Genomic DNA, 71,201 nt, shown 5'->3' on the forward strand with positions numbered 1-71,201 from the left:
GAGGAAGTGACAAAGATGATCGACGATGGAAGGGCAGTGGATGTTGTCTACATGGATTTCAGTAAGGCCTTTGAAAAGGTCCCTCATGACAGACTGGTACAGAAGGTAAAGTCGCACGGGATTAGAGGTAAACTGACAAGATGGATACAGAATTGGCTTGGTCATAGAAGACAGAGGGTAGCAGTGGAAGGGTGCTTTTCTGAATGGAGAGCTGTGACTAGTGGTGTTCCGCAGGGATCAGTGCTGGGGCCTTTGCTGTTTGTAATATACGTAAATGATTTGGAGGAAAATGTAACTGGGCTAGTTAGTAAGTTTGCAGACAACACGAAGGTTGGAGGAGTTGCAGATAGTGAAGAGGATTGTCAAAGGATACAATGGGATATAGATCGGTTGGAGACTTGGGCGGAGAAATGGCAGATGGAGTTTAATCCGGACAAATGCGAGGTAATGCATTTTGGAAGGTCTAATACAGGTAGGAATTATACAGTAAATGGCAGAACCCTTAAGTGCATTGACGGGCAGAGGGATCTGGGTGTACAGGTCCACAGGTCACTGAAAGTGGCAACGTAGGTGGATAAGGTAGTCAGGAAGGTATATGGCATGCTTGCCTTCATTGCCAGAGGTATGGAGTATAAGAGCTGGGAAGTCATGCTGCAGCTGTATAGAACTTTGGTTAGGCCACACTTGGAATATTGCGTGCAATTCTGGTCGCCACATTACCAGAAGGATATGGAGGCGATGGAGAGGGTGCAGAGGAGGTTTAACAGGATGCTGCCTGGTCTGGAGGTTATTAGCTATGAGGAGAGGTTGGAGAAACTCGGATTGTTCTCACTAGAGCGACGGAGATTGAGGGGCGACTTGATAGAAGTTTGCAAAATTATGAGTGGCATGGACAGAGTAGATAGTCAGAAGCTTTTTCCCAGGGTGGAAGAGTCAATTACTAGGGGACATAGATTTAAGGTGAGAGGAGAAAACTATAGAGGAGATGTGCGGGGCAAGTTTTTTACGCAGAGGGTAGTGAGTGTCTGGAATTCGCTGCCAGAGGAGGTGGTGGAAGCAGGTATGATAGTGGTGTTTAAGAGGCAGCTTGACAAATAAATGAATAGGATGGGAATAGAGGGATACGGACCCCGGATGTGCAAAATATTTTAGTTTGACGGGCAATATGATCGGCGCAGGCTTGGAGGGCCGAAGGGCCTGTTCCTGTGCTGTACTTTTCTTTGTTCTTTTTTCTTTATTCTTTGTTCGAGACTGATTACTGCATCTCAGCACAACCATCTCCTGTTGAGTTATATCTCAGAATGTGGAAATGATCTGAGTTGAAAGAAAACAGACTCTGGGCGAAAGAATGTTTGTTTTTCCCCTTCCAGGAATACACAATGAAATGGGTTAAAAAGCTAGCTGCCAAACTGATCTGTGTGTTCTAGTTCTGGTGTGCTAGTGTGCACTGAGAGTCACAGCTGAAGAATATCAACTAGGCATTCCTGAAGCTTGCAGGTGAAGTTTTTTTCTCTCTCTCTGTTGCTGGAGGCAAGTCAGCAAAGCCACAGTCAAAAAGGAAATAGGACAGCTTCTTCAGCTGACCTGCAGAACCAAACGTCCCCAAACCAACTGTAAACTGCCAAAGTCAGCTCTACTGGAATCACCCAACTTAACAACCGTAAAGTTTCACCATCTACTTCTCATGGACAAGCCAAAGACTGATTTGTATGTATTTTTTAAACTTTTATTTGGGCTCAACTTCTCATTTCTGATCTGTGTGTATGTCTATTGCGTTTTCATTATTTTCTTCTCGGGGGTTTTAGTAATGAATAAACTTACTCTTTCATTGATTCAAGAAAGCCTTGTTAAATTGGCTCCTTCTAAAACATAAATACGTTTGGACTGGGGAAAGGTATCCACGGGAGAAGAGATCCCTTTTAAATTAACCTTGTTGTGACCAACCGAAGGGTTGAATGAAGAAGGGGAGCCAGCTCATTCCTCCTCACCCGGGAGCAAAGCAAAATTGGGGACCCGTTTGGGAAGTTAACAAATTGGCGGCAGGTAAAGCAGGATAGAACATCAGCACTAGGTGGGGGCTAAGGAGAGATTGACAAAGATGTTACGGATACAAGACAAAGGGAGTGTTAATGGTAGTGGTAAGGGCTGAAGAAGGTGCTGATAGTGACATAAAGGTAAGAAAGCAGAATGTGTGAATAGCAGAACAAAGGTCAGCACTCTGAAAGAACAACATAGAACAAGTGCTGGATGACCCTTTTGGGGGTGGGGTGGCGTGGAGGGGGTGGTGGTTGAGTAAAAATGATAGAAAAAGAGATAATAAAGGGGATAAAACAATGAATAAAAATAAAAATAAGTAAATTAAAAATTTTTTTTTTAAAAGGAATTAAAAAAGGAGTGAAGATGGAGGAGAGAGTTCATGGTCTGAAGTTGTTGAACTCAACGTTAAGTCTGGAAGGCTGTAAAGTGCCTAATCAGAAGATAAGGTGCTGTTTCTCCAGTTTACATTGGGCTTCACTTGTACATTCCAGCAGGCCAAGGACAGGCATGTAGGCATGAGAGCAGGATGGCGTGTTGAAATGGCAAGGTCTGGGTCATGCCTGAGGACAGACCGAAGGTGTTCCGCAAAGCGGTCACCCAGTCTGCATTTGGTCTCCCCAATGTAGGGGAGACCACTTTGGGAGCAGTGAATGCAGTAGACCAAATTGAAGGAGGTGCAAATGAAGCGCTGCTTCACCTGAAAGGTGTGTATGGGCCTTTGGACGGATAGGAGGGAGGAAGTAAAGGGGCAGATATTGCACCTTCTGTGATTGCATGGGAAGGTGCTGTGAGAAGGGGATGAGGTGTTGGGGGTGATGGAGGAGTGGACCAGGGTGTCCCGGCTCTGAAGAAGAGTCATATGGACTCAAAACGTTAACTCCGTTTCTCTCTCCACAGATGCTGTCAGACCTGCTGAGTCTTTCCATCATTTTCTGTTTTTATTTCAGATTTCCAACATCCACAGTATTTTGCTTTTAGTGTTTAATTCACTGCTACTTCGCTTCTAGAATGCCTGCCTTGAAGAAGTACTGCTCTTCTCTCCGACAGGATTTCTGTTTGTCTCTTTCACCCTGTTCACCTTCATTGCTTTCCATTTCCCTCCTGGTGTTTGACAAGGCATTTCCCAAAACTCGCTTTCACAGCCATATTTCCTTCCTCAGCGACTGTCTCCATCTGCGTTTACCCCACGTGGATTCCAACTGAAGTTGCAAGCCTCATGTTTCGAATCCACACAGGGTTACAGGTATCTCCAGGACACACAATGCTCCTCAGACTGCTGTTCTCGCTGCATCCTGAGATCCACACTCAGTGCCATGCATCGCCATTTGAACACACTCGACCTCACTCTCCAGCAGCAATGACCCACACTACCTCAAAGCTGTCCTTGTCCCCAGTTTAATTTTATTCTTCGTCTCATCCGACGCCTTAACAAGAAACTTTTTCTCTTCCTTTCAGGTGTTAAGGAACACAAGCTTCAACAACTTATTGATATCAATGCCCATTCAGGACCCTCCACCCCTTCCTCTGTCCCTCTGACCCCATCCCCTCTTCTAATCCCAGCCCTTGCCGTGTATTCACCATACTCCCTGATCTTCCCCTCTCTGATGCTGAACATTCTGTACTCAGCAAAGGACTCAGTTTCATCCCCTTACGCCCTCACCTCGATGAATTTCAGGCTCGGCACAATGCTGAACTCTTCTTCTGCTGCCTTCGTCTCCAAGCTCACTACTTTAGGCAGGAGTCCTTCCCCCGTTCAATGGATCCTTTCAGCCACCTCCAGTATTCTCCCTCCACCTGGACCCGTCCCTCTGGCCTCTTACTTGCTCTTGATATTTTCATTCAGAACTGTCAGCATGACATCGGCTGTCTCAATTTCTCTGTTCCTCTCACCCACTCCAACCTTTCTCCTTCTGAATTTGCAGGACTCCATTCTCTCAGGTCCAACCCTGCCTTTGTTATCTGACAAGGGTGGTGCTGTTGTTGTCTGGAGTACTGAGCACCAACTCTCAGACACTTCTTCCTACCTCCCCCTGGACCATGGCCCCACCACCGAACATCAAGCCATTGTTTCCAGAACTGTCATTGACCTCATCTCCTCTGGAGATCTTCCCTCCACAGCTTCCAACCTCATTGTCTCCCAAACCCAGATATCCCGCTTCTACCTCCTTCCCAAAATCCACAAACAGGACTGCCCCAGTAGACCGATCGTGTCAGCCTGTTCCTGCCCTATTGAGCTAATTTCTTCCTATCTTGGCTCCATTCTCTATCCCCTTGTCCAGTCTCTCCCCAACTATAGCCACGATTCCTCTGATGCCCTACGTCACATCAACAATTTCCAGTTCCCTGGCCCTAACCGCCTCCTCTTCACCATGGATGTCCAATCCCTCTACACCTCCATCCCCCACCAGGATGGTCTGAGGGCTCTCCACTTCTTCCTCGAACAGAGGCCCGAACAATCCCCATCCACCACCACTCTCCTCCGTCTGGCTGAACTTGTTCTCTCACTAAACAATTTCTCCTTTAATTTGTGTCACTTCCTCCAAATAAAAGGAATTGCTATGGGTAAGCACATGGGCCCCAGTTATGCCTGTCTCTTTATGGGGTATGTGGAACATTCCTTGTTCCAGTCCTATCCGAGCCCCTTTCCACAACTTTTTTCTCGGTACATTGATGACTGTTTCGGTGCCTCTTCATGCTCTTGTCTGAACCTGAAAAAATTTATCAATTTTGTTTCCAATTTCCATTCCTCTATCAATTTCACATAGCTCATCTCTGACACTTCCTTTCCCTTCGTTGACCTCTTTGTCTCCATTTCTGGTGATAGACTGTCCACCAATATTCATTACAAGTCCACCAACTCCCAGGGCTACCTCGACTAGAGCTCCTCACACACTGCTTCCTGTAAGGTCTCCAACCCATTCTCTCAGTTCCTTCACCTCCGTCATACCTGTTCTGATGATACCACATTCCAAAACAGTGCTTCTGAGATGTCTTCCTTCTTCCTTAACCGAGGTTTCCCCCACACTATGGTTGACAGGGCCCTCAATGCTGTCCGACCCATCTCCCACACCTCTTCCCTCACACCTCCCCCTCCTTCCCAGAACCATGATAGGGTCCCCCTTGTCTTCACTTTTTATCTCACCATCCTTCACATTCAAAGGATAATCCTCCGCCATTTCCACCAACTCCAGCATGATGCTACCACCAATGTTCCTCCCCTCACCTACCCCTGTCAACATTCCATAGGGACCATTCCCTTCAGGACACCCTGGTCCTCTCCTCCAACACCCCCAACACCTCATCCTCTTCCCACGGCACCTTCCCATGCATTCACAGAAAGTGCAACAAGTGCCCCTTTACCTCCTCCCTTCTCACTGTCCAAGGGCCCAAACAATTCTTTCAGGTGAAGCAGCACTTCACTTGCACCTCCTTCAGTTTGGTCTACTGCATTTGCTGCTCCCAATGTGGTCTTCCTTTACATTGGGGAGACCAAACGCAGATTGAGTGATCGCTTTGCAGAACACCTTCGGTCTGTCTGCAAGCATGACCCAGACCTTCCTGCTTGCTATTTCAACACACCATCCTGCTCTCATGCCCACAAGTCTGTCTTTGGCCTGCAGCAATGTTCTAGTGAAGCCCATTGCAAACTGGAGGAACAGCACCTCATCTTCCTATTAGGCACTTTACAGCCTTCCAGACTTTTCATTAAGTTCAGCAACTTCAGACCATGAACTCTCTCCTCCATCTTCACCTCTTTTTTAATCCCTTTTTAATTTAAAAAAAAAATTGCTTATTTACTTATTTTTTTTTTTTATTCATTGTTTTATCCCATTTTATCCCTTTTTCTATCCTTTTTCCCCAAACGTCGCCTCCTCCCCCCACCCCACCCCCAAAAGGGCCATCCATTACTTGTTCATGTTGCTCTTTCACAGAGTGCTGACCCTTGTTCTGCTATTCGCACACTCTGCTTTATTACCTTTGTGCCACTGTTAGCATCTTCTTTAGCCCTTACCACTACCATTAACACTCACTTTGCCTTGCATCTTTGTCAATCTCTCCTTAGCCCCCCCTATCCTGACCTTCTATCCAGCTTTACCTGCTCCAACCCCTTAAACAGTATAAATTCCATCACTTTTTACTTTTCTCTAGCTCTGAAGAAGAGCCATACGGACTCGAAACGTTAACTCGGTTTCCCTCTCCACAGATGCTGTCAAACCTGCAGCGTTTTTCCAGCATTTTCTGCTTTTATCTCCTACACCTGTGTTTGAACAGTGTATTCATTATTCTAATCTTATTTACCCTATGCCAATTTGCACATGGGTCAGGTAATAATCCAGAGATTATTACCTTTGAGGTTCTGCTTCTTAACTTGGTGCCTGGCTCCTCATACTGCCTATGCAGAATGTCCTCCCTTGTCCTGCCTATCTCATTGGAACCTACATGGACCATGACAACTGGATTCTCCCCCTCCCACTTTAAGTTCCTCTTCAGCCCTCAGCAAATATCCATAACCCTGGCACCGGGCAGGCAACACAGCCAGTTGGACTCCCACGCTTTACTACAGAGAACACTGTCAATCCCCCTCACTATACTGTCCCCTAATACTATTACATTCCTTTTTGCTCCCCCCACTTGAATGGCTTCCTGTAGCACAGTGCCATTATCAATCAGCTCACCCACCCTGCAGCCCCCACTCCTATCCAAACAAGCTGAGGAAGCCTCAAACATGTTGGACAATTGCAGAGGCTGACACTCCTGCACTCCTGGCCTCTAGGCTCCCTTACCTTCCTCATTGGCAGTAATAGCCTCCTTTCCCCAGCCACCTTCCAAATCAGAAGACCCTATCCTAACAACTCTCAAGAAGGTTGACACCATCCAGGACAAAGCAGCCTACTTGGTTGGCACCCCTTCCACAAACATTCATTCCCTCTACCACCGATGAATAGTGGCAGCAGTGTGTACCATCGACAAGATGCACTGCAGAAACTCACCAATGCTCCTTAGGCAGCACATTCCAAACCCATGACAACATAAAAGGTTTTTATATTCTTGGAAAAGTAACTTCTAAAGAAAGGTTGAAACAATGGGATTTACAGATCAAAAGGGAGAAAATGTGTTTAAAGATAGATGGAAAGCTGTATGAGGTGTGGCTGTGTTAGATCTTGAAAGGTGCACTGTGTGAAACAGACCTGTGGGGAAAAAAACCTCCAGCTGCCCTGGAGAAATTTGCTGTTCCAGAAGCAAAGTTTTGTTACATGCTTTGGAATTCCATTGTCAAGAGACAGGGAGTAAGAAGCTTTGAAATATCTCCCTTAGAGCAACAGTGGGTGCTTGTTGTAATATTACTGGATGTTTTATAGATTAAGAATCTATTTGGGCTGTTGCCTGAAAGGGGTGTGTAGTTGGGAGACTAGTTAAGTAGAAGTCTTGTGAGAACTGTTATAAAACTAAATGTAACTGTGTAACTGTAGTCTTGTGTGTTTAAGTTTTCTTTTCTTTTGTTAATAAATGTTTTAATTTAATCTTTAAAATCTCAAAAGGTGGTAGTGGACTCATTACTTCTGTCTCCGGTGCACAAACCTTCTTGTAATAGATACAAATTGCAAAATTGTTATGATAGTCTGGCCAAGTTTCCCTCTGGGATTTGGTCAGCTTAGCAATTACCATCTGCCATATCTTAACACAATCCAGCTAGCAAGACTATCTGAGCTATGTAAATAACACAGGGTCATCATAAGGGAAGAGAACACTTCATGGAGCAGAAACCAACCCTCAGTCCACTATATCAGGTCACAAAAACACTTGGTCCACCTAAGTCAGGGAAAACAACCCCTGAACCGCCCAGCAGACTGACTTTGCCAGTGCTGCGCTGTGAAGTACCCTCACAGGAAAGATCAGTGCCCAGTGAGTACTGCCCAATGCTTCCACTGAAACAGACTGGGACACTTTGGTAAACTGTGCAGTTCGAAACTCCAGCACTGCACAAACATGCCAAAGGTCATCCACGAGGTTGAGACTGAAGACCCAGAAGATGCACAGTCATTCTTCTTGGGGGACATCAGAAAATGCGGTTCTTTGTTTTGGAATGCTGATATCCTGGGAATAATCATCTAACAAATTTTAAATTAGATTCAGGTGCCAGCGTGACAGTCCTGTCACACAAGGAACCATTGTTAGATTCAAATAACAGATACTCCACTGTATGGAGCAGGGAGAGTCCCACTCCGGGTCTTTGGCATAATCTGCGAAGCACTGAGGTATGGTGACAAACAAATCTTTGAGTTGATGTATGTCATCCACAATCAGCCTTTCTCTCTTCTGAGCAGAGATGCCAATGTAGCCCTCGATCATATTAGCTGATGGAAGATGCCAAGACTATCACAGTTGTTAGTCCGTCAGAACAGCACGGCCATGAGTCCTCAAACAATAAGGAGTATTTAGACTCTGATTTCACTCGTGATCTTTCTTTTCTTTTTGCGGAGCAGATTTGTCTATCATCATTCCAGGTCCTGGAACGTCCCCAATGGTCAGACCAACCTATTGCACACGAGATTACCATTGCGTCTCCTGTGGAAATGGTACCAAAGAAGCATCAATAGTCTCAGGAACCTCTACCTCCAACTATGATGATAGTGCAGTCAGTTGACACACCAACCACTGTGCACACGCAATAACTTTCAAACAGCATGCCAAAACCACAAGGGATGCTGGAACCTGGTAGTAGTGCGCATCAACAACAAAGATTAGAGGTGAGCATGCTATTCAATCTTTTTCTTGTCACTGGAATGCTCTTCCTCAGCCTCATTGAGCTTCCAGACGGCCTAAATGGAGAAGGAAGAAGAAAAGCCATTGCCAGGTAGATGAATACCATTTTCGTCCACCCTACAAGGAACATTCAAGAGTAACCAACCAGGCGTGGTTTAACCTCAAGCAATGGAAAAAACAGATGAAACCAATACCAAACACCAGTCCAGCCTCCAAGCCAACAACAAGAACAAGCAACACCACAGAATACCACTCTCCCTACAGAATGGCAAACAAGATGTGGAAGAGTTATAAGACCTCTGAACTGCCTGAACCTCTAACTTCAAGGACTTGAAGGGGAGAGATGGAGTAGTGAGAATGTTGTTAATGTTAATACTGTAATAGCAATAAATTTAGAATAACGTTAAGGTTGTAACAATAAGGTTAATGCACAAGACTTATAACAATGCAAAACTTGGAAGTAAACTAAAGTAACTATATATCCATGGGATTAAGACTTGGGGGGAGATGTAGTCAAAGGGTCTTGTACATAAAGGATTAATGTGGGACTGAATACAGTACGGCCCACACAATGATGTGAGAAGACACCTGAACCAGAGCCAGGGTCAGTCTGGAGATGGACACAGCTGGGTTAAGGCCTAGAATGAGGTCAGTTCCATGCCTATACATTCTACTGTAAATATGTGTATGAGTTGTTCATAAAGACTTACTATTAACATACTACAGACTGAAAGCCTACTTCATTGTCCGGAACAGGGTTCCTTGGAGGGTGCCAGGCAGAGCAGGTCTTTAATGCAGAGAAAATGGCCTGTTCTGGAAGAAAATGCTAAATAGGACTTACATATCCAAAGAAGAAAGGACAGCTCCTAGTTTTAAAGCTGCAAATGATAGGCTAACACTCTTACTATGTGCCAATCTGGCTGGTTTTAAATGTAAACCAATGCTGGTTTATAGGTCAGACAACGCTTAAGCCCTTAAAGGGAAAAATAAATCTCATTTACCAGTCTTTTGAAAGGCTAACAGCAATGCCTGGGTTACAGCAGTAGTGTTTGAAGACTGAGGGAAAAGATCCACCTGAGAGGGCAGACAGTGCCATAGTTTTAGCACTTCAGATAGTGCAGTACTTCTTCAGTATTGCATTAGCATACCAACCTAGATTTTGTGCTCAGGTATCCAGAGTGGGACCTGAAACCCCAACTTTCTAATTCAGGGCTAGAGTGCTGTCCAGCTGACCACACAGTAAAACATTGGCTAATGTTCTCAGAAACATACACATAAACACGGACACATACAGTGTCATGTATGCACACACACAGGAACACACATGACAATACTCAAAACAGAAATACTGTATTTGCCAAAGAAATAACGCCTCCGAACTTTATTTAACAGCGGCAGTCTCTTCCCTGGGGAAGGTTAATCGGTGTTGGGATACTTCGTTCTGGGGGGTGGGAACCGCGGGGGCAGGGGTCACTTTTGCTTCTTGTTCTATCTGCTTACTTTCCCCCAGATCCCCGCCTCCTCCCCTCCCAACGTCTCCCCTCCCCTGGGATTGGGGGCGGAAGGCAAATACCAATCGTCACCATCAGTGAGGAAGCGAGTTAGTGTCGTCTTGGTAACGAGTCAATGAGACAAATCGAAGCTTTAAAGAGCCCCATAGGCAGCAGAAAAGGAGAGAGAGACTGGAGCCTTCACCCAGGCAGCCCGGTGACAGCGCCTTCTCGTCCCAGTCTCTCCAAACTTCTTTCTAGGAAGGCTAAGGGTTTGGAGGAAGGGTTGGAAGTGAGCTGGAAGATGAATCTGAGCCAGAGCTGGAATTCCTCCCAGGTCTGGGAGCTGAGACCCGAGAGTGTCATCGTTCCCATGGTCTTCTGTCTGATCTTCTTGCTTGGCACAGTGGGGAACAGCCTGGTTCTGGCTGTCCTGCTTCGGAACGGCCAGATGAACAGTAACACCACCAACCTCTTCATCCTCAACCTGGGCGTGGCCGACCTCTGCTTTATCCTCTGTTGTGTGCCCTTCCAGGCCACAATCTACACCCTGGACTCTTGGGTCTTCGGCTCTTTCATGTGCAAAGCTGTTCACTTTTTCATTTACCTCACTGTGTATGCCAGCAGCTTCACCTTGGCCGCAGTCTCAGTGGACAGGTGAGTCCGGTACAGAGGGGTTATTGGTGAGGGACAAGCTGGGACTGGGGTTTGGGGTACGACATAAACTGGGCACAGATTGCCCCTTAAACGGAGGCAGGGACGGGCACTCAGAAAGGTCTTCAGTTTTTCAAAGTTGATTGTACTGCGGGGTCGTTTGGAAGAGGCAAGACTGGGTGGGGGGACTCTGATGGGGCCCTGGGCAACCAGCCATTGACAAGACTGAGCTGGGCAGCCAACTAAATACCATTCCTGTGTATATGGCACGAGTCATGGTTACATTTCCCTCTCTGGTCCTGGTCCTGATTCTGTTTGTGTATTCTTGCCCAGGTCTTAGGTTTGTTAGGCCCCGTAATTAGCCTGGGCTGCGTGGTGTGTGTAACTGGTTGACCCGGGCCAGTTGTGTATGTCCAAGTGGTTGATCCGGACCAGTTATGTGTGCGTGACAGTTGACCCGGCTTAGTTATGTATGTGTAATTGGTTGACCCGTGCCAGTTATGTGCCTGTACCTAGTTGACCCAGGCCAGTTATGCTTGTGTAAATGGTTGACCCGGCCCAGTTGTGTATGTCCAACTAGTCCACTCCCGGAAACCAAGAACTGTGATTGTACTCAAAAGAGTAGCAATCTGTGACTGTTGATAACTCGAAAGAATTTTTAAAACTGGCTGATCAGGCCAGTTGTCTGTCTAAGGCATCGCTGTGCTGTTCTCTAGCGGTTCTTTTGGTAACAGGTACCCCCAATAGGTTCGTATCGCCTCCCGCCCGTCACTAAATTCCGGTTGACCCTGTTTTAATCAATTTCGCACAACAAACTCCAAACCAGACCAGCGGAATAACTTGTATAGAATTCGCCTCGTGATAACTGCTAACACATTGAAGAACTTTGGACAAGTTGGATCCGAGCCCCGTTCTCTGTTGTTTTCATCGAGATCCATCTACATTATGAAAGAAAACAGAGAATCTTTGGAGACTAACAATTTCACACTATATTCTGCGGTGTATTTTGTCACCTCTATACCACCCAGAGGATCACCGAGTGAAAAACTGAAGGAAGGAACTATTTCAGCCTCAGCTTTTTTAACATTAACAGGCCCGGAGTTGGCGTTAGCAGGTCGAGAGACACTCTCACCCACAGGTCAATCTGAATGAAGACTCCCCCCCCACCCCCCGCCCCCATATGAACGGTAGAGCGTTGAAATAGTAATATAGATGCCGCATTATTGTAGATGTAGGAGCAAATTTAATTTCACAACGCGACGGCGCATTCATAAGTACAAAGGTGGAATGAACCAGTATGAAAATAGTTTGGAATACACAAGGTGTTGAGAGTACGGTAGATGTATAGGTTTGTGCAAAGGGTTGCCAGAGAAAGTTTCCCATTTGCTTCAGATCTTCACACACTTTGGGGGGGAGAACGGGGAAGTATTGGAAGGATTAGCCGGCTAATTATAAATCTATAGAACCACATCGTCAACACTCCTTCCATGGCTAACACATCCTGGAGTGGAACTTGAACCCAGAGCTTGTGAATGGTAGGAGCACTACCCATTGTGCCACACAACCCCTTCATGATACACCCATACTGAAAGTATCAAAAGCAGAATTTATCCAGTGCAGTAATGGTTTGTATCTATGGCAGTAGTGCAATACTGGTGAGACAAATGCTGAATGTTGTTTGAGGTTAGGTTTCAGCGAATGTTAGCTAGTTCCTTGGCCTATGTTGAACTGAAATTGAATAAGTTAAATAGTTTCAAATGTTGTGTTGATCAGAAGCTTGCTGAATATTAGGTTTTACAATGTCCAAAGATAGTCGTTTGATAGAACAGAACTTGAGTGTTGCTGAAAAAAAACACATGGTGTCATAACTTATCATCTTGCACTCATCAGGACAATTTGTACGAATGTAGAAGGAACAACAATTTATACTTCATGAGAGAGTGCTGATTGGTTGGCAAGTGGACTCTGATTAGTGGAAGCATTGCTATGAAGAATGCACCAGTTAACTGATAACTGACAGTTAACTGCCAAGCTTTGTTTCAGTTCAAGCCAGACAGGTTGACTCTGGTTGGTTAAGGCATTGCTCTGGGGAATGAATCAGAGAATGGCTGTTGCCAATTTTGTTTAGCTGAAACAGCCACAGTGTGTGCACATGTTCTTCCTGTCTGCAAAGAACAAGGCCCTGTGTATTAATATATGTAACTTCTAGCACGCATAAATGCACCATACTGAAAGCCCGACTGATAATCTTAAATTGGTTGTCAGAGTTCAATTGCCAACCACCAACCAATCAGCACTCTCTTCTCATAAAGTGTAAATTGTTGTTCCCTTCACATTTGGTATTCTTGCAAATTGTCCTGCTGAGTACAAAATGAAAAGCTTCAACAGTTTTTTTCAGCAATACTCATGTCCAAGGATGTTGTTGGATGTATTTGGGTTGATGTTGGGTAGAAATTGTGTGGACAGAAGAAAATAAAAGGAAAGGGCAATGACCGAGATATGAGTTTAGAGGAATAGGTCAATTTTATGGGTACAGTCATGTTGGACTAAACAAACACTCACCTTTCTGTCATTTTTTATCATTCAGTATCAGTTGCAAATTAAACAAAGTTTATACCGAGGTGGTTTGTAGAGAGTTTGGGTGTGGAGTGTGGGTTGTGGAGAGTTTGGGTATGGAATGTGGGTTGTGGAGAGTTTGGGTGTGGAGTGTGGGTTGTGGAGAGTTTGGGTATGGAGCACGGTTTGTGGAAAGTTTGGGTGTGGAGCGCGGTTTATGGGGAGTTTGGGTGTGGAGTGCGGTTTATGGGGAGTTTGGGGATGGAGCGCGGTGTGTGGAGAGTTTGGGTGTGGATTGTGGTTTCTGGGGAGTTTGAGTGTGGAGTGTGGGTTGTGGAATGTTTGTGTATGGAGTGTGGTTTGTGGAGAGTTTGCATGTGGAGAGCAGGTTCTGAAGAGTTGGGTGTGGAGTGCAGGTTCTGGAGAGATTGGGTGTGGAGCGCGGGTTGTGGAGAGTTTGGGAGTGGAGTCCGGATTATGGAGTGTTTGGGTGTGGAGTGCAGTGTGTGGAGTGTGGTTTGTGGAGAGTTTGGGTGTGGAGTGCAGTTTGTGGAGTGTTTGGGCGTGGAGTGCGGTTTGTAGACAGTTTGGGTGAGGTTTGTGGAGAATTTGGGTGTGGAGGGCAGGTTCTGAAGAGTTTGGGTCTGGAGTGCAGATGTGGAGTGCGGTTTGTGGAGTGTTTGGGTGTGGAGTGTTTGGGTGTGGAGTGCGGTTTGTGGAGTGTTTGGGTGTGGAGAGCGGTTTATGGACTGTTTGGGTGAGGAATGTGATTTATGGAGAGTTTCGGTGTGGAGTGCGGGTAGTGAAGAGTTTGGGTGTCGAGTGTGGATTGCAGAGACTTTGGGTGTGGAGTGCACGGGTGCGGGTCGTGAAGAGTGTGGGTGCGGGGTGCGGGTCGTGAAGAGTGTGGGTGCGTGGTGCGGGTCGTGAAGAGTGTGGGTGCGGGTCGTGAAGAGTTTGGGTGTGGAGTGCGGGTCGTGAAGAGTTTGGGTGTGGAGTGCGGGTCGTGAAGAGTTTGGGTGTGGAGTGCGGATCGAGAAGAGTGTGGGTGCGGGGTGCGGGTCGTGAAGCGTGTGGGTGCGGGTCGTGACGCGTGTGGGTGCGGGTCGTGACGCGTGTGGGTGCGGGTCGTGAGGCGTGTGGGTGCGGGTCGTGAGGCGTGTGGGTGCGGGTCGTGAGGAGTGTGGGTGCGGGTCGTGAGGAGTGTGGGTGCGGGTCGTGAGGAGTGTGGGTGCGGGTCGTGAGGAGTGTGGGTGCGGGTCGTGAGGAGTGTGGGTGCGGGTCGTGAAGAGTGTGGGTGCGGGTCGTGAAGAGTGTGGGTGCGGGTCGTGAAGAGTGTGGGTGCGGGTCGTGAGGAGTGTGGGTGCGGGTCGTGGGCCGTGAGGAGTGTGGGTGCGGGTCGTGGGTCGTGAAGCATGTGGGTGCGGGTCGTGGGTCGTGAAGCGTGTGGGTGCGGGTCGTGGGTCGTGAAGAGTGTGGGTGCGGGTCGTGGGTCGTGAAGAGTGTGGGTGCGGGTCGTGATTTGGGGAATGTTTCTGTGTGGTGTGTGGGTTGTGGAGGGTTTGGGTGTGGAGTGTGGTTGTGGAATGTTTGGGTGTTCAGTGCAGACCGTGAAGAGTTTGGGCGGGGAGTGCGGGCCGTGAGGAGTTTGGGCGGGAAGTGCGGGCCGTGAGGAGTTTGGGCGGGGAGTGCGGGTCGTGAAGAGTTTGGGTGTGGAGTGCGGGTCGTGAAGAGTTTGGGTGTGGAGTGCCGGTTGGGGAGAGTTTGGGTATGGAGTGTGTGTCATGGATAGTTTGGGTGTGGAGGGTGGGTCATGAAGAGTTTGGGTGTGGATTGCAGGTTGTGGAGGGTTTGGGTGTGGAGAGCGGTTTCTGGAGCATTTGGCTGGGGTTGCAGGTTTTGGAGTGTTTGCATGTGGGGTGCGGGTTGTGGAGCATTTGGGTGTGGGGTGCGATTTGGGGAGTGTTTGGGTGTGGAAAGCGTGTTGTGAAGAGTTTGGGTGTGGAGTGCGGTTTGTGCAATATTTGGTTGTGGAGTGCGGGTCGTGAAAGGTTTGGGTGTGGTGTGCGTCTCGTGAAGAGCTTAGGCGTGGAGTGCGGGCCGTGAAGAGTTTGGGCGGGGAGTGCGGGTCATGAAGAGCTTGGGCTTGGAGAGCGGGTCGTGATGAGTTTGGGTGTGGAGTGCGGGTCGTGAAGAGATTGGGTGCGGAGTGCGGGCCGTGAAGAGTTTGGGTGTGGAGTGCGGGCCGTGAAGAGTTTGGGCGGGGAGTGCGGGCCGTGATGAGTTTGGGTGTGGAGTGCGGGCCGTGAAGAGATTGGGTGTGGAGTGCGGGTCGTGAAGACTTTGGGCGGGGAGTGCGGGCCGTGAAGAGTTTGGGTGTGGTGGTTTGGGTGTGCGCTTTGTGGAGAGTTTGGGTGTGGAGTGCTGGTTGTGGAATGTTTGGGTGTGGAGTGCGGTTTGTGCAATATTTGGTTGTGGATTGCTGCTCGTGAAGAGCTTGGGAGTGGAGTGCGGGTCGTGATGGGTTTGGGTATGGAGGGTGGGTCGTGAAGAGTTTGAGTGTGGAGTGCGGATCGAGAAGAGTTTGGGCGGGGAGTGCGGGCCGTGAGGAGTTTGGGCGGGGAGTGAGGGCCGTGAGGAGTTTGGGCGGGGAGTGCGGGTCGTGAGGAGCTTGCGTGCGGAGTGCGGGTCGTGAGGAGCTTGCGTGCGGAGTGCGGGTCGTGAGGAGCTTGCGTGCGGAGTGCGGGTCGTGAGGAGCTTGCGTGCGGAGTGCGGGTCGTGAGGAGCTTGCGTGCGGAGTGCGGGTCGTGAGGAGCTTGCGTGCGGAGTGCGGGTCGTGAGGAGCTTGCGTGCGGAGTGCGGGTCGTGAGGAGCTTGCGTGCGGAGTGCGGGTCGTGAGGAGCTTGCGTGCGGAGTGCGGGTCGTGAGGAGCTTGCGTGCGGAGTGCGGGTCGTGAGGAGCTTGCGTGCGGAGTGCGGGTCGTGAGGAGCTTGCGTGCGGAGTGCGGGTCGTGAGGAGCTTGCGTGCGGAGTGCGGGTCGTGAAGAGTTTGGGAGTGGAGTGCGGGTCGTGATGGGTTTGGGTATGGAGGGTGGGTCGTGAAGAGTTTGAGTGTGAATTGCAGGTTGTGGAGTGTTTGGATGTGGAGTGTAGATCGTGAATAGTTTGGGTGTGGAGTGCGGATCGAGAAGAGTTTGCGTGTGGAGTGCGGATCGAGAAGAGTTTGCGTGTGGAGTGCGGATCGAGAAGAGTTTGGGTGTGGAGTGCGGATCGAGAAGAGTTTGCGTGTGGAGTGCGGATCGAGAAGAGTTTGCGTGTGGAGTGCGGATCGAGAAGAGTTTGCGTGTGGAGTGCGGATCGAGAAGAGTTTGGGCGGGGAGTGCGGGCCGTGAGGAGTTTGGGCGGGGAGTGCGGGTCGTGAGGAGTTTGGGCGGGGAGTGCGGGTCGTGAGGAGCTTGCGTGCGGAGTGCGGGTCGTGAGGAGCTTGCGTGCGGAGTGCGGGTCGTGAGGAGCTTGCGTGCGGAGTGCGGGTCGTGAGGAGCTTGCGTGCGGAGTGCGGGTCGTGAGGAGCTTGCGTGCGGAGTGCGGGTCGTGAGGAGCTTGCGTGCGGAGTGCGGGTCGTGAGGAGCTTGCGTGCGGAGTGCGGGTCGTGAGGAGCTTGCGTGCGGAGTGCGGGTCGTGAGGAGCTTGCGTGCGGAGTGCGGGTCGTGAGGAGCTTGCGTGCGGAGTGCGGGTCGTGAGGAGCTTGCGTGCGGAGTGCGGGTCGTGAGGAGCTTGCGTGCGGAGTGCGGGTCGTGAGGAGCTTGCGTGCGGAGTGCGGGTCGTGAGGAGCTTGCGTGCGGAGTGCGGGTTGTGAGGAGCTTGCGTGCGGAGTGCGGGTCGTGAGGAGCTTGCGTGCGGAGTGCGGGTCGTGAGGAGCTTGCGTGCGGAGTGCGGGTCGTGAGGAGCTTGCGTGCGGAGTGCGGGTCGTGAGGAGCTTGCGTGCGGAGTGCGGGTCGTGAGGAGCTTGCGTGCGGAGTGCGGGTCATGAGGAGTTTGCGTGCGGAGTGCAGTTTATTGAGAGTTAGGTTGTGGCATGCTGGTTGGGGAGAGTTTGTGTATGGAGTGCGGGTCGTGAAGAGTTTGGCTGTGGAGAGCGTTTTCTGGAGCGTTTGAGTGTGAATTGCAGGTTGTGGAGTGTTTGGGTATGGAGTGTGGGTTGTGGAGAGTTTGCTTGCGGAGAGCGGGTTGTGGAGACTTTGGGTGTGAAGTGCGGTTGTGGAGACTTTGGTTGTGGGGTGTGGGTTGTAGGGAGTTTGGTTGTGAAAAGCGGTTTGTGAAGAGTTTGGCTGTGGTGTGCTGGTTGTGGAATGTTTGGGTGGCGTGTGAATTGTGGAGTGTTTGGGTGTGGAGTGTGGGTCCTGAAGAGCTTGGCTGTGGAGTGCGGTTCATTAAGAGCTTGCGTGTGGAGTGCAGTTTGTGAAGAGTTTGTGGAGTGTTTGGGTGTGGAGTGCAGTTTGTAGAATGTTTGGCTGTGGATTGCGGGTCCTGAAGAGCTTGGGTGTGGAGTGCGTTTTGTGGAGCATTTGGGTGTGGATTGCGGATCGTGAAGATTTCGGGTGTGGAGGGTGGGTCCTGACGAGTTTGGGTGTGGAGTGCGGTTTATTGAGAGTTTAGATGTGGAGTGCGGTTTGTCGAATGTTTGGTTATGGAGTGTGGTTTGTGGAACGTTTGGGTGTGGAGTGTGCATTGCAGAGAGTTTGGGTGTGACGAGCACGTTGTGAAGAGTTTGTGTGTGGATTGTGCCTTGTTCAGAGTTTGGGGGTGGAGTCTGGAGACTTTGGGTATTGAGTGCGGTTTGTGGAGAGTTTGGGTGTGGAGTGCGGTTTGTGGAGAGTTTGGGTGTGGAGTGCTGGTTGTGAAGGGGTTGGGTGTGGAGTGCGAGTCGGGTGTTGAAGTGTGGAGTGCGGTTTGTGGAGGGTCTGGGTGTGGAATGCGGTTTGTGGAGGGTTTGGGTGTGGAGTGCTGGTTGTGAAGGGGTTGGGTGTGGAGTGCGAGTCGGGTGTTGAAGTGTGGAGTGCGGTTTGTGGAGGGTTTGGGTGTGGGTTGTGTGTTGTGGAGCGTTTTGGTGTGGAGTGCGGGTTCTGGAATGTTTGGGTGTGGTTTGTGGGGATATTGGGTGTGGAGAGCGGTTTGTGCAATATTTGGTTGTGGAGTGCAGCTTGTGGAGTGTTTGGGTGTGGAGTGCGGGTCCTGAAGAGTTTGGGTGTGGAGTGCGAGTCGTGAAGAGTTTGGGTGTGGAGTGCAGTTTGTGGAGAGTTTGGGTGCGGAGTGCGGGTCCTAAAGAGCTTGGGTGTGGAGTGCAGTTTGTGAAGAGTTTGGGTGTGGAGTGCGGGTTCTGGAATGTTTGGGTGCGGAGTGCAGGTCGTGAAGGGGTTGGTTGTGGAGTGCGAGTCGTGGGGTGTTGGGGTGTGGAGTGCAGTTTGTGGAATGTTTGGGTGTGGAGTGCGGGTTGTGAAGGGGTTGGTTGTGGAATGCGAGTCGGGTGTTGGGGTGTGGAGTGAAGTTTGTGGAGGGTTTGGGTGTGGCTTGTGTGTTGTGGCGCGTTTTGGTTTGGAGTGCGGTTTCTGGAATGTTTGGGTGTGGAATGTGGTTTGTGGGGATATTGGGTGTGGAGAGCAGTTTGTGCAATATTTCGGTGTGGAGTGTTTGGGTGTGGAGTGCGGGTCGTGAAGAGTTTGGGTGTGGAGTGCGGGTCGTGAAGAGCTTGGGTGTGGGGGGTGGGTTGTGAAGAGTTTGGGTGTGGAGTGCAGGATGTGGAGAGTTTGGATGTGGAGAGTGGTTTCTGGAGTGTTTGGGTGTGGAGCGCAGGTTGTGGAGCTTTTGGGTGTGGAGTGTGCGTTGCAGAGAGTTTGGGTGTGAAGAGCACGTTGTGAAGAGTTTGGTTGTCGATTGTGGCTTGTGGAGAGTTTGGGTGTGGAGTGCGGTTTGTGAGGAGTTTGCATGAGGAGTGCGGGTTCTGGAATGTTTGGGTGCGGAGTGCAGGTCGTGAAGGGGTTGGTTGTGGAGTGCGAGTCGTGGGGTGTTGGGGTGTGGAGTGCAGTTTGTGGAATGTTTGGGTGTGGAGTGCGGATTGTGAAGGGGTTGGTTGTGGAGTGCAAGTCGTGGGGTGTTGGGGTGTGGAGTGCGGTTTGGGTAGGGTTTGGGTGTGGCTTGTGTGTTGTGGAGCGTTTTGATGTGGAGTGCAGATTCTGTAATATTTGGGTGTGGAGTGTGGTTTATGGGGACATTGGATGTGCAGTGTGGTCGTGGAGAGCTTAGGTGTGGAGTTTGGGTCGTGAAGAGCTTGGCTGTGGAGTACGGTTTGTGGTGAGCTTCAGTGGGGTTTGTGAGGTGTTTGGTTATGGAGTGCCTTTTGTGGAGCGTTTGGGTGTGGAGTGCGTGTCGTGAAGAGTTTGGGTGTGGGGGGTGGGTCGTGAAGAGTTTGGGTGTGGAGTGCGGGTCGTGAAGAGCTTGGGTGTGGGGGGTGGGTCGTGAAGAGTTTGGGTGTGGAGTGCAGGATGTGGAGAGTTTGGATGTGGAGAGTGGTTTCTGGAGTGTTTGGGTGTGGAGCGCAGGTTGTGGAGCTTTTGGGTGTGGAGTGTGCGTTGCAGAGAGTTTGGGTGTGAAGAGCACGTTGTGAAGAGTTTGGTTGTCGATTGTGGCTTGTGGAGAGTTTGGGTGTGGAGTGCGGTTTGTGAGGAGTTTGCATGAGGAGTGCGGGTTCTGGAATGTTTGGGTGCGGAGTGCAGGTCGTGAAGGGGTTGGTTGTAGAGTGCGAGTCGTGGGGTGTTGGGGTGTGGAGTGCAGTTTGTGGAATGTTTGGGTGTGGAGTGCGGGTTGTGAAGGGGTTGGTTGTGGAGTGCAAGTCGTGGGGTGTTGGGGTGTGGAGTGCGGTTTGGGTAGGGTTTGGGTGTGGCTTGTGTGTTGTGGAGCGTTTTGATGTGGAGTGCAGATTCTGTAATATTTGGGTGTGGAGTGTGGTTTATGGGGACATTGGATGTGCAGTGTGGTCGTGGAGAGCTTAGGTGTGGAGTTTGGGTCGTGAAGAGCTTGGCTGTGGAGTACAGTTTGTGGTGAGCTTCGGTGGGGGTTGTGAGGTGTTTGGTTGTGGAGTGCCTTTTGTGGAGAGTTTGGGTGTGGAGTGCGGTTTGTGGAGAGTTTGGGTGTGGAGTGCGGGTTCTGGAATGTTTGGGTGTGGAGTGCGGGTTGTGAAGGGGTTGGTTGTGGAGTGCGAGTCGGGTGTTGGGGTGTGGAGTGCAGTTTGTGGAGGGTTTGGGTGTGGAGTGCGGGTCGTGAAGAGTTTGGGTGTGAAGCACGGGTCGTGAAGAGCTTGGATGTGGAGTGCGGGTCCTGAAGAGCTTGGATGTGGAGTGCGGGTCCTGAAGAGCTTGGGTGTGGAGTGCGGGTCCTAAAGAGCTTGGGTGTAGAGTGCGGTTTGTGAGAGTTTGGGTGTGGAGTGCAGTTTCTGGAGCTTTTGGGTATGGATTGCATATTGTGGAGTGTTTCGGTGTGGAGTGCGGTTTGTGGAGACTCTGGGTGTGGAGAGCGGGGTGTGGATTGCAGAGAGTTTGGGTGTAGAGAGCATGTTGTGAAGGGTTTAGGTGAGGGGTGTGGTTTGTGGAGAGTTTGGGTGTGGAGAGCAGGATGTGGAATGTTTGGGTGTGGAGTGCGGTCTTGAGTTTGGTTGTGGAGTGCGGGTCGCGAAGAGTTTGGGTGTGGAGTGTGGGTCGCGAAGAGTTTGGGTGTGGAGTGCGGTTTCTGCAGACTTTGGGGTGAAGTGAGAATTGTGGAGAGTTTGGATGTGGAGTGCTGGTTGTGGAATGTTTGGGTGTGGTGTGTGGTCTTGAGTTTGGGTGTGGAGTGCATATCGTGTAGAGTTTGGGTGTGGAATGCGGTTTATTGAGAGTTTGGGTATGGAGTGTGATTCGTGGAGAGTTTGGGTGTGGAGTGCGGGTTGTAGAGCGTTTGGGTGTGGAGTGCGGTGTTTGGAATGTTTGATTATGGAGTGCGGTGTTTGGAATGTTTGATTATGGAGTGTGGTTTGTGGAGCGTTTGGGTGTGGAGTGTGCATTGCAGAGATTTTGGATGTGAAGAGCACGTTGTTAAACGTTTGGGTGTGGATTGTGTCTTGTGGAGAGTTTGGGTGCAGAGTGCAATTTGTGGAGCATTTGGGAGTGGAGTGCGGTTTGTGGAGTTGAGGGTTTGAAGAGCGGGTTGTGGAGCGTTTGGGTGTGGAGTGCAATGTGTGGGGTGTTTGGGTGTGGAGTGCGGTTTGTGGAATGTTTGGGTGTGGATTGCGGGACCTGAAGAGCTTGGGTGTGAAGCATGGGTCGTGAAGAGCTTGGGTGTGGAGTGGGGTCGTAAAGAGCTTGGGTGTGGAGTGCAGGTCCTGAAGATTTTGGGTGTGGAGTGCAGTTTGTGGAGAGTTTGGGTGTGGCTTGCGTGTTCTGGAATGTTTGGGTGTGGAGTGCGTGTCATGGGATGTTTGGGTGTGGAGTGCGTGTCATGGGATGTTTGGGTGTGGAGTGCGAGTCGTGGGATGTTTGGGTGTGGAGCGCGAGTCGTGGGATGTTTGGGTGTGGAGTGCGAGTCGTGGGATGTTTGGGTGTGGAGTGCGAGTCGTGGGATGTTTGGGTGTGGAGTGCGGTTTGTGGAGAGTTTGGGTGTGGCTTGTGGGCCGTGGAGCATTTGGGTGTGGAGCACAGGTTTTGGAATGTTTAGGTGTGGAGTGCGGGTCGTGGGGACATTGGGTGTGGAGTGTGGCTTGTGCAATATTTGGTTGTGGAGTGCGGTTTGTGGAGCGTTTGGGTGTGAAGTACGATTCGTGAAGAGTTTGGATATGGAGTGCAGGTTGTGGAGAGTTTGGGTGTGGAGTGCAGGTCGTGGAGAGTTTGTGTGTGGAGTGCAGGTCGTGGAGAGTTTGTGTGTGGAGTGCAGGTCGTGGAGAGTTTGTGTGTGGAGTGCGGGTTGTGGAGAGTTTGGATGTGGAGTGCGGGTTGTGGAGAGTTTGGGTGTGGAGTGCAGGTCGTGGAGAGTTTGGGTGTGGAGTGTGGGTCGTGGAGAGTTTGGGTGTGGAGTGCATGTTGTGAAGAGTTTGGGTGTGGAATGTGGGTGGTGAAGAGTTTGGGTGTGGAGTGCGGGTCGTGGAGAGTTTGGGTGTGGAGTGCGGCTCGTGGAGAGTTTGGATGTGGAGTGCGGGTCGTGGAGAGTTTGGATGTGGAGTGCGGGTCGTGGAGAGTTTGGGTGTGGAGTGCGGGTCGTGGAAAGTTTGGGTGTGGAGTGCGGGTCGTGGAGAGTTTGGGTGTGGAGTGCGGGTCGTGGAGAATTTGGGTGTGGAGTGCGGGTCGTGGAGAGTTTGGGTGTGGAGTGCGGGTCGTGGGATGTTTGGGTGTGGAGTGCGAGTCGTGGGATGTTTGGGTGTGGAGTGCGAGTCGTGGGATGTTTGGGTGTGGAGTGCGAGTCGTGGGATGTTTGGGTGTGGAGTGCGAGTCGTGGGATGTTTGGGTGTGGAGTGCGGTTTGTGGAGAGTTTGGGTGTGGCTTGTGGGCTGTGGAGCATTTGGGTGTGGAGCACAGGTTTTGGAATGTTTAGGTGTGGAGTGCGGGTCGTGGAGAGTTTGTGTGTGGAGTGCAGGTCGTGGAGAGTTTGGGTGTGGAGTGCGGGTCGTGGAGAGTTTGGGTGTGGAGTGCGGGTCGTGGAAAGTTTGGGTGTGGAGTGCGGGTCGTGGAGAGTTTGGGTGTGGAGTGCGGGTCGTGGAGAGTTTGGGTGTGGAGTGCGGGTCGTGGAGAGTTTGGGTGTGGAGTGCGGGTCGTGGAGAGTTTGGGTGTGGAGTGCGGGTCGTGGAGAGTTTGGATGTGGAGTGCGGGTCGTGGAGAGTTTGGGTGTGGAGTGCGGGTCGTGGAGAGTTTGGGTGTGGAGTGCGGGTCGTGGAGAGTTTGGGTGTGGAGTGCGGGTCGTGGAGAGTTTGGGTGTGGAGTGCGGGTCGTGGAGAGTTTGGGTGTGGAGTGCGGGTCGTGGAGAGTTTGGGTGTGGAGTGCGGGTCGTGGAGAGTTTGGGTGTGGAGTGCGGGTCGTGGAGAGTTTGGGTGTGGAGTGCGGGTCGTGGAGAGTTTGGGTGTGGAGTGCGGGTCGTGGAGAGTTTGGGTGTGGAGTGGGGTCGTGGAGAGTTTGGGTGTGGAGTGCGGGTCGTGGAGAGTTTGGGTGTGGAGTGCGGGTCGTGGAGAGTTTGGGTGTGGAGTGCGGGTCGTGGAGAGTTTGGGTGTGGAGTGCGGGTCGTGGAGAGTTTGGGTGTGGAGTGCGGGTCGTGGAGAGTTTGGGTGTGGAGTGCAATGTGTGGGGTATTTGGGTGTGGAGTGCGGATTGTGGAATGTTTGGGTGTGGAGTGCAGGTCCTGAAGAGCTTGGGTGTGAAGCATGGGTCGTGAAGAGCTTGGATGTAGAGTGCGGGTCCTGAAGAGCTTGGATGTGGAGTGCGGGTCCTGAAGAGCTTGGGTGTGGAGTGCGGGTCCTAAAGAGCTTGGGTGTAGAGTGCGGTTTGTGGAGAATTTGGGTGTGGAGTGCAGTTTCTGGAGCTTTTGGGTGTGGATTGCATATTGTGGAGTGTTTCGGTGTGGAGTGCGGTTTGTGGAGACTCTGGGTGTGGAGAGCGGGGTGTGGATTGCAGAGAGTTTGGGTGTAGAGCGCATGTTGTGAAGGGTTTGGGTGAGGGGTGTGGTTTGTGGAGAGTTTGGGTGTGGAGAGCAGGATGTGGAATGTTTGGGTGTGGAGTGCGGTCTTGAGTTTGGGTGTGGAGTGCGGGTCGCGAAGAGTTTGGGTGTGGAGTGTGGGTCGCGAAGAGTTTGAGTGTGGAGTGCGGGTCGCGAAGAGTTTGAGTGTGGAGTGCGGGTCACGAAGAGTTTGGGTGTGGAGTGTGGATCGCGAAGAGTTTGGGTCTGGAGTGCGGGTTGCGAAGAGTTTGGGTCGCGAAGAGTTTGGGTGTGGAGTGCGGGTCGCGAAGAGTTTCAGTGTGGAGTGCGGGTCGCGAAGAGTTTTGGTGTGGAGTGCGGGTCATGAAGAGTTTGGGTGTGGAGTGCATATCGTGTAGAGTTTGGGTGTGGAATGCGGTTCGTGGAGAGTTTGGGTGTGGAGTGCGGGTTGTGGAGCTTTTGGGTGTGGAGTGCGGTCGTGAAGAGCTTGGGTGTGGAGTGAGGGTCGTGAAGAGCTTCGGTGTGGAGTGCGGGTCGTGAAGAGCTTGGGTGTGGAATGCGGGTCGTGAAGAGCTTGGGTGTGGAGTGCGGGTCGTGAAGAGTTTGGGTGTGGAGTGCGGATCGAGAAGAGTTTGGATGTGGAGTGTGGATCGTGAAGAGTTTGGATGTGGAGTGCCGGTTGGGGAGAGTTTGGGTATGGAGTGTGCGTCATGGATAGTTTGGGTGTGGAGGGTGGGTCATGAAGAGTTTGGGTGTGGATTGCAGGTTGTGGAGGGTTTGGGTGTGGAGAGCGGTTTCTGGAGCATTTGGCTGCAGTTGCAGGTTTTGGAGTGTTTGCATGTGGGGTGCGGGTTGTGGAGCATTTGGGTGTGGGGTGTGATCTGGGGAGTGTTTGGGTGTGGAAAGCGTGTTGTGAAGAGTTTGGGTGTGGAGTGCGGTTTGTGCAATATTTGGTTGTGGAGTACGGGTCGTGAAAGGTTTGGGTGTGGTATGCGTCTCGTGAAGAGCTTGGGCGTGGAGTGTGGGTCGTGAAAAGTTTGGGTGTGGAGTGCGGGTCGTGAAGAGATTGGGTGTGGAGTGCGGGTCGTGAAGAGTTTGGGTGTGGAGTGCGGGTCGTGAAGAGTTTGGGTGTGGAGTGCGGGTCGTGAAAAGTTTGGGTGTGGAGTGCGGGTCGTGAAGAGATTGGGTGTGGAGTGCGGGCTGTGAAGAGTTTGGGCGGGGAGTGCGGGTCGTGAAGAGCTTGGGCGTGGAGAGCGGGTCGTGATGAGTTTGGGTGTGGAGTGCGGGTCGTGAAGAGATTGGGTGTGGAGTGCGGGTCATGAAGAGATTGGGTGTGGAGTGCGGGCCGTGAAGAGTTTGGGCGGGGAGTGCGGGCCGTGAAGAGTTTGCGTGTGGGGTGCGCTTTGTGGAGAGTTTGGGTGTGGAGTGCTGGTTGTGGAATGTTTGGGTGTGGAGTGCGGTTTGTGCAATATTTGGTTGTGAATTGCTGCTCGTGAAGAGCTTGGGAGTGGAGTGCGGGTCGTGATGGGTTTGGGTATGGAGGGTGGGTCGTGAAGAGTTTGAGTGTGAATTGCAGGTTGTGGAGAGTTTGGATGTGGAGTGTAGATCGTGAATAGTTTGGGTGTGGAGTGCGGGTCATGAGGAATTTGGGTGTGGAGTGTGGATCGAGAAGAGTTTGCGTGTGGAGTGTGGATCGAGAAGCGTTTGCGTGTGGAGTGCGGATCGAGAAGAGTTTGCGTGTGGAGTGTGGATCGAGAAGAGTTTGCGTGTGGAGTGTGGATCGAGAAGAGTTTGCGTGTGGAGTGTGGATCGAGATGAGTTTGGGTGTGGAGTGCGGATCGTGAAAAGTTTGGGTGTGGAGTGCGGGTTGTGAAGAGTTTGGGTGTGGAGTGCAGTTTATTGAGAGTTAAGGTGTGGTGTGCGGGTTGGGGAGAGTTTCGGTATGGAGTGTGAGTCATGGATAGTTTGTGTGTGGAGGGTGGGTCATGAAGAGTTTGGGTGTGGAGTGCAGGTTGTGGAGGGTTCAGGTGTGGAGAGCGATTTCTGGAGCATTTGGCTGTGGATTGCAGGTTTTGGAGTGTTTGGATGTAGAGTGCGGGTTTGTGGAGCATTTGGGTGTGGGGTGCTATTTGGGGGGTGTTTGGGTGTGGAAAGCGTGTTGTGAAGAGTTTGGGCGTAGAGTGCGGTTTGTGCAATATTTGGTTGTGGAATGCGGTTTGTGGAGCATTTGGATGTGGAGTTCGGGTTGTGAAGAGCTTGGGTGTGGAGTGCGGGTCGTGAAGGGTTTGGGTGTGGAGGGTGGGTCGTGAAGAGTTTGGGTGTGGAGTGCGGGTCGTGGAGAGTTTGGCTGTGGAGTGCTGGTTGTGGAGAGTTTGGGTGTGGAGAGCGGTTTCTAGAGCGTTTGAGTGTGAATTGCAGGTTGTGGAGTGTTTGGATGTGGAGTGCGGATTGTGGAACGTTCGGGGGTGGAGTGCGATTTGGGGAGTGTTTGTGTGTGGAGTGTGGTTGTGGAGAGTTTGGGTGTGGGGTGTGGGTTCTGGAGAGTTTGGGTGTGGAGTGCAGTTTGTTGAATGTTTCTGGGTGGAGTGCGGGCTGTCAAGAGCTTGGGCGGGGAGTGCGGACCGTGAGGAGTTTGGGTGGGGAGTGCGGGTTGTGAGGAGTTTAAGAGCGTAGTGCGGGTCGTGAGGAGTTTGGGCGGGGAGTGCGGGTCGTGAGGAGTTAGGGCGGGGAGTGCGGGTCGTGAGCAGTTTGGGCGGGGAGTGCGGGTCGTGAGGAGTTTAAGTGCGGAGTGCGGGTCGTGAGGAGTTTAAGTGCGGACTGCGAGTCGTGAGGAGCTTGCGTGCGGAGTGCGGGTCGTGAGGAGCTTGCGTGCGGAGTGCGGGTCGTGAGGAGCTTGCGTGCGGAGTGCGGGTCGTGGGATGTTTGGGTGTGGAGTGCGGTTTGTGGAGAGTTTGGGTGTGGCTTGTGGGCTGTGGAGCATTTGGGTGTGGAGTACAGGTTTTGGAATGTTTAGGTGTGGAGTGCGGGTCGTGGGGACATTGGGTGTGGAGTGTGGCTTGTGCAATATTTGGTTGTGGAGTGCGGTTTGTGGAGCGTTTGGGTGTGAAGTACGATTCGTGAAGAGTTTGGATATGCAGTGCAGGTCGTGGAGTGTTTGGGTGTGGAGTGCAGGTCGTGGAGTTTGTGTGTGGAGTGCAGGTCGTGGAGAGTTTGTGTGTGGAGTGCAGGTCGTGGAGAGTTTGTGTGCGGAGTGTGGGTTGTGGAGAGTTTGGATGTGGAGTGCGGGTCGTGGAGAGTTTGGGTGTGGAGTGCGGGTCGTGGAGAGTTTGGGTGTGGAGTGCGGGTTGTGGAGAGTTTGGATGTGGAGTGTGGGTTGTGGAGAGTTTGGGTGTGGAGTGCGGGTCGTGGAGAGTTTGGGTGTGGAGTGTGGGTCGTGGAGAGTTTGGGTGTGGAGTGCAGGTCGTGGAGAGTTTGGGTGTGGAGTGCGTGTTGTGAAGAGTTTGGGTGTGGAATGTGGGTGGTGAAGAGTTTGGGTGTGGAATGCGGGTCGTTGAGAGTTTGGGTGTGGAGTGCGTTTTGTGGAGCGTTTGGGTGTGGATTGCGGATCGTGAAGATTTCGGGTGTGGAGGGTGGGTCCTGAAGAGTTTGGGTGTGGCGTGCGGTTTATTGAGAGTTTAGATGTGGAGTGCGGTTCGTCGAATGTTTGGTTATGGAGTGATGTTTGTGGAACGTTTGGGTGTGGAGTGTGCATTGCAGAGAGTTTGGGTGTGACGAGCACGTTGTGAAGAGTTTGTGTGTGGATTGTGCCTTGTGCAGAGTTTGGGGGTGGAGTCTGGAGACTTTGGGTATTGAGTGCGGTTTGTGGAGAGTTTGGGTGTGGAGTACGGTTTGTGGAGGGTTTGGGTGTGGAGTGCGGTTTGTGGAGAGTTTGGGTGTGGAGTGCTGGTTGTGAAGGGGTTGGGTGTGGAGTGCGAGTCGGGTGTTCAAGTGTGGAGTGCGGTTTGTGGAGGGTTTGGGTGTGGCTTGTGTGTTGTGGAGCGTTTTGGTGTGGAGTGCGGGTTCTGGAATGTTTGGGTGTAGTTTGTGGGGATATTGGGTGTGGAGAGCGGTTTGTGCAATATTTGGTTGTGGAGTGCAGCTAGTGGAGTGTTTGGGTGTGGAGTGCGGGTCCTGAAGAGTTTGGGTGTGGAGTGCGAGTCGTGAAGAGTTTGGGTGTGGAGTGCGGGTCCTGAAGAGCTTGGGTGTGGAGTGCAGTCTGTGGAGAGTTTGGGTGCGGAGTGCGGGTCCTAAAGAGCTTGGGTGTGGAGTGTAGTTTGTGGAGAGTTTGGGTGCGGAGTGCGGGTCCTGAAGAGCTTGGGTGTGGAGTGCAGTTTGTGAAGAGTTTGGGTGTGGAGTGCGGGTTCTGGAATGTTTGGGTGCGGAGTGCAGGTCGTGAAGGGGTTGGTTGTGGAGTGCGAGTCGTGGGGTGTTGGGGTGTGGAGTGCGGTTTGTGTAGGGTTTGGGTGTGGCTTGTGTGTTGTGGAGCGTTTTAATGTGGAGTGCAGATTCTGTAATATTTGGGTGTGGAGTGTGGTTTATGGGGACATTGGATGTGGAGTGTGGTCGTGGAGAGCTTAGGTGTGGAGTTTGGGTCGTGAAGAGCTTGGCTATGGAGTACGGTTTGTGGTGAGCTTCAGTGGGGGTTGTGAGGTGTTTGGTTGTGGAGTGCCTTTTGTGGAGCGTTTGGGTGTGGAGTGCATGTCGTGAAGAGTTTGGGTGTGGGGGGTGGGTCGTGAAGAGTTTGGGTGTTGAGTGCAGGTTGTGGAGAGTTTGGGTGTGGAGAGTGGTTTCTGGAGTGTTTGGGTGTGGAGCGCAGGTTGTGGAGCTTTTGGATGTGGAATGTGCATTGTAGAGTGTTTGGGTGTGAAGAGCACGTTGTGAAGTGTTTGGGTGTGGATTGTGGCTTGTGCAGAGTTTGGGAGTGGATTCTGGAGAGTTTGGGTGTGGAGTGCGGTTTGTGGAGAGTTTGGGTGCGGAGTGCGGGTTCTGGAATGTTTGGGTGTGGAGTGCGGGTTGTGAAGGGGTTGGTTGTGGAGTGCGAGTCGGGTGTTGGGGTGTGGAGTGCAGTTTGTGGAGGGTTTGGGTGTGGCTTGTGTGTTGTGGCGCGTTTTGGTTTGGAGTGCGGTTTCTGGAATGTTTGGGTGTGGAATGTGGTTTGTGGGGATATTGGGTGTGGAGAGCAGTTTGTGCAATATTTCGGTGTGGAGTGCAGTTTGTGGAGTGTTTGGGTGTGGAGTGCGGGTCGTGAAGCGTTTGGTTGTGGAGTGCGGGTCGTGAAGCGTTTGGTTGTGGAGTGCGAGTCGTGAAGAGTTTGGGTGTGGAGTTTGGGTCGTGAAGGGCTTGGCTGTGGAGTACGGTTTGTGGTGAGTTTGGGTGGGGGTTGTGAGGTATTTGGTTGTGGAGTGCGTTTTGTGGAGCGTTTGGGTGTGGAGTACGTGTCGTTTAGAGTTTGGGTGTGGGGGGTGGGTCGTGAAGAGTTTGGGTGTGGAGTGCAGGTTGTGGAGAGTTTGGATGTGGAGAGTGGTTTCTGGAGTGTTTGGGTGTGGAGCGCAGGTTGTGGAGCTTTTGGGTGTGGGGTGTGCATTGCAGAGAGTTTGGGTGTGAAGAGCACGTTGTGAAGAGTTTGGTTGTCGATTGTGGCTTGTGGAGAGTTTGGGTGTGGAGTGCGGTTTGTGGGGAGTTTGCGTGAGGAGTGCGGGTTGTGGAGTGTTTGGGTGAGGAGTGCGGTTTGTGGGGAGTTTGGGTGTGGAGTGTGGTTTGTGGGGAGTTTGGGTGTGGAGTGCAGGTCGTGGAGAGTTTGGGTGTGGAGTGCGGATCGTGGAGAGTTTCGGTGTGGAGTGCGGGTTGTGGAGAGTTTGGGTGTGGAGTGAGGGTTGTGGAGAGTTTGGGTGTGGAGTGCGGGTTGTGGAGAGTTTGGGTGTGGAGTGCAGGTCGTGGAGAGTTCGGGTATGGAGTGCGGGTCGTGGAGAGTTTGGGTGTGGAGTGCGGGTTGTGGAGAGTTTGGGTGTGGAGTGCAAGTCGTGGAGAGTTTGGGTGTGGAGTGTGGGTCGTGGAGAGTTTGGGTGTGGAGTGTGGTTCATGGAGAGTTTGGGTGTGGAGTGCAGGTCGTGGAGAGTTTGGGTGTGGAGTGCGGATCGTGGGGAGTTTGGGTGTGGAGTGCGGATCGTGGGGAGTTTGGGTGTGGAGTGAGGGTTGTGGAGAGTTTGGGTGTGGAGTGTGGGTTGTGGAGAGTTTGGGTGTGGAGTGCAAGTCGTGGAGAGTTTGGGTGTGGAGTGCGGGTCGTGGAGAGTTTGGGTGTGGAGTGCGGGTCGTGGAGAGTTTGGGTGTGGAGTGCGGGTTGTGGAGAGTTTGGGTGTGGAGCGTGATTGGTGGAGTGTTTGGGTGTGGAGCGTGATTGATGGAGTGTTTGGGTGTGGAGTGTGATTGGTGGAGTGTTTGGATGTGGAGCGTGATTGGTGGAGTGTTTGGGTATAGGGCGTGATTGGTGGAGTGTTTGGGTGTGGAGCGCGGTTTGTGGAGAGTTTGGGTGTCGATTGCGGGTTGTAGTGAATTTGGGTGTGGAGTGCGGGTTGTGAAGCGTTTGGGTGTGGAGCATTTGGGTGTGGAGTGCAGGTTGTGGAGTGTTTGGGTGTGGAGTGTGGTTCGTGGAGTGTATGGGTGTGGAGCGTAATTGGTGGAGTGTTTGGGTGTGGAGTGCGGGTTGTGGTGAATTTGGGTGTGGAGTGCGGGTCGTGGACAGTTTGGGTATAGAGTGTGCGTTGTGGAGAGTTTGGGTGTGGAGTGCGATTTGTGGAGCGTTTGGGTGTGGAGTGCGATTTGTGGAGTGTTTGGGTATGGAGTGCGATTTGTGGAGTGTTTGAGTGTGGAGTGCGATTTGTGGAGTGTTTGGGTGTGGAGTGCCATTTCTGGAGTGTTTGGGTGTGGAGTGCGATTCGTGTAGTGTTTAGGTTGTGGAGTGTTTGGGTGTGGAGTGCGATTTGTGGAGTGTTTGGGTGTGGAGTGCGATTTGTGGAGTGTTTGGGTGTGGAGTGCGATTTGTGGAGTGTTTGGGTGTGGAGTGCGATTTGTGGAGTGCTTAGGTTGTGTAGTGTTTGGGTGGGGAGCGCAGGCTGTAGAGAGTTTCGGTGTGGAGCGCAGGTTGAGGAGTGTTTGGGTGTGGAATGCGGGTTGTAGAGAGTTTCGGTGCGGAGAGCGGTTACTGGGGCATTTGGGTGCAGATTGCTGGTTGTGGAGTATTTGGGTGTGGTGTGCGAGTCGTGGAGAGTTTGGGTGTGGAGAGCGGTTAGTGGAGCATTTGGGTGAAGATTGCTGGTTGTGGAGTGTTTGGGTGTGGAGTGTTTGGGTGCAGAGTGTGGATTGCAGAGAGTTTGGGTGTGGAGAGCATGTTGTGAAGAGTTTGGGTGTGGATTCTGGTTTTTGGAGTCTTTGGGTCAGGAGTGAGGGTTGTGAAGAGTTTGGGTGTGGAGTGTGGGTCGTGGAGAGTTTGGATGTGGATTGCGGTTTGTGAAGAGTTTGGGTGTGGATTTGCGGTTTGTGGAGTGTTTCGGTGTGGAGTGCGGGTCGTGGAGAGTTTGGGTGTGGATTTGCGGTTTGTGGAGTGTTTGGATGTGGAGTGTTTGGGTGTGGAGTGCAGGCTGTGAAGCGTTTGCATGTGGAGATTGCTGTTTCGAGACTTGATGTGGGGTATTGCTTCATATTGTCTGGCGTTTGCACTGTTACATATGTAAATGCCATGGAAGTGGATGGAGGTATCATCTGTACATCTTTTCTAGCATCGCACTGAATATGTTCTTGTATATAAATGATTTCTTTTACACTTTCATTGTACACTTGCTGTCAGTTATTTCCTTATAAAAACCTTGGTACTCCTGTCAAATATGTATTTGCTTAGGCCATAAAACCATGAAGATCCTACTCACTCTTCAATTATTCAGAATCTCAACCCTTCCTACTACAGTAATTCTTTTCCATTCATTGTACCATAATTACCACTATTAATATAACATCTTATATAACTACCCATTACCCTCAGCACACGTTTCTTCATAAACTGTCCACATAAACTATCTTTTCCTATCACTTTTTAAACTCTGGATAATTTGCACAGATTTGCAGATTCTTTCAACAAAATAACATGTTTTCCACCACCCCTCCACCCAATGGCATTTCCTCGTTCAGACTGATCTAAGATGATAAGATGCCAAGGAATTGTAATGGGGAATTAGCTCTGATTTGTTATTATCCTTTCCATAAATCCCCAATGACTTAATACTTCTACAATGCATTAAAAGTAGCTCTTCAGCCCTTTCACCCCACTTGCAAATGGTATAACTGGCACCTGTAATCTAGTTGCATTTCGGCAACAACTTGCATTTATGTAGCACCTTTAACAGTAAAATGTCCCAAGGTGCTTCACAGGATAGGCTTCAAACAAAATTTGATATCCAACCATCTAAGGAGATATCAAGGTAGGTGACCAAATGCTTGGTCAAAAGAGTACGCATTAAGGAGTGTCTTAAAGGAGGAAATGGAGAGTTAAAGAACTGGAGAGGTTTATGATGCGAATAACAGAAATTAGAGCCTAAGCAACGGAGGATACTTCTGTCTATGGTGGTGTAATGAAAATCGGGGATACATATACAGCCAGAATTAGGAGGAGTGGAGAGATCTCGAAAGGTTGTAGAGCTGGAGGAAGTTACAGAGATGTAGAGGAGCGTGGAGGAATTTGAAAACAAGGATGAGAATTTTAAAATCAAGGCATTGTGGACCAAGAAGTAATTATCACTATGTGGTGAAGGGGAAACATAGTTCAGTGCAAGTTAGGATATGGGCAGCATTGTGGTTTGTACAGATGTGTGAAGTAGTCAGTACAGTAACTGCGTGCAGTTTCTTTTTAACTCAATTTTCTTTCCTTTTGTGTTCAGCAAGGTGGGCGATGTTAGCACTGGGATATGGAGCACACTACTGTTTCAGCACCGACTATCAGCATCAAGCATGCCTGGCTTAGGAAAGTTCCATTTAAGTGCAGGATAACATTCCCTCTTCTTTGTCCCAGCAATGGGGGAATCATCTCTACGTACTTTGGGTAAATCCTAAACTGTTTATAAATAATTGTGATTTTGCTGCACACAAAGATTACCTTTTCCCACCATATTATAAACCTACCCACAGAGGAACACTCCAAGCCATTTCCCATTCCTTTCACCAGCCACCCTGTTGACTCTGAGTGAGATTTCAAACTGATTGCAACATTCGGGGCAATTTTTTGCTACCCACCAAAACTTGGGCTAAACTTACATAAGCAGCCAAAGGAAAGGTCCTGATAGTCTGGGCTCCATTTGGAAGAAGATCATTGTCTAAGCATTGCATTTCCTCTGTAGAATGTTGTTTTCACAGATCTGGGTGTAATCTGGAGAGCACAAAAGCAATCAAAAGGCTATTGGAATGGTGAATACAAGGAGTTCAAAGTCATGCTTCAGTTTCATAGAGATTTGGTCAGATACCATCTGGAGTACTGCATTCAGTTTTAGGTACCACACCTCAGGAAGGATATTTTGGCCTTGCAGGGGCTGCAGCACAGATTCACCAGAATGATACCAAGGCTATAAGGATTAAGCTATGAGGACATGTTGCACAAACTTGTCTCGTCTTCCCTCAAGTATAGGAAATTAAGGGATGGTCTGATCAAGGTGTTTAAAATGATAAAAGAATTTGATTGGAGATAGAAAGAAACTATTTCCTCTGATGGGGAAGCCCATAACTTTAAAAATAGAGCCAGGCTGTTCACGGGTGAGGTCAGGAAGCACTGAGGGTAGTTGGAAATCTGAAACTCTACCCCCCAAAATGCTGTGGATGCTGGGTGTCAGTTGGAACTTTGACATCTGAGGCCACCATTTTTTTGTGATATAATGGATATAGAGCAAAGACTGATAGATGGAGTTGAGGTACAAATCACCCATGATCTAATTGAATGGTGATACAGGCCTGAGGGGCTGAAAGGCCTCCTCTTGTTCCTAGCAGGGTATATTCTTTATTATATGTAGATCAGTTTGGTACAGGTTGCAGACATGTTGACTTTAGTTTCTTCAGAGGCAGAGTGTAGTTTGGATAGCTATTGAGAAGAGTTTGTTGCGGTTGGATGTTGTCAGCAATGGAGTGTAGTTTGCAGGTTCCACAGCGGGCTGTGCTATATTTGACCTGGGAAACCTTGATGTTGCCTCTGTCTCTTTTTGGCAACACGAACATCCCTTCATCTGAAGAGCATAAAACTTCATTGCAGAAATTGAAAAGAACTTGGAAGGAGCTGGAGATTTCGACATACCCTTCCATGGTATTTAAAATGGCAAGACTTGTTGGTGCACAGTATCTCTCTGCAGTTTTAGAGAGCAAGACATTTTTCAGTCTGTGGTAAAAATGGGATGTCCTCTACACGTGTCAAGTATTTCTGTTCATTTTAAAGAGGAAACAGATGCAAGGAATATTTCAGAGGTTGGCGAGATCCAACAATTTTAGGAAAGCAATAGAAAATATTTTAAAGTGGATGGGTGGGCATGAGAACAGGGAGGAAGCAAAATCCCTGGTAAGACAAATTATAAGATAGAAGGTAGTCAACAGACGGGTGTGGACATTGATAGCAAGAGATGCAACCCTGAATTTGGGAGACATGAGAGAAAGACGTAACTTGTATTTATAAAGCACGTAAGGATGTCCTAAATCCTTCACAACCAATGAATTATTTTGAATTGCAGTCACTGTTGTAATGTTGGAAATGCACACAAAAAAATCCCTCAAACATCAATGACACTAATGATCATCTGCTGTAGCTGTTGATTGAGGGATAACTGTTGGGCAAGACACTGAAGGAAATCCCTTGCACTTCTCCAAATAGTGCCATGGTTTCTTTTACCCTCTGAGAGGGCAGATGTGGGTTTGATTTAACCAAGTACTTGACCTGGGAATACTTGATGGGACAGTACCATGCTGTATCTGCCCTGGGAGTGTTTGATGGAGGCAGTGTAGAGGGAACTTTACTCTTTGTCTGACTCATGTTGTACTTGCCCTGGGAATGTTTGATGAGACAGTCTTCAAACACTTAGTTTCCCCCTTGATGAACAGAGAGACATAAGGAACAACTTATTTGAAAGTCTTAAAATCTTGCAAATATCCATCAGGAAATAGACGAAATTTCCACCACCATACATTTCCCATTTTCTCTCTCCACCATGCCCTTTGTTTACATTCAGCTCTATAGGCATAAATCCACGTTACTTTTCTCAGGAATCCTGAACCAACTCTTCTGACATCCTTAAATCAGTAGCCAAGGTTTCACCTGTTCCCATGGGTGGACATAAAAGATCCCATGGCACCATTTCAGAGAACAGGTAAGTTATCACCAGTATCCTGGCTAATATTATCCCTCAATCAATAGCACTAAAAACAGATTATTTTGTTATCGCATTGCTGATTGCTATGCACAAACGGGCTGCTGCATTTCTCATATTACATCAGCAGCTACACTTCAAAAACAATTCATTAGTTGTAAAATGCTTTGGGATGTTCTGAGGTTGTGAAAATGCTAATAAAAACAAGCCTTTCTTCTTAATTTGCTTATTTTATAATGGTTAAAGGTGCTATATAAATACAATTTGTTGCTAATGCATTTAACATCAGGCATGCTTGTTTAGTGTGAAGTTACTGATATTCAGCATGTACTTATATCCTCAGCAACCTTCCTTAAAATGCATTCCACTTGTGTATAACTGCGGTGTTGTTAAAGCTAGGTAGGATTGTAAGCATGGGGAGGACACAAAGAAGCTGAAAAGAGATGTATAAGTGAGATGAAAATAAGATGGCAGATGGAGTATTATGTAGGGAAGTGTGAAGGTAGTACTTTGGTAGTAAGAATAGAAAAGCACAATATATTTGAAAAGGCATGAAACTTCTAAATGTTGATATTCAGAGAGACTTGGATGTACTCTTACAAGAAACACAGAAAGTTAGTATGCAGGTACAGCAAGCAATAAGGAAAGCAAATTTTATGTTGGCCTTTACTGGAAGGGGATTGGAGTACAAGGATAAGTAAGTCTTGCTACAATTGTATAGGGCTTTGGTGAGACCACACTTGGAGTACTGTGTGCAGTTTGGTTTCCATACTTTAAGGCAGGATATACTTGCATTGGAGGCAGTACAGCAAAGGTTTGCAAGATTGATCCCTGGAATGAGATGGTTGAGAGACTGAGTAAACAAAAGCAAAAATACCTGGAAAAACTCCGCAAGTCTGGCAGCATCTGCGGAGAGGAGCACAGTTAATGTTTTGAGTCCGAATGATCCTTCAACAGAACTAAGTAAAAATAGAAGAGAGGTGAAATATAAGATGGTTTAAGGGGAGGTGGGACAAGTAGAGCCAGTGATAGGTGGAGATAACCAAAAGATGTCACAGACAAAAGGACAAAGAGGTGTTGAAGGTGGTGATATTATCTAAGGAATGTGCTAATTAAAGGTAGAAAGCAGGACAAGCAAGGTACAGATAGCCCTAGTGGGGGTGGGGTGGGGTGAAGGAATCAAAAAAGGCTAAAAGGTAGAGATAAAACAATGGATGGAAATACTTTTAAAAATAATGGAAATAGAGACTGAGTAAATTGGACCTATTACTCTCTGGAGTTTAGAAGAATGAGAGGTATCTCATTGAAACATACAAGATTCTTAAGGGCTTGACTGTGCAGACACTGAGAGGTTGTTGATCATTTAGGATTGAGATAAGGAGAAATTTCTTCACTGAGAGGATTATGAATTTTTGGAATTTTCCACCACAAAGGTTGTGGATACTCCATCATTGAGTACACTCAAGGCTGAAATATATCGATTTTTGGTCCCTCAGGGAACCAAGGGGAGTGCGTGGGAAAGTGCAGATGAGGCAGAAGATAAGCCATGATTGTATTGAATGGCAGGAACAGGCTTGAGGGGTCATACGGTGTACTCCTGAGCCTATTCATGATGTGCTTATGTAACGATAATCATCATAACTTAATTCAATTGTGGCTATCAAAAGGGAATTGGATAATTCCTTGAAGAGAAAAAAATTGCAAGGCTACGGGGAAAGGTCGCTGGAGTGGGCCTAGCTGAGTTGCTCTTGCAGAGAACTGGCACAGACACAATGGACTGAATGACCTCTTTTTATGCTGTAATGATTCTATTTGTAGCCTCATTTCATTGAACTTAGCCCTTTCAAAGTTACATACATGTCTCCTGGCCTTTCCTGTGTCTGAATCTAAATCATGATAAACTGGATCATTCTGCCACTATAGTCTCCTGGGGTGCTACAGTTTCCACCTCCTTTACTTTTTCAATGTCATTAACAAATATCATTATCAGGGTGAGTATTGTTTCTCCTCGTTTTCTTGATGCACTGAGCAGTCATGCAATACGTTAATCAACTCTGACTCTAAATTCACTTGGGTTTTCTCAGTTTATATTTGGTTGATTAAAATATCCCATTAAAGCTATCTTCCTGTTCTCACACACCCTTTGCAACTCTATGTAGAACAAATTGTTCTCCTACTTGTCTGCTGATGGTGCTGTGTAGCAGATCTGTGTTTGCTTGGATCTTTTGCATTTGAGATGTTTAACCATTCTGTAACTTTCTCCTACCCATAGAAACAACTTCATTTACACTCATCCCCTCCCCATCTGTGCTCCTGAGATATTGGGCAATACTACTTCCCTTTCTGAACATACGGGTACATTGTATGACCCCTCAAGCCTGTTCCTGCCATTCAATACACTCTAGAAGTGTATATTCGCTAACTTCCCTTCTTGTACTAATCCTGAGTCTAAGTCCCATTTCTGCTTATTTGCTGGCTGGTGTAAAGACCTTTCACTTTCCTTCTCAAAACATTTTTGTAATTTTGAAAGTCTCTCTTAGAATCCCTCACCCACCCTTTAATCTTCTCTGTTGGAGTGAATAGAAGCCTAATCTGTTAGCTAATTCATATTAGCAATCATGCTGCACTTGAATATGCATCAAGAACAGAAGATAAACATGAGAAGCATCACTAAAATTAACTAATTTCATGTTCTTTGAGTCACCCAAGGATGGAAACTTAAGTACACATTTCTCCATATTTAATTTTTTTAATGAATTATTTACCCTTAAAACATCCTCAACTTCACTGTGCTTCATTGTAGTACTTAGTTTTACACATCAAAATTAGCATCTGGTCTTATCTGAATGCGTAACCAATTCAACTGGCCAGTCAATCTTCACAACTACTCTGTTTCTTCTTTAGATGTGACATAATTTTTCTGTGATGACCTGGCATGATTAAGTGGGATAGAAGTAACACTCTCTAAATAAGATTGCCGATTCAAAGTTACTCCAGACTTACTCTGCTTAATATCTAAACAAATATATTTAAAAGCCCCCAAGGCCATGATTTCCAATCTTAAATTCCACTTTAATCTTATTAATAACCCCATAAGAAATCATCAACATGCATCAAGAAGGTGGCTGGAAGTTTGACCTATTGATACTAATAAAACATTCTAAGATCTGCTTTTAGTTGAACACAGCCTACTTCCAGCAAAACAGATCTCACCGAAAAATACCATACCCTCGAAACATGATTCAGGCCATAAACGCAATTGTCCAGTTTTCACAGTTTCCCTTTTGAATCGCTTCCCTCTTTAGGCGGTTTCAGAAACATTTCTCTCTGAAAGTTATCACTCTGCAGAAACATGGCTTTTATGTAGATTGATCTACACTCCCAAGAATATATGGCCAAAGAGCTAAAAATAATTTGAATATTACTACTTCTACTGTGGAGAGTCCTAACAGCTGTATCGCTAAGTCATTCTTCAAAACCTCAAGCAACTAGCCTCGCTTTAGCCTTTATAAGTCCTACCTGCAAGGACTTATTCCATCCAAGTCCATCTGTGTGAGAAGACTGGCTGCCCCCACTACTTCAGAATAAACTCTAAATTCTCTCCAACTATCTAATTCCTTTTATAATAAGAGCTGAAAGGTCATTGACATGAAATGTTAACTCTGTTTCTCTTCACAAATGCTGCCTGACTGCTGAGTTTTTCCAGCACTTTTTGTTCTTATTTCAGATTTCTAGCATCTGTGTATTTTGTTTTTGTATCTAATTTCTTTTGTTTTGTGTCTCTTATTAGTTTACCTCCTAGTTTACTGGCACTCAGCAAAATGTCAGGATCATGAGGACTTCTGATTCCAGTCCTAACTCAAGAATGTTCTGTAGCTTTCATTTTATTGTGTAATCTATTCAAGCTGTGACCTCTATTTGCACTTTGATGTCTTTCGGGACTACCACTCTAAGATCTCTCTCTCACGCAGAGTCTCTTTCTCTGGTATGTGATGGTTTTTTAACACAAGAGTCACACTCAGATCCACTATTTCTTACTTTCCATTCTTTTTTACCACATTCTGCCATTCATGGACCTCACTTCTTGGCCATCATCTTGAACATTAACCAATGTTTAAACTTGCATGTCCTATACTAGTCACATCACACCATTCACTGGACTCTTCAGGAACATATATCACCCGAGTACCCATTCTATGCAATTGGCCTTTGGATGTGATAGCCCTGTCCTGTGCATCACGATCACTCAACCCACCACCATCCAGCCTTGATCTATTGTATTCTGTTTCACAGGACTGTCATCGCAAAACACAAGCACGTGAGGTACAGGGTACCTCATCTCCTTCTATCACAGAATCACAGTGCAGAAGAGGCCCTTCGGCCCATCGAGTCTGCACCGACACATGAGAAACACCTGACCTACCTACCTAATCCCATTTACCAACACTTGGCCCATATCCTTGAATGTTATGACGTGCCAAGTGCTCATCCAGGTACTTTTTAAAGGATGTGAGGCAACCCGCCATCACCACCCTCTGGGTAAAAAAGTTTTTCCTCACATCTCCCCTAAACCTCCTGCCCCTCACCTTGAACTTATGCCCCCTTGTGACTGACCCTTCAACTAAGGGGAACAGCTGCTCCCTATCCATCCTGTCCATGCCCCTCATAATCTTGTACACCTTGATCAGGTCGCCCCTCAGTCTTCTCTGCTCCAATGAAAACAACCCGAGTCTATCCAACCTCTCTTCATAATTTAAATGTTTCATCCCAGGCAACATCCTGGTGAATCTCCTCTGCACCCCCTCCAGTGCAATCACATCCTTCCTATAATGTGGCGACCAGAACTGCACACAGTACTCCAGCTGTAGCCTCACCAAGGTCTTTTCAACTCCAACATGACCTCCCTACTTTTGTAATCTATGCCTCAATTGATAAAGGCAAGTGTCCCATGAACCTTTTTCACCATCCCACTAACATGCCCCTCTGCCTTCAGGGAACTATGGACACACATGCCAAGGTCCCTTTGTTCCTCAGAACTTCCTAGTGTCATGCCGTTCATTGAATACTTCCTTGTCAAATTACTCCTTCCAAAGTGTATCACCTCACACTTTTCAGGGTCAAATTCCATCTGCCACTTATCTGCCCATTTGACCATCCCATCTATATCTTCCTGTTGCCCAAGACACTCAACCTCACTGTTAACCACCCGGCCAATCTTTGTGTCATCCGCAAACTTACTAATCCTAACCCCCACATAGTCATCTATGTCATTTATATAAATGACAAATAATAGGGGACCGAGCACAGATCACTGGCTTCCAGTCACTAAAGCATCCTTCTGTCATCACCCTCTGCCTCCTACAACTAAGCCAATTTTGAATCCACCTTATCAAATTAACCTGTATCCCATGTGCCTTTGCCTTCTTTATAAGTCTCCCATGTGGGACCTTGTCAAAGGCTTTGCTGAAATCCATATAAACTACATCAACTGCACTACACTACCCTCATCTACATGCCTGGTCACCTCCACAAAAAATTCAATCAAATTTGTTAGGCATGACCTCCCTCTGACAAAGCCATGCTGACTATCCCTGATCAAACCTTGCCTCACCAAGTGGAGATAGATACTCTCCTTCAGAAATTTCTCCAATAGTTTCCCTATCACTGACGTGAGTCTCACTGGCCTGTAATTCCCTGGCTTATCTCTACAACCCTCCTTAAATAGTGGAACCACATTAGCTGTTCTCCAGTCCTCTGGCACCTCCCCCATGGCCAGAGAGGAATTAAAAATTTGGGTCAGAGCCCCTGCGATCTCCTCCCTTACCTCCCTCAGCAGTCTGGGACACAAATTATCCGGACCTGGAGATTTGTCCACTTTTAAGCCTGCCAACACCTCCAATACCTTGTCACTCCCTATATCAGCTGCTCAGATTCTGAGAGTTTGTAATCAGTCTCGATTGACCTTGAGGAATGTACCTGAATAGTTTGATTACCATGTTGGATAACCACTTTCTTACCATCATGCCCTATTATCTTACCAGGACTTTTCCATTCCTTATGGCCATCTCAGCTGTAATGAACCAGATCCCCAGAATTGAAGTCTATCTCAGTCAGCCTTATATGATGCATTAGAGCTCTCCGAATTTTCTCTGAACCTCAGCCTTGAAGAAGCCCTTCTCCCTATATGTAAAACATTCAAATGTGCAGAAAAAAATGAAATTGGTTGGAGGCCCTCTAGAACAGGGGACCATCACTATTAAGGTAATTTGGCATTCCTCCCATTGACCAATTGATAGGGATTATACCCTCCATCTGAAGTGAATTCTTTGCATCCAGCTCCATGCCAGTGGAGTTGTCAACTTGGTTGGTCTGCTAAGATTTGTAGCAGTACTTCATCTATCACCACATGATTCCTTTCACAGAGTCAATTGCTGAAAGGAGTTTCAGCTGCAGTATTCATGACCACAATGTTCATGTTTTTGCACATCTCTAAACTCATTAATAGCAAATTCCCCTTCATTATCAGTCAGAAACTTAGCTGGTGCCCCAAGTCCAGTCCATATCCATTTCTCCATGTCTTTATCTACAATCCCTCTTTTGTCCATGCGATGTATCACCGTGGAAAGACTAAATCTGGTAGTAATGGTTATAAAGTGTAAAATGAAAATATTTCTGTCTTTGTCCCATAACTTTAGATCTATGGAAATTACCTCATTAAAGTCAGATGTCAATGGAAGGCTTACAATCAGATGTGGCGGTGTCCTCCAATACATTTTACATATTTCAAATTTTGCACTAATCTTTTTGCTAAGAATCACCACTCTTTTTTGTGACATCAATGTGTTGCCATCCCAGAACCTAAAACAATTAGGGCTTTTATTTTACCTGACCTTACATCGGTCCTCATTACTGAGTGAATTTAAATAACACTTTAGTCAATCTGTTCCACACACTGTTGAGGTGCAACCGCTATCTAACACTGCACAGTTAAATGAATCCACGACTAATACACTCATCACTGGACCGAAGCTTCTTGTGACTAGTATAACTCCTTCAGACTGATCATTATCATCATCTTCAGCCTCTGAATTCTCTGTATCATGTGCCCCTTCAAGAACCCTGCTGTTCTACTTTGGCACTTTGGATAGTTGATAGCATAATGATATTCTGAGTCACACCTGAAGCACCTTGTAACTGTTCCCCTGGCATTCATTCACCTACCACTGCTGCCCCAATCCTGTCATCTGCTATACATTTCTGCTAAAAGTACATTCATCCTCATTCCTTCTGTTTTCCTTTGCACTGATGCCTGCGTCCAGCACTTGGATGATCTCAAAGTGTTGCAATCATTGAGTCCTCCATCCTTTGTGACACTGTGGAATGTCAATTTCTGCCATCAAGGCTGCTTCCCCAGAAACGTTTTCAAGGCACCAGGCATCTGCTCCAAAAGGGAGTCTCCTTCTGAGTACTGAATCCCAGTTAGACCAGGAGCCCGTCCATGTGCACCTTAGCACAATCCAGTAATATAACTGTGAGCACTGAACAAGTAATCTCCAAGTTGAATTGCTGAAATCTTTTCTACAGTCTGTTAAAGCTCATGGTATATTCCTCCATGGAATAACTGTCTATCTTTCAATGTCTATCAAAATATGACTATCCTTCATAGACATCTAATAGATCATAGATAAAGATAAAGAAGGCTGCTGCAGTCTGTTTGCTTTTGAGAGTCTGGTTTTCTAAGCTGCATTTATACTGACTTCTGTTTCTGATCAGATTCCAAGAGGCAGTTTCGGGAAACTGGCTCCCCGTGTTTTCACTGCTAAATCCAGCTTCTGTATCCTGCCCTCACATAGCCCCTGTAAAGACTGGTTTAGAAATCCAGATTCAGTTCGTACACAAGGGGCAGAATTTTCCCTTCTGGGACTAAGTCCCGTGGCGGGGTTGGGGATGGGGAGTGTTTCCCGCCATGGAGGTTGCTGGTAAGTCGCACGGTATTGACCCCAGCCTCATTAGTTATGCAGTCGGGGGTTTCCTGACATTTTTCGCTGCGGGGCAGGCTGGATGGCATGCACCTCGCCGTCATATCCGGGTGCCATATTTAAAAGGAGCCCAGACAGCAACTTATCCATCACGCTGACTGAGGATATGGCAGGAGTGGGCACAAAGCTCTGGTGCCCAAGTTCAGCGATGCCTCCCTGGGCATCCTGCTTGACCAAGTGGAGGCCAGGAGGGACGTCCTCTTTTCACCGGATGGGAGGAGGAGGCTGAGCAGGGAAACGAACCCTGCATGGGAGCAGGTCTCCAGGGCAGTCAGTGCCCAGGACCTCCAGCAAAGGACTGCCCTGCAACGCCGAAAAAGGATGAATGACCTCATCCACGCTGCCAGGGTAAGTGAACTCTTAACTGCTCACACTCACCTCAATGAATGGTACAGTGAAGATGGGCTTCAGCATGATAAGGCCATGCCTCATAGCCCCACTGCAGTCCATCTACTCTGCAGGTGGCGAGGCTGCTGTGGATCCCTCACCCTTACACATAGAGAACTCACATGCTGTCTGGGAGGAGGGTGGTGGGGGGAAAGGGGCTCAAGCATTGAGGGCACCAGCAAGCACCACAAATTACATGCCTCTGAGCCTTAACCTTATATTTGCATGGGCTCACTGCTCTGGAGGGTGTTGACACAGAACCGTTCTGGACAACCAGCAGTGCATCAATAACATGCCAAATAATCCAGCGGGTTATTTGTAAGACTGGAAACATGAGAAATATAAATGAAACCCAATTGCTCTCAACCCCATCTCTCTTTGCACAGGAAAATTAGGCAGCGATGTCAGAAGCTCTCTTCAGCGTGGCACGTGAGGCGAAAGAGTCCGTTCGCCTGCTGGCTGATGAAGTGGTGCCGACCGGTGCATGCATGGAGCTCTCCATGGGAAGGGTGGCGGACTCCACGGAGAACCTGGTCCAGCAGATTCTGCAGGAGTCGCACGCAGACCTGCACCCCATCGCTGTAGCCATGGGTGAGCTTCTGCAGTGGCTACGTGAGAGGGGGATGGGCACCTCGACCTCCCTCCAGGTGCCACTTTCCTTCAGTTAGGCAGGGGCCTTCGGGCACCCAAAAGGAGGGGGCCTGTGATGCCTTCAGTCTCAACCTCTGTCACCGCAGAGGGAGCAGCTGCCCCGCAGCAGGACAGCCAAAGTAAGTCAGGGCCCTCCATGCCTTGGGTCTCCAGAGGATGGCTGCCAAGGTCATCCAAAGTAACAGGGCCAATAGGTCAGCAGGCTGCCTCCACCCCTGCTGCGGATCTTGGGGAGCACTTAGAAGAAGTGTTAGGGAAAAATAGTTAAGAAGGTCTGAATTCACAAATGGTTGCACAAGTGCAGTATTGTTACACAGATCAAACTTTTGTAAATATCGTTCACTTGCACATTAATCATGTCTGATGTGGTTTATTTGCGATAGTCCTTAAGCCTTTGCATGTCACCCACCTCCTCCTTCAACTTCCAAGGGACACTTCATGTCCCCCAGAATCAGGTATCTGCAGGGAGGCAAAGTTCTTTGCCAGGGACCTTGCGAGCCATGTGCAAGAAGTCTCCCGCACAAGCTAAGCCTTTGCCCTTCACACTTTCATCTGTCCAAAGGCCCTAGCATTGGAAATACTACATGCCGGAGTTCCCCTTCAGTTGTCCAATTGAGATGAGCTGCATCTCTGCCCAACCCCAATGACCGCACTCCCATGCAGCATCTCGAGATATCCACCACGAGGATCTGCATAGTTGCAACCAGCCAAGGTGTTAGTAATATTGCAAGTAGAGTCAAACACCGTTACCCCTCCCACATCACCCACACACTGCCCCCTATAACCAATTACCCCCAGGAATCACTTTCAACCTTACCACAGTCAGCCTTCAACCCTCCCCCATCACTTTCCGTCCAGGTAAATGTAGAAGTCCCCTTCCTTCCTTCCTTAAAATCCCACACCTGAAACAATAAACATACCCACCCCCATCTTTCGACCTGCTGAATCCGTGTCACTCTCTGCATTCCCTCCAACAACCCTCAGCGGCCCTTCACATGACATCATCATTTCCTCAACCTCCCACCCTACCAGCCCCTACTGCCCCCTTTAACCATCACCATCCCCTCACACCACTGGTACCCTCAGTATGCCCTCCAGAAATCCTCCATTGGCCCCTCCCCAAACCCCATTGCTCTCTGTAGCCCCCCATGCCCATCCACACCTTTGCAACCCCCAAGCCCCTTTACACCTGCACAACCTCCCCCCCATGCCCCTTCACAATTGTACAAGACCCCACCTGCCTGCAACCCAACATGGACCTTCCCACCCTCCTGCTTCGTACTAGCTCACCTATTGCAAGACCCCTGCTGAATCTCTCTCTTTCCCCTACCACCCCCAACTCCCCCACCCCCTCTAGGCCTGCACACCCACCCCACCTCTTCAGTTCTCTCCACCCCTTCTTTACCCCACCCCATCATACCTGCACAGACCCTCACTGCCCAGCAATACCTCCTGCAGCCTTCCACCTGCAGCTTGATGATCCGAACCGTCGGAGAAGTTGCTGCGCCGAGAACAACCACCTCCTGGAAGTTGCTGCGCAGAGAAGATCCACGTGGTTGATGCTCCACCCACCCATTGCTGCACATGGTGCTTTAAGGTCTGGATACTGGAGGCCTCCATCTTCTCCTCATTTCCGTGAACTACCCAAGGCCTTCTTAAGGTAAGTGCCAACATTTACATGCCACACAATGGTCCAGATGTGTTCTACTTGGACCTTTAACGCCAGCCTTTGGCAGGAATGGCAATCCGCCATGGTGGCCAGGAGCTGAAGATCCCGCTGTCATTTTACCACGTGGGAAACCGATTCTTGAACTCCCACCACGTTGTGCCCCTGCCCGCCATTAAACCCACTGCAGGGGGACAATTCCACCCAAGGACCCTGCTTACAGAGCAGGGTCCAAAATAAACCACTGCCAGTATCATAGTGGATCAAATTGCCACATTCACTCAGATCACTTAAAGAACTTGGAAAAATTCCCATCTGTTCAAATTGTTATAGAAGGAAAGAAAAAACAAACTAACTTGCATTTATGTAGCACCTTTCACCACCGCAGGCTGTCCCAAAGCGTTTTACAGCCAATAAAGTACCTTTGAAGTACAGTCACTGTTTTAATGTGGGAAATGCAGCAGCTAATTTACACACAGCAAGATCCACAAACTCCAGAGCAAGGGGGTGAAAGGTTATTGGGGGTAGGGAGGAATGTGGGGTTGAGGTAACAATCCTATTAGCCAAGATCTTATTGAATAGTGGAGAAGGCTCGAAGGGACGAATGGCCTACTCCTGCTCCTAATTCATATGTTCGTATGTAAACAGCAATGTGATTCTGAACAGATAATTTGCTTTTGTATTGTTATTTGAGGGATAAATATTGACCAGGAAACCAGGGAAAACTTCCCTACTTTTCTTTGAATTAGTGCCATGGGAGTTCTTACAATCACCTGAAAGGCGGCACATTCAATAGTGCGGCATTTCCACAGTAATGCTTTGGGAATGTAACCCTGTATTATCTGTGCACAATATCAATGTTATTAATTTTATATTACAGTGCCCTTGTTTCTCCTCCGCTATTACTCATCCTGTTACCTCCCATCTCCTTGTGGCATTGATTCATATTGGATTCATGTGGACCCTAGCTCTCGATGCCTCTTCATTTGTGATCCTACACTGATGAATGGCATTATCATGGAGCCTGATGCTGTCCCCTCCCTCTCATGTGCACATGGTCAAACTTTCCAGCAAGGGTCACTATGGAACCATCAGGAATTGCTCCTTCCTTGTGAAATTGTCTGGTTACTTCTTAAAAGTGAAAATAAAATAAAATAAAACAATGTAAATAAAAAGGTCATTGTCAATTAAGGTCAGTGTTTATCCACCCATCTTAATTGCCCTTGAGAAGGAGATGGTGGCAATTGAGTGGCTTGCTGGGCCATTTCAGAGGGAAGTTAAGAGTCAACTACATTGCTGTGGGTCTGAAATCACATGTAGGCCAGACTGGGTAAATGCCACAAACCTTTCACCGTCCTACCCCGAATACACAGATATCAAATCAGGCACCTGCTTGGCCACAGTACACTGTGTTGTACACTTACCCAATGAAGTCTACTTTGGCCCTTGCTTGGTGTTAACCTGGGCAGTAATGGCATCAAAATGAGGTCAGTAGCCTTATTGTCCCATTAACACGGGTGCTGTGCTGTACTCCATATTGAAAGGGGCACACCAGTGGGTGCCCAAAAAGCCTGTCTGTTTTAGGCGATAGGCCACTTTCAATATGGAAATTGGGGTCCAATGACAAATAGGATACAGATTACCATTTTCGATCAGACTTGGGCAGACTCCTACCAGTTCCACTGGTGATGGGAAAGAAGCTGGCAAAGGTAAACATTCAATTATTTTTGTGGGCCCTGGAGGAGCAGGAGTGAACCTCCAAGGCCCACCAAAATAATCTGGGCTGTTGCTGCCTTGGGATTTTGGCCCTCCACAATCACAGCCTCCGACACTGACATACCTTCCTAGTGGCAGCTCCGGTATTTAACCTGGTGAGTTGTACCTGGAGGCCTGACTGGCTTCTGTAGCTCATCTGGCAAATTTTAAAATTAAACCTTCCCCTCAGATCACGAGGTTGTAGGGAGAGGCTCATTTCATCTTCAGAATGGGTGGCTGGCCAAAAGTCATTGACTCCAAGATGGCAGGATTTCAATATCAGTTCAATCCACTTGGTGTCCCACATTTTGTAACCATATAATTTGAATCTCTCCTGTGGAAACACTGATACGAAGGATTCTTCCCTCTTGTCAAGGATATCTTCGGCATCAGATTCTATATGTGACTCATTGTAAAATGCAGTTATTGACAGCTTCATAATATCCCAAAATCTTAAATGGAGAACTGAACCCAATCCCAGTGTCGATCCCAGACGTCTCAGTCTCAGTGTTAAACCCAATCCCAATCCCAGTATCAATCCGTATCTCAGTTCCAATCTCAATCCCAGTATTAATCCGAATCTCAGTTCCAATCTCAATCGCAGTATCAATCTGAATCTCAGTTCCAATCTCAATCCCAGTATCAATTTGAATCTCAGTTCCAATCTCAATCCCAGTATCAATCTGAATCTCAGTTCCAATCTCAATCCCAGTATCAATCTGAATTTCAGTTCCAATCTCAATCCCAGTATCAATCTGAATTTCAGTTCCAATCTCAATCCCAGTATCAATCTGAATCTCAGTTCCAATCTCAATCCCAGTATCAATCTGAATCTCAGTTCCAATCTCAATCCCAGTATCAATCTGAATCTCAATTCCAATCTCAATCCCAGTATCAATCTGAATCTCAGTTCCAATCTCAATCCCAGTATCAATCCGAATCTCAGTTCCAATCTCAATCCCAGTATCAATCCGAATCTCAGTTCCAATCTCAATCCCAGTATCAATCTGAATCTCAATTCCAATCTCAATCCCAGTATCAATCTGAATCTCAGTTCCAATCTCAATCCCAGTATCAATCTGAATCTCAGTTCCAATCTCAATCCCAGTATCAATCTGAATCTCAATTCCAATTTCAATCCCAGTATCAATCTGAATCTCAGTTCCAATCTCAATCCCAGTATCAATCCGAATCTCAGTTCCAATCTCAATCCCAGTATCAATCTGAATTTCAATTCCAATCTCAATCCCAGTATCAATCTGAATCTCAGTTCCAATCTCAATCCCAGTATCAATCTGAATCTCAGTTCCAATCTCAATCCCAGTATCAATCTGAATCTCAATCCCAGTATCAATCTGAATTTCAGTTCCAATCTCAATCCCAGTATAAATCTGAATCTCAGTTCCAATCTCAATCCCAGTATCAATCTGAATCTCAGTTCCAATCTCAATCCCAGTATCAATCTGAATCTCAGTTCCAATCTCAATCCCAGTATCAATCTGAATCTCAATTCCAATTTCAATCCCAGTATCAATCTGAATCTCAGTTCCAATCTCAATCCCAGTATCAATCCGAATCTCAGTTCCAATCTCAATCCCAGTATCAATCTGAATTTCAATTCCAATCTCAATCCCAGTATCAATCTGAATCTCAGTTCCAATCTCAATCCCAGTATCAATCTGAATCTCAGTTCCAATCTCAATCCCAGTATCAATCTGAATCTCAATCCCAGTATCAATCTGAATTTCAGTTCCAATCTCAATCCCAGTATAAATCTGAATCTCAGTTCCAATCTCAATCCCAGTATCAATCTGAATCTCAGTTCCAATCTCAATCCCAGTATCAATCTGAATCTCAATTCCAATCTCAATCCCAGTATCAATCTGAATTTCAGTTCCAATCTCAATCCCAGTATCAATCTGAATCTCAGTTCCAATCTCAATCCCAGTATCAATCTGAATCTCAGTTCCAATCTCAATCCCAGTATCAATCTGAATTTCAGTTCCAATCTCAATCCCAGTATCAATCTGAATCTCAGTTCCAATCTCAATCCCAGTATCAATCTGAATCTCAATCCCAGTATCAATCTGAATCTCAATTCCAATCTCAATCCCAGTATCAATCTGAATTTCAGTTCCAATCTCAATCCCAGTATCAATCTGAATCTCAATTCCAATCTCAATCCCAGTATCAATCTGAATCTCAGTTCCAATCTCAATCCCAGTATCAACCTGAATTTCAGTTCCAATCTCAATCCCAGTATCAATCTGAATCTCAGTTCCAATCTCAATCCCAGTATCAATCTGAATCTCAGTTCCAATCTCAATCCCAGTATCAATCTCAATCCCAATCTCGCAGTCTTAGTCTCATTATCAATCTCAACTTCAATTACAGGGCAGGAATTTCCTTTCTGCATATTAGTGCGGTGGATGGTGGGAAAAGCGGCGTTTTTCCCGCCGGCCGCAATGGCAGGTTTTTGCACCGTACTGTTCGCTTCTCACCTCATTAAATGTGCATCAGCAGGAAACACATCGAATCGTGGGCAGGTGGACTCTGACTTGCCTGCCCTGCAGTGACCGCAGTGGATCATCACTCCGGGGGTCATATTTAAACTGCACTTGCACACAGCTTTCTCAATGTCTACATCCCAGGGCTGCTGCAGGTGAGGGATGGCCCCCAAAACCAAGAAGCATTGAGCCCCCAAGTTCACTGACACCTCACTGGGCCACCTTCTTTACACTATGGAGGCCTGCTGGCAGGTGCTCTAACCCAGTGATGTCCAGAGGAGGTCCATAAACCTCTCAACTGCGGCCGGGGGCAGTGTCCACAGCAGTGATCGCCAACGCTGCACAGAAGAGGTCAGCCATCCAGTGCAGAAAGAGGATGAATGATCTCATCCGATCCACCAGGGGAAGTGAATCAGCTCCTCACTCTCAACTCACAAGCCCATCAGACCTTCGCAGGATGACACTCTGCACTGCCAGCTCAAGGGACATCACCATTCAGTCTCTCACACACATCTTCACATTTTTATCAGGGACCATATCCTGTGTAGCCCGCAACCTCATCCTGTGCAAGGCTTCACTCATCACCCAAACAAGACAGGCATCCTTACCCTCTGTTTGGCATGTGTCATACTCACACTCTCTTCATCTGTCTTTATGTAGGACAAGCTCACTCACAATAGGAGGGAGAGGTCCCAGACCCGTAGAGGAATGCCAAGATCAAATCCCTCACTCCTTTTGAGGAGCGGGCTATTAAGCTGCCTGGAGAGGACGGGGACCGAACATGTGGCGATGGTGAGGTCGCCGGCACACACCCAAGTGAGGATCCTGCACCAGCTGATCCCTCAGACAACGATTTTGTGAGTCCATTGTCCTGTTTTCGAGTCACCTGCCATGCACTAATTTTCTCGATTCTCTTTCATAGGCATCTCTGCAAAGCACCCAAGGGACACCAGGAGCCAGCCCCTCATCTCCAGCCCTGACGACACCTCAGATAAGGATGCTGAAGAAACAGGTGCAGAAGACCCGTCATAGCGCTCACCCACACTCTCCACCAGTGCGGAGACACACACCTCGGTGGGACCTATTCTAGAGCAGGCTCGGGGTCACAAACTGGTGAGCACAGCATACAATCTGGTCCACAGCACCCGAGGTAGGTGGCACTTGGAAGACTGCTGGAGACCAGGATTCTGCTGAGCTCAAGTCATGTTGAGCCTCTAGACTCAGTCCTAACTCAGTTGGTGGAGCTGAAGCGATAGTCAGGGGAATATCAGGAAGGGTTGTCAGCTGCTTTCAACAGATTGCAACATACGATGGAGGAGTCTGCCCTCATTCAGTCTGAGGTTATAGTGCTGGCATGCCAGTGCATCGAGGTCAACACTGATAGGATGGCGGATGCCATGGAGACCTTGGTCCAGGACATAGTGTCTGTGCTTCTGCAGGAGTTGCACTCTATTGCTGTAGGCATTGGTGGCATATAGCATGCCTTTGCGAGAGGGGCCTGGGCAGCTCGAGCTCAATCCAGCTGGCCATTTTCCTCAAGGAGCAGCCCGGGGCCATCCACCGAAATGACCCTGGGAGTGTCCAGCTGATCCCAATCCCCTCTTACTGTGACTCCATCACCTCCTGCCCCACCACAGGAGACCCAAAGCAGGTTGGGGCCCTCCAGAGGACGCCTGCCAAAGTCATCACAGGCATCAGGGCGTGGTGGTCAGCAGGCTGCCTCCACCTCTGCTGTGGATGTCAGGGATGCACCAAGATGTAGCAGTAGGGTTAGGAAGATCAAGAAATATTAAGAGCACAACAGTGGCATGAGTGTTCACCACATGTATATACTTCTCTGCACTGTAAATAGAAAGGCACACATTTTACATCTGTTGTGTATGCCTCCTCTTTATGCGGAGCTGTGTTGTATTCAATCAAGTGTAACACCATGGTCCCTCCCTCTACTTATCGCAGATGTTACTATCATGTGTCGCTGTTCGATATTGTCTGCATCCATCTCGCCACAGTGTGTGTCCATTCTCCTCGATCATTCCCAACATCAGTGAGGCCTCGCCCTTAATGTAAAGTGTTCTTGTTGAAGGCACCTTGTTCATATGCTTTGCTGGGTCATGTCATGTTCATTCTTGGCTGTGTATTATTGAGCTGAGATGTTCACCTGACTCGGCTGCATTCTTGAAAGGTGAAGGTGTAGTGTAGAAGGATAGATGTTGAAATGCCTGGAGAATAGGAATGGTTCCTGCAATCCCATGTACTCTCTGTCATCTGGCAAGGTTAACAATCTATGGGCCCATTCTCAGAGTTTGTGTGCTCTCTTTTCTGCCCTGCATGTTGAAGACTCTTCTGTTAAGCTCACCAATAAGTGTGAGCACCTTCCCATTTTAATGAGCTGGAGATCTGCCCATTATAGCCACATTATTGTCCTGGCGTTTGAACATACAACATTGAACATTTCCCACCTTGCAGTTGTCTGTATTACACCCACAAGGCTCTCGTCACAATGTAGCAATGCAGTGTTGGGCCATACCTTCTGCTTAGTGTCCCCTCACCTAAACACCTGCCAAGGTCAGCGATGATAAATCCAAATGGTAATGTGTTGCAGTCAATGGACCCTTTGAGTGTGCTCTCGATGCACATCAAGCTTTGGCCAGGCACTTGGATGTGCTGCTTATAAGACTACGCTTGTTGGAATACAGACAAGGGCAAATGTTTAGTGAGGGAGTGAGATTATTTCAGGGGGGCTGAGGGTCTTGCTATATGAGCCTGCCAGCACCAAGAATCTGAGCTCCTGTTTTTAATGGACATCAGCAGCTTTTCCAGCCCCCCACTTGATCTTGGCTTTGTCCTCACTCTGGGGAATTTCCACACATGGAACAAAGGGCTAGTACAAGGAGATCGATTAGTGGCAGGATTTGGGATTAGTCTCGCATGAATTGAGCTTTATTAACTGTCTTGATTCCCTGCATTGTCATTAAATGGCTCCTAACATTTCTCAGCTGTGCATTACTCCTCATTTAGTAATACCCAGTTCAGTTGGGTGTCTCTTTAATCGGCCTCCCAATGCAGTGCAGCACTCCTCCTCGAGGCCCTCAGAGCCCTCCCCACCAGAGTTATCTCTTGGTTTCATTCTCTATTGTGCCATCACTTCAGTTTTCAAGATAGTGGTGCTGAGGGTCAACTACCAAACCCTCCCTGTACGTGTGGAAACCCCTCCCATTGTGTCGGAGAAGCATAATATTCAGGTTTCCCTGCCTCCAATAACTCTTGGCCCTCCCCCTGTAATCCTTAATCCCATTGTAATGGTGGTGGATATCCCTGCATGACTCCCTGAATCATGTAGATGTGCCTATGCCCCATGTAGACCTCACCCCTCCCCATCCTGAGGCCTATTACACAGTGACGTATAGAGACCCCCCATGAAACCTTTGAGTGCCCCTGCACTACCTTTTCTTCACCCAAAGATTGCAGGTGCCTCCCCTGACTGTGAGTGTGCCATTTGCAGCCCAGTATTATGTCAGAGATCCCACCCAGACCAACACGCGAAATGTTACGACCATAACCTGTGCACAACATGCCGGACACAGCTGACACTGGACTGACATGCCCTCCGCCTCCCTGGACCGGGACAAGGTCAGCAATGTAAACTGAAGCACTCCACAATCCTCACATTCTGGTCCCAGCTTGCTTATGTCCTTCTGTAAGAGACTCTTTCCCCATTGTGGTCCAGAGGATACTTACCCTCTGCAAAACCCCAGTCATGCGTCTGAGTGCAACCTTTCCCAGTCTCCCCCCTCCCGCCTCCACACAAGTTGTGCGCTTGCCCTGCAGCACATTGCAACCCACTTCTGCCTTACCACTGGTCTGGTATATAGTGCCTTGCTTCTGAAAGCCCCCTGACAGCCACATGGTGCTGCCTGCAAAACCTGGAGGTGCTTTGAGCGCTCTGCGATTCAATGTGGTCGAACAAACCTCAAAGTCACGAGCTAAGTGCAGTTTGCCAGGTACACGTTGCTTGTATATGATGAAACACGCTGGTCTAATTAGGCGGCAGCGTGGCCTATTAATACAGTGTGGTGGGGGCTGATTCCGGTAAGGGTCCTTTATAATGGGTATTAATGACATTCAAAACTATTCAAATTGTGTTCCTGACATGGCACATGGGGAGACGTGCACCGCCACTGAGCTCTGCAGTGGATGATCGCTGCAGACCTCGTTTCACGCCGGCATCAAACTGATTTTTTTGCTCCAGCGATACTTTCCATTCCCACCTTCCATGAGGCCCACCTTGGGAGGGAGCAGAAAATCCTGCCCACAGTCTCAACCTAATCTTCAATAGTTTTCAAACTGAGCTTCCAGAGCCTGGGGAGAAGGGCAGGGAGTTTTTCCCATGAGGCGATCCTGACAATTTTCAAGGTCAACAGATTTTTGGACATAGAAATTCTGAGTTTTGCAGTGCTCAGGTCTAGCAGTAACCTCTGCTGCTGTCCCTGCTCATAGACTTGGGGGAGGGGTCATGTAGAGTGTTCCTTTGTTGGGATAGGGGCAGAGCTGTGGTAACTTCTGAACAATGATTCCATGGGCATATTTACAGAGAGATCTTGGAATTGGAATTTCTCAGTATTTACAGGGGGTGGGGTGGGAGAATCACTGTTCCAGAAAAGCCTGCAGACAGGGTGCTGTATATACCCCATTCCTCATGTAATTTAGAACCAGCAGTAATCTTCGCTTTGGGTGTGTGCAGAAAGCCTTGTAGGTGCGGATTGTCCACTGGTTACACACTTGTCTTTCCCCTTAGGCCAGCAGGATTTCACCAATATTCCAAAGTGAAGATTACTCCCCACTGACCTGGTTCTCTAAAATACAACCTCCTCGCCACCAACCCCCCCCCCCCACCCCCCCTTCGCCCCCAATCCCCCAGCTCCCCAACAGGCAGGAAAGGCAAAGTGATTTGGAGAAAGATTTCAAGGAGCCAGAGGAGGATTGAGTGAATATTCAAGCTCCAGTGAAAGAGCATGAAGAGTTAGGAGGGAAATGGTAATCCAGAGTGTGAGGCTATAAACTGGGACCTATGATTGGAGAACTTCATTTAGAAAGGGTTGAGTGTGGGGGGATGTATTTGAAGATGAGGACAATCAATCCACCAGGGCACATGAACCAAATGGAGTTTGGCAAGGGTCATGGTACAGGGCTGGTGGGAGAGACCTTGGAGTACAGAGTTCTGAATTAATTGAAATATGTGGAGCTGGAATCCCTCAAGGACCTGGTTCATGTCTATCCTTGCCCAGGTACCCTGATTTGTACCAGCGTGCACGGTGCATTATCAGTAATATATTTAACACAATTCCCTGGGTACTTGATAGGCTGTATCCACTATAAGAGGGTGAAAAATGTCTAATGTGATAGTGGACAACTGATTACCAATTTACATGTCCACCTTATTACCAACCAAGACAAATTTAATCCCCTAAATCTGTCACAATAGTCTTTTGTCTGAAATTTTAGTTTGATTAAACCCATAGTTTCTGACTTCTCCTGTCTTGCAGGTATCTGGCAATACGCTACCCGCTGCGATCCCGGGAGCTGCGGACTCCCCGAAATGCCCTTACTGCCATCTGCATCATCTGGGGAATCTCGCTTGTCTTTGCTGGCCCTTACCTAAGCTACTACCAAGTGATCCACTACAGAGACATGACACTCTGCTTCCCAGTCTGGGATGATTACAGACGCAAGATTATGGACCTTTCCACCTTCATCTTTGGGTACATCATCCCGGTGTTGATCCTGAGCCTTGCCTATACCAGGACCATCAGATATCTCTGGACTGCCGTGGACCCTATCGAAGACATGTCTGAGTCCAAGAAAGCCAAGCGCAAGGTCACTAAGATGATTATCATCGTGGCTGTCCTGTTCTGTCTCTGCTGGCTGCCCCATCACCTGGTTATCTTGTGTTTCTGGTTTGGCCACTTCCCACTCAACCAGGCCACCTATGTCTTCAGACTCTTGTCGCACTGCATGTCCTATGCCAACTCCTGCCTCAACCCCATCGTCTACGCCTTAGTATCCAAGCACTTCCGCAAAGGCTTCAAGAAAGTCTTCAATTGCATGTTGCGGAAAACAGTCGTCAATAAAGTGCACCTGGTGCAAGTGGCCCACACGGAGGCTGGCTCTACTGAGGCATTACACATCAGTGAACACAACAATCCAACAACCAGTCGGCATTGGAACCAGCCAGATCCTGCAGGGCACAACATGTCACCACCAAGAACCTTCCTGGCCTTCAATGTGACCTAAGCTCCTGGAAATGAGCTAGGGGCTGAGGCAGAGTGACCTGATTAGATGGATTGCTTTGTATTCCAAAATCTCCCACACAGAGAACACGCAAATATTAAAAAAAAGAAATTTGTAATGCAAAAGCCAAAAAACAAAACTAGTCCAGGTACCATTAGAAAGAGAGAGATGGTAAAGTAGTTAAAAGGTGGCTTGTCACATGACCGGTGTAAACATTTTAACACACAGGAATCTATTCGGATATGGGTTCTGTCAACTGAGTGAGATATTATAAGAAAAGCTTGTCTGAAGTCCCTGTTCTGAATGTTAAGTGTGTGTGAATCTTCAGAAATAACAAACGTTATTTTACTGTTATCTATACAGCACTAGAACAATGAAACTACAACTACAGCATAGAGCAGGATTTACTGGCATAGTAATAGTTGTGAAATGCTATTGCTTGCTTGATGAATTTTGTTTGCTTACTCCCACTCTGTCAAATAGCAGCCAGTGGCATCAAAGTGTACACAACACACTTAAGCTTAGAGTGTTAAATTACCAGGACAGGTTGTATAAATTTAGCTTGTATTCCCTCGAGTTTAGAAGATTGAGGTGATCTGATCGAGGTGTTCAAAATGTGAACAGATTTTGATTGGATAAATAGAAAAAATTATTTCCTCTAGTGGGAGAACCAAGAATGAGTGGATGTCATCTTAACTTTAGAGCAAGGACATATTGGAGTGAAATCAGGATGTACTTTTTCATTCAAAGGGTAGTGGTAATTTGGAACTCTCTTCCCCAATTGGAACTTTCAAGACCAAGATCAATAAATTTTTAACAAAAATAAAAATACCTGGAAAAACTCAGCAGGTCTGGCAGCATCTGCGGAGAGGAACACAGTTAACGTTTCAAGTCCGTATGACTCTTCAACAGAACTAAGTAAAAATAGAAAAGAGGTGAAATATAAGCTCCTTATAGGCAGCTTATATTTCATCTCTTTTCTATTTTTACTTAGTTCTGTTGAAGAGTCATACGGACTCGAAACATTAACTGTGTTCCTCTCCGCAGATGCTGCCAGACCTGCTGAGTTTTTCCAGGTATTTTTATTTTTTTGGATTTCCAGCATTCGCCGTTTTTTGCTTTTATCTCAATAAATTTTTGTTGGGAAAGGGATTTGAAGCAAAGGCAGGTGAATGGAGTTGAGCTACAGATCAGCCTTGATCTGATTGAATGGCAGAATAGGACTGAGGATTTTTTCCTGTTTCTGTGTTCCTAAGATCAGCTGGCCTAACCTAGCTTTGCTTACATTATTTGACAGCACCTGCCTTGCACAGAGTTAACTCATCCCCATGCTCCATTGACTAGTCAGGACTAAGGAAGAACTTGCATTTATCTTGGACCTACCCACATCTTTCAAACATTGAAAATGTTTCATATACAGTGAATTACATTGCAGTGTAGTGCTTGATGTCATGTGAGTAAATGTGGAGGCCATTTTGTGCATAACCCCATAAACAACGAGATGGATGGCAAGTTATCGCGTTCTAGGTGGTATTGGAAAAGGAAGGAATTCCAATCAGGACAATGGAAAAAAAACCTCCCTGTTCTTGTTCATATAGCACCATGTGAACAGGCAGATATTTCCACAGGAGAATGAGAATGCAACATTCCCTCGGTACTGAATTGAAATGTGAGCCTAGAATATATCAGGTGCTGGATTGGGGCTTGAACCCACAACCTCCTGACTCATGTTCAAGAGTGCAAGAGCTAAGTTGGCATGTGAGTTGTCAAGGGCCTGTATGTACCTTGATAAGTGGCATGATGTCCACAGTTGCTTGGGTGGTAAATGAACTTTGCAATGTAAAATATATCATATGGACTAGCGAATTCCCAAGTTCAATCCTTGTTTAGTTCTGAGTTAACAGGAGTAAGTTCCAAGTGCCCCAGGGGATGAATCAGCTGGGATTCCCTTTCCTAACAATATTCAGCAACTTCCTAATGGAAAGCCTGGATATTAATGGAAGATAGGATTTAAACACATAAAAAGATTGATTATTTAATAAGGATAGGAGTGAGTGTCCCAACGGGAAAATTGGGAGGAGTCAAATGCTACCCAGACAAGTTAAAGAATGCACAGCTTGTAAAGAACAAACATTTTTCTCTTGATATGCCTGATTTTTGTGGGGATGATCTAGTTAGGTTAGCTGTGGGAGTTCACCAACAACATGAATTCAGGCACAAGATCTGTTTTGATCCAACACCAAGATAGGTCATTGAGTAGTGGGCATTTAAGTTAATGGCATGGGATCTCATGGGTGAGGATTGAGGGTGTGTATTTGTATCAGATAAGACCTGGCTGAGGGAAGATTGATGGTGCTTTTGGATCAGATAAGACTTGGATGACCTCAGTAGTAACAAGCTTGTATTCAATTGTGAATAATCACCACCTCCTACTCTTGGTTTAATAGCCAGTCTACACTCACATATGTAGATGTTGCAGAAGTGAATTGGCACCTGTAGAACTGTACACCCTGTTTGAATAATGAACTTCACAGGAGGAGGGTAGGAAACTGGGAAGAAATATTCAGTTACACCTGGGAACATAAAAGAAGGAAGGAAATAATCTTTGGGATTGATTATCATTGGGAGGGAATGTTCAGTACATACCAGGATGGGTTGTGTGTGAGATTCCATCACGGCTCTATTTTTGCAATCCTTTTGCTGTTTTGTCTATACCCAGGCCTGGCTGTGCCTAGAGTAGTTAATGTGTGTGGTGCTGGTTGTGATATGTCGTTTGAGATAGTTGATGTGCCTAATGTCTTAAATATGGTGAAAAAACTGTGTCAGTCAACTCAACAATCTGCTGCTGTTCAAGGGGAATGCTGTGTATCAGTTAAGTGTCTTCTATATTTTAATAAATATATTATGGATCAAAATGTTCTCTTCAAGTTTGTCTTGCACACTGACAACAGGAATCATTTCTGCCTGCTGAAAGGATCGCTTACTTTCTGGCAGCCCCTCTGTGTAGGCCACTGAGAGCCCAAGTCTAAATTGCATTCTCATCCCATCAGGTTAGCATTAAAGATGCATTACAACTGGCCTTTGTAGCCTTGGTTGAGAGAGCAATAAGTCTAGCCAGGGTTCCTGCTCCCAGCTGCTGTCCAGTGACTCCCCCCATTTCCTGTAAAGCATGGTAGATCCCTAACAGTCCATACTTCACCCAAGTGACCTTGGAACCTAGACTGTGAGGCCTCGAGCTACCACTTGGGATAATGGTTAAGATCTTAACACAAGCTCCCATTTTCCAATGCCTGTTCCTGGTGGTGAGGAATTTACCCAATGGGGGGATGGGGATGGAGTTAAGTCAATGATATAGCAACTGGGGAAATACATCATCCAACTGCCATTTTTTAACACAGGACTACCCATTAATCCCAGTCATGTAGAATTTGCCTGACAGCACTGGAAGCCAGAATTGCTTTCTTGCCTCGGGGCCTGTGTGAGTATTTACAGAATGTAGTCCACTGAGATTGAAGAGGAAGCCCCATCATAGTTTAGTTATTTATTTTGTGGGGAGCACAGTTCTCATGCTGTGGCAATCCAGGAGCCCTGTCTAAGCTAAACGTTGACTCCTAGTTTGACAAAATTCTCCTGTAGTAACAGAAAGTGTCAGTCATAGCTCAGCGGGTTCCTCAGTCAGACGGTTGTGCTTCAAGACCCTCTCCAGAGACTTGAGCCCTTAACTGAGAACAGATCAGTACTGAGGGAGTGCTGCACTGTTGGAGGTGCCAGATTTTGGATGAGATGATAAACCGAGGCCCCATCTCTTAGGTTGATGTAAAAGACTCCATGGGACTATTTCAAAGAAGAGCTTGCTGGGCATTCTCCTCAGTGTTGTGGCCAAAAATTATTTCTCAACCAACATCATATAACAGGTACAAAAATAAAATACAGCAGATGCTGGAAATATGAAATAAAAACATATAATGCTGGAATTACTCAGCAGGACAGGCAGCATCTGTAGAGAGAATGCTAACTCTGTTTCTCAGCCTGACCTCCTGAGAATTTACAGCATTTCTGTTTTTATATAACACAAGTTGTCTGTTTATTATTACATTGCTGGTTGTAAGAGTTTGCTGTGTGCAAATTGGCTGCTGCACTCCCTGCAACAGCGACTACACTTCAAAAATACTTTATTGGGTATAAAGTGCTTTGGGGCATCCTGAAGTTGCCAAAGGCAATATATGCAATTTATTTCCTATGTTTAAATTATCCTGAGGCTGGGGTACATTTCTGTCACAGGCCCTGCCCTGCATCTCAGCACACCAGAGATGGATGTCATTCAAAGTTGGGGAGTGGGCCCACAGCTGCTTGCTTTGGTTCTAATTTCTCAGTGTGAAGGACTCCATCATGGAGCCAAATCAGCTGTAACATTTCCTGGTGGCCTAATCCAGTGAAAGATGGGCCATACTTATGGGTCATAAGATAACTAGCATGAGTAGGATTGAGGCCGCACTAGGCTGGGATGCACCAAAGCAGGATGTTTAAACAGAGAATTCCAAATGCAGGTCCGGCTATAATGAAAGTGCACTCTGACATAGTGCAGTGTGAGCTTTGAGCTCCAATGCGGGTCACAGGTAGCTGGTGCAAGGCCAGAGAAGGATTTATAAATGATGAGAAGGACAGCCAAATCAATAATTAATCTTTTTCAAGTAGGCTGATTCCCAAGTCCTATTGGGGAGCTGTTGGTTACAACCTTGACTGCGTTTTTCCCAACAGCTATTACTTGTAGTAATTTGGTAGTACAGGACTTGAGTATTGCTGAAAAGAGACATGTTGTTGAAGCTTTTCATCTCGCACTCATCAGGACAATTTTCAAGAATACCAAATGTAAAAAGAACAACAATTTATACTTCATGAGAAGAGAATGCTGGCTGGTTGGCAAGTGGACTCTGATTGGTAGAGGCATTGCCATGGAGAATGCACTAGTTAACTGATGACTGACAGTTAACTGCCAAGCTTTGTTTAAATTCAAGCCAGGCAGTTTGACTCTGATTGGCCAAGGCATTATCCTGGGGAATGAACCAGAGAATGGCTGTCGCCTATTTTGTTTAGTTGTTTATTTTGTACATGTTCTTTCCGTCTGCAAAGAACAGGGCCCATATTAATATGTGTAGCTTCTAGCACGCAGAACTGCACCACACTGCAAGCCTGATTTATAATCTTGAATTGATTGTCAACCACATACGAACATACAAATTAGGAGCAGGAGGAGGCCTGCTCCGCCATTCAATAAGATCATGGCTGATCTAATTTTAACCTCAACTTCCCAATCCTGTCTACTCCCAATAACCTTTCACCCCCTTGCTTATCAAGAATCTATCTACTTTTGCCTTAAAGATATTCAAAGACTCTGCCTCAACCACCTTTTGAAGAAGAGAATCCCAAATTCTAATGGACTAGTAATCCAGAGACCCAGAGCAATGCCCTGGGGACCCGAGCTCGAATCCCACCATGCAGACAGCAAAATCCGAACCCAACAAAAATATGGAACCAAAGTCCAATGACGACCATGAAACCACTGTCAACCATTGCAAAACCACTGTCAACCATTGCAAAGCCCCACCTGGTCCACCACATCTAATGTGGGACACTGTGTTTTGAGTTTTGCAAGCACGGGCTGGCTGGGTATGGTCGGTACCTTGCCTGTTGCAGACACATGCTCACTCTCTCCTCACTCTCTCTCTTGCTCCCACACACACACTCACTCTCATTCCCACACACAAACTCATTCACTCTCTCACTCCCGCACACAAACTCACTCACTCTCTCACTCCCACACACACACACATACGCACATTCACTCTCTCACCCCATACATACAATGATTCATTCTCTGACTCCCACACCCACTCACCCTCTCACCCCACACACACACTCCCTCTCTCTCACTCCCACACACACTCACTCCCTCTCTCCCACAAACACACACACACTCACTCTCTCACACACACTCACTCTCTCACTCCCACACACATGCTCACTCGCCCTCGCAATCCCACACACACATACACTCTCTCTCACTCCCACACACACTCACTTTCTCATGCCTACACACAGACACTCACTCTCTCTTACAAACATACTCACTCACTCTCACTCCCGCACACACGCACTCTCACTCCCACATAAATACACACTCACTCAACCTCTCACTCCCACACACAATACACACACTCACTCTCACACACACACTCACTCACTCTCTCATTCCACACACTCACACAGACACACACACACACAGACACACACTCTCTCACTCCCACATACATACATACTCTCTCACTCCCACACACACACACACTCACTCACTCTCTCATTCCACACACACACACAGAGACACACACACTCTCTCACTCACGAACACACACACTCACTCACTCTCTCACTCCCACACACACACACACACACACTCACTCACTCTCTCACTCCCCCACACACACACACACTCACTCCCACACACACACACTCTCTCTCCCATACACACAAAGGGCAGAATTTTACACCTCGCTGGCGGGTGCTCACCCAACCTGATCGGGCATAAAATAACGTGAGAAGAAGTTGTGTGAGCGTCCTGACATCATCCCGCACGTGTGCACTCTTCAGGTCAGCAAGCGCGCGTGGGTGTCAGAGCCATGCCCGCCATCAATTATGAGACCACTTAAGGCCATCAAAAACCCAATTGAACCCGATTTTACATTGCCCGTGCGATCTCATGCTCATCACACGGGCAAAATGGGCAGGCGGGCAGCCCACACTTTGTAAAATCTCATCCAAGGGTGGGATAAAAAGGGTCAGCAGCATTGCCAGTGTGAATAGTGAGGAGTTTAGGAGATAGTTTGCTGCTGGTTGTTTATTTGAACATGACAGCTTCATCTCAGTTCTGAGCTTCATTCTTAGCATTTCTAGGCCTCTTTTCATGGCTCATTGGTGTTTCCAAGGCCCCTGGAGGATTTTGACTGTGTGGACCCTTCCAGGTATCAGACAGCCTTCTGTTACCCTGGTAATGGGGATTGAGGTCTCCACTGGAGGCACCTCCTCTGAGGAGGAAGAGAGGGGCAGAAGGGAGAGGAGGCCGCGTGTCCCAATGCAGCTTACAGGGGAGCAACCTGTGGGAGGAGAGGCGCAGGCACAAGGGGCGCAGGGCCAGCAGAAAGTCCAAGGCGTAAGGGGCCGCAGAAGATGCCATTATCCTGCTGCCAGCGTCCAAAGGCAGCGATGCAGCTACCTCAATGTGTCCAAGGTGCAATGCCAAAGGAGGCTCTGCCTCTTCAGGGAGACCGTGACCTCTATTTGTCAGATGATTTGGCCTGCAATCACCTCCAGATGCGTGGGTAGAAGCCCCATGCCAGTGGTTCTGAAGGTCATGGTGGCCCTCAACTTATATACCTCCGGCTCTTTCCAGGGGTCAGTGGGGGATCTATGTGGCCAATCAACTGTCCACAGTTGTGTCAAGCTGGTGACAGAAGCTCTGTTCAGGTGGGTAATGACATTTATTCATTTCCATATGGACGAGGCTAGTCAGGCTGAGCAAGTTAGAGGCTTTACAGCGATTGCTGGCTTCCCCCACATCCAGGGTGCAATCGACTGCACACATGTGGCCATCAAAGCGCCAGCGGGTCAGCTGGGTGCCTTCGTCAACAGGAAGGGATTCCACTCGATGAGCATCCAGATAGTTTGTGACCACAGGACGCAGATTCTGCGCGTCTGTGCACGGACCCTGGCAGCTCGCATGACGCTTATATCCTGAGACACTCCCAGGTGCCGAGGCTCTTCAGTGCTCCAGCCCGACTGGATGGATGGTTGCTGTGTGACAAGGTCTACCCATTGAAAAGGTGGCTTATGACACCTCTCTGCCACCCAAGAACAGAGGCCGAGCTGCGGTACAACAGGAGCCAGGTCTCCACAAGGGCGGTGATAGGGAGGACCACAGGTCTTCTGAAAATGCACTTTCGATGCCTGGAACATTCAGGAGGAGCACTACAATACCCCCCAGAACCAGTGTCACCGGTAGTGGTTAGATGCTGCGCTCTCCACAATCAGGCACTGGCAAGGGGACCCACTGGAGGAAAAGGATCTTGACGCAGCTCCACAGGCCACAGAGAAAGAACTCAGTAATGAGTCAGAAGAGGAACATGGTGAGGAGAATGCTGAGGGCATGGAGGCAGATCTCTGTAACCTTCAGGGAGGCAGGGACACCAGGGATGCCTTGATTCAACGCTCCTTCAGCTAGGCTGCCAAAGACCTGTTTCCATCTCATGCTAGGGCAGCTGCCTCCATCCTGGATGTCTGAAACGACCCTTTCATTTGAACCCAAAGTCCACTCAGTACCTGTGCAATAAAATTTAGAGCCACTCACGTCCAGCATTACATACTGGTGTACCCTGCACCAAGAAAGTACAAAGGTGAAGCATACTCAGGCCATTACAACAAAAACAAAATTGATCTCATTTTGAAAATCCAAAAAAATTAACATAACCATCTCTGGTTTTCATTCCCAGACCAGTAAACATAAACAAAATATTACACAACAGAAAATCACCTGTGACTAGTCCCTCTTGTGCTCATGGTGCCTTAAAATTACGTTTGCGAGTGCTATGTCTTGGTGTATCCCCCCACCCCCACTTTCCCTCGCTGGCAGCGGCATTTGAGACAGCCTGCTGAATCTGGTGTCATGTTGGCCTTGATGACCTTGGCAGTTGTCCTCTGGCCAGTGGAGCCTGTGTTGACCCTGCCTGGGGGGAAGCAGCCAGTGCTACGGCTGGTATCTCCCCAGTCATCGTAGCCTCATCAGATGCCATGGTCACTGGCAGAAAGGCGGAGGAGCTGCTGCTATCATCCAGAGCGCCCTGAGAGGAGCCTGCAGCAACGGCAAGCAGCTTGTGTGCCAATGTGAGGTCACTCTGGACCTCCCTGCTCGTCATTGATGGACAAGCACTAGCTGGGATACTGGGTGCCTCATCCGTGACCACTTGAGGTCATTACCTGTATGAGGGCTTGCAGATCTGTGTGCAACCCCAGGAACCCCTGATTCTGTTCCTAGAGCTGCCTCTCCATGAGAGTCACCACTCTTTCAATGGAGGAGGCTTGGCTATGAGGGTCAACGCAGTGTTCATGCTCCACATGGACTCCTCCGCAACAGACACCATGGTATGCATACCCTCATGGATCTCCACCAGATCCTCTCGCACATCCCGCTGGACATCCAGCATCTGCCGCCTAATGGACGACTCCAGAGGCTCATCATCTGCCTTCAACTCAGCATTGTCCTAGTCTCCAGCAGTCCTTTGACCGACGGCGCCCTGGGCACTTTCTGCCTCCACCTACTCCTCAAGCTAGTGTGAAGTGCCCTTACTGCAGTGCTCTGACATCCTAGCCAAGGATCTAACACCCACTGAGGTGCTGTATCTGCGCTGGTGCCTGGTTCAGAGAGCGGGTGTGATGCAGGTACATGTGAAGTCTGGCAGTCCCCTGGTGTCAGGGGTGGCTCTTTGGGTCCTGAGATTGAGTGCGTGCTGGCGAATCTAAGGGAGAACAACAAGTCACTGTGCATGCCAGGCAGCCTGATGAGACAATGGAGATGTGCATCATGGTGCCATCGTCTTTCAATGATCAATGGGGAATCCAGTTTTGAGGCTCCCATCAATGATGAGATTACCGAAGGACGTTTGCACCATCCAAAACTCTCACCTCTGTGTACTGCAATCTTACCTTCGTCTGACACCCCAGCCTCTATGAGGCTGGTTGAATGAGGTGCATGGTGCCTCTCCAACTTCAAGGCATCTTGCTCGAATCTGGATCAGATTAGGAGGTTTTGGGGGCCTCCGCCTGTCCGTGACCTTTCAGTGTTGTTATGGATCGTCTTCTCCTGAAAGGACAGAGGAGCATGGACTAGTCCACTCCCTACCTGCAGTGCCATCGCAGCCTGGCCTACCCCACTTGAGGAACACCTTGCAGGGCACAACCGAGTCGTGGCCCTCGAGCCACAAGGCACTCAGTTCAAGCAGCCAGAGCTCACCCCCTTGGCCAGCTCTGGCGTCATTGACAGTTGGCGCTCAGACTCTAACACCCTTGAGCTCCACAGGGGAATGGCCAGACCTTAACACTGCAACACACTGATCCATGCCAACACGGTACTCACCCTTCCCGAGCACAGCAGGTCATTAAACCTCTTGCGGCACTGGACCCATGTGCGCTGCACAACATCGTGGTTGCTGACCTGCGCTGCCACCTCCTCCCAAGCTCCTTTTGTTAGGTGCGGTGGCCACCTCCTTCCATCTCTGGGGACAAGGGTATCCCTCCTGGCAGCCACCTTCTCCAGGAAGACCGTGAGGCACTCATCCGAAAACTGGGGGGCCATGTGCCCACCTGACCTGCCCTCCCACCTGGCGTCTCCAGCCGCACTTGATGCCATAACTTCGGTGTTCACAACGCCTCAAATATGTTCTTCTGTGGCAGCCTTCAAGGAGCTGTTTGTGCCGTTTTTAAACTGGCCGTCAGGTCGCCATTGGACCAGGCGGCTGACAGACCTCTGCCTGCCCCTTCCTGACCATTGGGAAGATGCATTTCACGTTGGGTGGGCCCTAATTGACCAACCAGCGTGAAATCGCGGTCAGGGGCCGATCACGTGCAGCAGCCCGTTTCCCGAACTGTCGTGGGCCCCCTGATCATGCCCGGGCGCCAAGGGTAAATTTTGGCCAAACTCTCTCACTGCCACACACATACACATACTCACTCTCTCACTCACTCTTTCTCTCACTCCCACACACACAATCACTCTCTCACTCACATACAGACACACACTCACTCTTACTCCCACACATACACACACACACAAACTCTCTCACTCCCACACACACACATGCACACTCTCTCAGTCCCACACAATCACTCTCTCACTCACACACACACACACTCACTCTTAATCCCACACATACACTCACTCTCACATACACACACACAAACTCTCACTCCCACACACACATGCACACTCTCTCGGTTCCACACAATCACTCTCTCACTCACACACACGCAACACACACACTTTCACTCCCACACACACTCAACTGCCTCATTCCAACTCTCACACACACTCTCTCAGTCCCACGCAGGTACTGACACTCACTCTCTTACTCTCACAAACACACTCACTCCCACATACACAAACACACTCTCCCACGTACACACTCACTCTCTCACTCCCACGCACACACTGACAGTCACTCTCTCACACACACACACACACACACTCAATTTCTCACTCACACATTCACTCACTGGGTGGAATTTTCCCATCACGCCTGCAGCGGGTTTCGTGGAGGGCGGGAATGGAGAATCCAGCGGCAGGCAAAAAGTCGGCAATCCGCTGGCATAAAAACAACTTGCTATTCTCCCAGTGGTGGGTTTGTGGCGGGTTGGTTATCCTGCCGACTAGTGGTGTGAATGCAATTTGCATTCATTAACATCACATGAATGCTCATTAAAACAGCTGCTCACTGGGATCTGATCACCCTTCCAATCTTGCGGGAAATTACTTCGGCCTCAAACCTGTTTGAAAAGGGGTGGAGTGCAGAAGTTGGACCTCAGTTCATTGGTAACTTTGAGGTGAATGCAACATACTTAGCCCACCTGCCATAGTGCTGTGTCGGTCTTGTTGTGATGAACACCACACTGCTGGGGCTGTAGGTTTGGTCTGCTCCTGCTTTTTGTCCTACATTGTCCCGAGGAACATCACTGTGCTGTGGTATTCATGCAGGCCTCCACTTTCAGAAACTAGCATTTCAACTATGGGTGGACTGTTAGGCAAGGCTGGGGTTGATATTTCCTCCACTCCGATGTTTTTTTTCTTTTTCCTCCTTCACCATTTTGCTCCTTGGGGTTCCCTTGGGGTTGCTCTCAGCTCCCGCCTCTTGTTCATCTTCCTGCCCGGATCAGCCCCTGGCGCCGGCTCCTTGGCCACTTTCTGGGGCCGTCAGCCCAGCCTCCAGACGCTGCTTCCCTTGGTGGCTTTCCTTCAGCCAGCGCCGCCCTTTCTCTGCCCACTTGGCTTCTTCATTTTCTTTACCCTGGCCGGGCTCCTCTTTACCTTCCCCTTGCAGCTGGTAGCCGCTTTCTGCTGCCGGCCCGTGGCTTTGGGGTTGGGGCGGCTGCTGGGCAGCTTTAGCCCTCCAGGTGCTGCCAGTTGATCTTGAAGGAGCCCAAGGTCCTGGTGCCCGCTGTCTGCAGCAGCGAGCCCTTGGTGACCAGGCTTCGGACCACCTGGTTCACCCACAAGTTGATCCACGGCACGTCGTAGCCAGCGGCCGACAGCACCTTCTTGACACCGGCCAGCGAGAGGCCGCAGCGCTCCTGGGAAGATGCCACCGCCTCCAAGTTGTGGCTGGCCACAGTGGGCGCTCCCGCTGCCTGCTGCACCTTGGGTGGGATCCTCCGCCTCCTCACCTTCCTGTCTTGGGTGGGGCCTTCAAGCAGATCGCACGATGACATCTCGGTGACTCCTGCGAGAGGAGGCGGCACCTTCAACACCTTCCCTTCCTCAACCCCTCCTGGCCTCCCCCTCCGTCCCAACGGCCGTTCCACAATCCTCACCGCGGGGACTGAAACTACCTAAAGCAAGCAGTGTGATGCCCAGGATTTGAACCCAGAGCCTCTCACACCGTAAGTGAGAACATTACCCCTCAGCCAACACATTCCAACCACCTGAACACAAGATGGGCAATGGAAAAGGAAGGCTGTGGAATGGCAGTGAGGGGTAAGGGTGAACATGGAGGAGTGAACACGAGACTGCTTAGAAAGAAAGGAGGAAGACCTCCTTGCGATGAAAGCCACTGAAAGCCAATGGCTTCATTAGCGCTGTTAAAGGGAAACTCAGAACTCAGTGGCTGCACATCACAGTCACTGCATCTCAAGAGTAACACATAGGAATGTAGAATTTGGGAATGGCCAGCAATAGTGAGGGAGACACAGCTGTATCATATCCGGCCTTCCATCAATGAAGGCCTGTCACCTGTTCACCAGGTGTGACACCCCTAATGGGCCAAAGGACATCCACTCACATCAAACACATGGGAACACCACCCCCTGGAAGTTCCCCTCCAATTCACTCACCATCCTGACTTGGAAATATCGCCATTCTTTTACTGTCACTGGGTCAAAATCCTGGAACTCCCTCCCTAACAGCACTGTGGGTGTACCTACACCACATGGACTGCAGCGGTTCAAGAAGGCAGCTCACCACCATCTTCTCAAGGGCAATTAGGGATGGGCAATAAGTGCTCAACTAGCCAGTGATGCCCACATCCCATAAATGAATTTTAAAAACTGACTGATCATTAATGTGCCACATCAGGGGTTGGAGCACAGAGCTAGGTTGGGTCACTCATCTCAATTAAGCTTTAGCATCCCACAAAGGGCTCAAGATGTTACATATCTGTGATGTCATCTTGGTCATCTTGATGTGTGTGCTGGTGTCTCAGGAACAAGGTGGCATCAGCCAGCATGCAAGTAGGCAGGAAAAACTATGGACCATTACAGTTTTGATACATTTCATCTTCTGAGCTTCACTTTCTTGACCCTTGAATCATTAATGTCGTCAATGTGTCCTTTCAGAGAGAAGGCAAAAGCACATATGGATCCAGGGCTCAATGCTGCCTTTGTCAGGGTCCTAATGCAATTGAGGAGGCAAAGGAGGGAGAGGCAACTCCACGCGCAGCTTCAGCAGGAGTGACATGGTCAAGCGGAGCCATAGCAGGAACAGGAGGGTCAGGAGGAGAGGCCCAGACAGTGGGGACGCCTCGCCACTCCTAGGGTTTATCTCCTATTTACAAATGAGTGACAGGCAATGCTGTGCATGTCTGTACTTGTCCTGAGATCTGGTACATCACAAATTCCATTGTCTTCATGAAGACCTGACACCACGTGGTGTTGGAGGGTGTCCCCTGCCAGTGGCTTTGAAAGTGACCGCAGTGATATATTTCTTTGCCTCTGGTTCTTTCAAAGGATCAACAGGCGACCTGTGCTGCATCTCTCAGTCCACAACACATTGATGCATAAAGGAGGTCACAGATGCCCTTTACAGGAAGGCCCATCATTATGTCAGGTTTGCTCTGGACGAGGATAGCCAGGCTGCAAAATTCACCAGCTTCACCACCATCTCAGGCTTCCCATGAGTGCAGAGTGCCATAGACTGCACCCATGTGGCTACACGGGCTCCATGGCAGCAGGCCCTAATGTTTATAAATCGCA

General features: G+C 48.5%; 1 protein-coding gene across 1 annotated transcript; it reads left to right on the forward strand.

Annotated features, from left to right (window-relative positions):
* Positions 1 to 10,480: 10,480 nt before the first annotated feature.
* LOC144699563 (galanin receptor 2b-like) lies at positions 10,481 to 57,517 on the forward strand. The gene is made up of 2 exons (XM_078570605.1): positions 10,481 to 10,949; positions 56,174 to 57,517. Exons 1-2 carry the CDS (start codon positions 10,597 to 10,599, stop codon positions 56,919 to 56,921), a joined length of 1,101 nt encoding a protein of 366 aa, XP_078426731.1. The 5' UTR covers positions 10,481 to 10,596; the 3' UTR covers positions 56,922 to 57,517.
* The last annotated feature ends 13,684 nt before the right edge of the window (positions 57,518 to 71,201 follow it).

Source organism: Cetorhinus maximus, chromosome 24, assembly GCF_964194155.1.
Source record: "Cetorhinus maximus chromosome 24, sCetMax3.hap1.1, whole genome shotgun sequence".
In the NCBI taxonomy this organism is placed as follows: domain Eukaryota; kingdom Metazoa; phylum Chordata; class Chondrichthyes; order Lamniformes; family Cetorhinidae; genus Cetorhinus; species Cetorhinus maximus.

Coding starts and splice junctions, on each gene's coding strand:
- LOC144699563 (XM_078570605.1), top strand. CDS start 10,597: ATGAATCTGAGCCAGAGCTGGAATTCCTCCCAGGTCTGGGAGCTGAGA. Junction 10,950..56,173: donor GCCGCAGTCTCAGTGGACAG/GTGAGTCCGGTA, acceptor CCTGTCTTGCAG/GTATCTGGCAATACGCTACC.